Here is a 72,089-nt window from a genome sequence, read left to right on the forward strand (position 1 = left end):
TGTTAACCTTTTGCCAGCATTGTTTAAAGCCCATATAGAAACCTTTGAGACCATTATTTCAAGTTTTATTAACGTCTGAACTTTTTTTGACAATTTGGGGTACTTTTGAGCTACGGAAAAGATATTTACTCGCCGTATAGTAAACGGTTTTGTCAACCGATTTCAAATTCGTTTTCCTCACGTAATTAGCTAGAATTCTGCCAATTATTATAACCAGAGATGCATTTTTGATGAAATGGTTACGAGTTTCAAAAATTTAGAGCCATTTCTCTATAACAAAAAATACGTTCCGAACGTTGCCAAGCTAACATAATATTCCCAGGGCATAGAGGTAGCTTACTTTAAGCGCGAATGTCGGTGCAAGGTTTCAATTTTGCTCTATTAACATATTTGCACTCACATTTTGCAAAATTTCATGTGTTCCGTTCACGGTAAACGTAATAAGTCAGCGTACAGTAGCAATTTTGACAAACAATCTTCACCAGCGTCTTTGCCGCTAAAAATACTAGATACCTACAAATTTTTGCATAAAAAGATGCAATTTTCATGAAATGGCGGTTAATTTACATTTTTCCGTATCTTAAAACATGGGTTTGAAAAAGTGTGTTTTGTGGGCATGTTCAAATGCTCGAAAAGTAATGAAAAATTAGTTTTTTTGTTCGGGTTATTAACATAAGGCAACTGGGGGTCGTATGATGCTTATGTTAGCTAGAAAAAGTCACAGCTAAGCGGGATCGTTTTTTATCTCCTTTTTTGGTCACCTTCGAGATCAAAAATTCCGACATTTTGGCACCAAAAAGTTAAGTCAACAAAAAATGGGTTTTTTGCCCTGATTTTTTTGACGATGTCAGAAATATATAATTGGCTTTCTGGAGAACCACTATTATACTCGGGTGATTTTGACTCCTTCACCTTCAAAACTGCCAACAAAGTCGAAATTCTGCAGGTTGAGAGGGGTGCCAGAAAAAAAGGTCCGAAAAAATTAACCGTTTTCGTTCCGGTCGAGCCTGGGTCTATAAAGTTCTACACACATTTCTGTGCGTCATTTTGTGGTTTGTACAGTTAAATAGTGGGTAAAATTTTACCCTGAATTTCTATAAGCCTTAAACATGGCAAAAATTGAAATTTTAATAACTTCCCGAAAAACTGTCCAAAATTAAAAAAATATATACCGCTACAATCCTCTGTTACTTAACTTTCTAGTTCTACGGGTTTGGTAAGGTCCGGACAAATTTTGGGGGGTCAAAAATGGCATTTTTTGGTTTTCGCCATTTTCTGTTTTCGCCTTGTGTGCGAACTTTGAGAGAGTACTGGATATGCCCCAGTTGCTCTATAAGGCTAAAATTTCTGAGATGTGGGTCTAGGCACATAAGTCTTTCGGCGGTATAAAGGGCAACTTGCTAGTCGAACTGGTCAAAGAGAAATCGGTCATCAAAAATAGCGCTCAAAATCGGTCTGCGGTCTGTTTTGCGTTCTTTTTGTAGTTCCCTATTTTTTTCTCTGTCCAACGGACTTCATAGGGAACTCAATTGACGTGCAACTTTTCGGGGTTGCAAAAAAGGAACTATATGCGGGCTTTTTCATTGCCAAAATTAGCAATTATCGGCTATTTTTCGGCACTTTTTCGTCATTTTTGGTGATTTTTTGGACCTGGTAGTTATCATGAGCATTGCAACGTCCTAAAAAATCGGAAATCAATTCTCTGGGTGAACTTTTGGTGCTGACAAATTTTCGTTAGAAAAAATCGAAAAGTTGTAGAGATATTCCACTTCAAAGTTGGCCCAAAAATCATAATTTTTGTGGTTTTTGGTGATTTGTTTGCCAGTTTTTTGGACTTTTCTCCAAAGATTAAAAGTTTCATTCACCATATTTTGTCAGCAAACTTTTGTGGTGAAAATACAGTTCATGTTAGATTGGTGTTGTTTCATCAAAATCAGAAAGTATTTTTTTGTCTGCGTGAAGTTTTCAACTTTTTGTACCCAAAGAAGGCTTCTTTCTTTTCTGTATTTTGTAATTCGTCAACAAAAAATTGTTCTTTTTGGTTCTGGTTTTTTTTCAGTTTCCTGCTTTTGGGCCTTAGAAAGTTGGCATAACGGTTTTTTATCCTTTCAAATTGTTTTATTTTTCAAATTTTGCAGTTTTTTGGGTCTCAGAGTCTTCATGTGATGTGCTTGAGCTGCGAATTGGAATACATCCATAAATAATGACTTTTTTATTTTGGATTTAAAATTTAGGTTGGCCGCACAAAATACTAGGTTCCTGCCAATTTTTAGCCAAATAGATGTTTTTTTCATGAAATGGTGACTCAATGAACTTTTACGTAATTTATCAGGCATGTACATGAGTTTTGAGGTATATTGAGACCCTGACAAAATTCCAGTGTTTTTTATGGTTTCTCTATAATATTTTCTTGTTAACCTTTTCACAGCAGTTGTTTTAAGCCCATATAGAAACCTTTGAGACCATTATTTCAAGTTTTATTGACGTATGAACTTTAAGAAACTTTTTTGGGGAGTACTTAAGAAAATTTGGGGTACTTTTGAGCTACGGAAAAGATATTTACTTGCCGTATGGTAAGTGGTTTTGTAAACCGATTTAAATTCGTTTTCCTCATTTAATTAGCTAAAACGCGGCCAATTTTAATAACCAGAGATGTATTTTTGATTAAATGGTGACGATTTTTCAAAAAAAAGTCCAGTTTCATCGCCTTCTGTACCTTCTATGTTCTGAGCCGTTTTTGTATAACAAAAAATACGTTCCGAACCTTGCCAAGCTAACATATTCCCAGAGCATAGAGGTAGCTTACTTTAAGCGCAAATGTCGGAGCGATGTTTCAATTTTGCTCTATTAACATATTTGCATTCAAATTTTTCAAAATTTCATGTGTTCCGTTTACGGAAAACGTAATAAGTCAGCGTACAGTAACAATTTTGACAAACAGTCTTCACCAGCGTCTTTGCCGCTAAAATACTAGATACCTACAAATTTTTGCATAAAAAGATGCATTTTTCATGAAATGGCGATTAATTTACTTTTTTCCGTATCTTAAAACATGGGTTAAAAAAGTGTGTTTTGTGGGCATGTTCAAACGCTCGAAAAGTAATGAAAAATTAATTTTTTTGTTCGGGTTTTTAAATAAGGCAACTGGAGGTCGTATGATGCTTAGGCTAGCTTTTGTTTACTTTTACATTGGGAAAACACAGTACCGGAAAAAAAATTAGATCTTTTTAATCTTATGTTTTTTAAATTGTCTTGTTCAAGTGATTTTGTCCATTTATTTTTTCTGATCATTTTTTTCATTTTTTCTTACTCTTTTCTTTCTTTATTGAAAGCTCGTTTTTGTTTGCAATTTCCTACTTTCGCTCGACTTGATCACTTCTTTGAAAAAAAATAGGCATCAGTGTAACAATTATTTGAGATTTTGGTCTTCATTCAATTCAAAAATTCCTAATTCCACAGATAGGTATTAATATTATTATTATTATTATTATTACTATTATTATTGATACATCTTTAATGTTGCGTTGAATGGGTGGAAAAACAATTGTAAGTAACAATTGTACACAATGAGGGAAATCGGGCTGGGTGATTTTTTAATACAAATTAGCTCGAGGTCAGGTTTCTGACCTATGTTATTTTCTGCGTGGAATCAACAGAGATTTAATGGGAGATACAACTCTTTAAGATAACTTGAATTGGATCACCTATCGAAAGTTCAAATCACGATGGAAGCAGAAGAGAAGACAGGAGTAGAGGACGGAAACGATGAATTTTTGCCAATAAACGATCCCGATGAAAACTTTAAGGATGTTGAAAAGAGCGTGCAAGGAATAGCGAAAAAATCAGTGAAGAGAAGAAGAGAGAAACCAATCAGAAAGGAATCGAAACCAACAATGGTTACAAGGGGACAAAACTTCAGACGACTTACTAAACCTGTGAAAATACCAAAAGATATTGAAGAAATTACTTTGAGTAGTGATGAACCGGATGACACCAACTACAAAGTCTCGGGTAACAATTTGAACAAATACCTGTAGTACAGAAGAGGGTTGGATGAACAGGAATTGGAAACATTGGATAGAGTACTTGAGAAGTTTAGTGACATCAGTAAAGACATCCAGCCAGCAGAGAATGACAATCAGAATACTCGAGAAATTGATCAGCCTGTGCAAACAGACAAACAAACCGATATATTCTGCGACAATCCATCAGACACAGAAAAACAAAGTGAAACAAACTGCGACAACCCAACAGAACAGGACACACAGAGTGGAGGCAGTGATTGCAATCCAGTCGAGAGAGAGAGAAAACTCGAGAAAATAATCAGCCTGCCCAAACAGACAAACAAACCGATACAGTGTGCAATAAACCATCAGACACAGAAAAACAAACTAAAACAAACTGCGACAACCCAACAGAACAGGACACACAGTGGAGTTAGTGATAGCAATCCAGCCCAAAAGGAGAAAATGAAGGATGATGTAAACGACGACGAAAAGGCACGTCAGAGGGAACTCAGAAGAGCAAAGAATGAGAACGTGATTTTGGGGTCTGTTTTGAATGAATTGGATGAACGCGAACAGATTAATAATTCTGAGCAAGAGAAGCCGAATGTTGATGAAGAAACTGAGAAAACTGGAAAAATTACTGGAGAAAACGTTAACAATGTATTTGCAAAAGAGACAATCGGATCGGAGCAAAGCGAAGCGCAGCCGAAAAAACACAAGACAATGATCAGAGTACCCGAACTCGTCTCAAACGCAGATTTGAAAACGCTGACTTATGTTCTTTCTTGGATAAAGATCCTGACGAGAGACTTTACAGTAAATTCATCAGCCAAGAAATTGGAATGGGAGTCTTTGCCAAGAGAAAAATTGATGCTGGGGAATTCTTGTTGTTTTACAGAGGTGAAAAAATAACAGAGGAAGAGTTCGTACGGAGGGAAGCGCGAAACGAAATTGACTACATATTCTGGAACAAGTCATGGAAGCATTTCATTGATGGAAAGGACTCAGATAGTATGGGTCGCCTACTCAATGACTGCGGATTACTTCGCAAACCTAATTGCGTTGCTCGAATTCACACGGATAAAGAGAAAAACCGACACAAAGTTGGTTTCGTTAACAACGATTGAAAAGGATGACGAGGTTGTATACAACTACGGAGGGAACGATTCTGAGGGTGAAGACGTAAACGCCGAAGATGAAAACATACCGCAAATAACTTCAGGAAAGAGGAAAAAGAAAATAGTTCCGAATGAAAAACTGGTTTGATTCTTCTGCGAGGATTCTTTTGCCAAGCCCTACACCTTGAAGAGGCACCTGGAAACGATACACAAAATTGTGAACAAGAAAACTCTCAGACTGATACATCACACAATCTATTCAATGAGAAGAGAGATAGGAAATGCGCACTACCTGTGTCTCGAATGCTATGAACTGTTGGACCGCAAAATCAGACATCAATACCACCCAAGTTAAAGAATCACACACCTAGATGGTTTGAGAAAGCAATTAGTGTTACAGATCTACCGTCCTTCATTCTTGCCCAAGTGTATTCCGGAGAGATAGATACGGATACAGGAACACATCGCTGTCTAACTATCAGACAAAACGGAGCGCGAGTATTCGATTTTCAGCCACTTCTGAAAGAATATGAGGAGGAAATGAAGAAACAGATAGAACAAGGCAGACATCATGATTGAAATTGACGAACTTGAAAGGACGCATTGATAAAATCCGACAAGCAATAATAAAAAGAAAGGACTTCAAAATGCCGTTAAACTATCAGATTGGTTAATTTCTTATCCGGCAGAAAGAACAGCAGCAGCTCGAAAAAACAATCTACACCTACTCAGAAAATTGTTGACCGAATTTCTTTGCCCTGCGATAGGCGGCAATTCAAACTTGATTAATTTCCCCGCTTTTGTTGGACACATTGACAATTTGGTACGCCGTGAGCAAAAAAGCTCGACAGCAATTAGTGAAGAAAGCCACAGCCAATATATTGCCGACGAAAAAAAATTTGCAGTTTAAAGAAAAGATTCGACTTTACTTGGAAGTAAAACTGCACCCTGAAGCTGAAGACCTTTCTCAAAAGGTTTTCCATCTTGTGAACATGAATTTAATAGCAACCATAATACTTCAAAATGCCTCGAGAAGCGGAACTGTATCAGTCATGAGGAGTGAATACATTGACAAAGAAAACCTCTTTACGGACAAAGTGTCGACAGAGTTGCAATGCAATTTGTAATGGATGAGAAGTAATGGATGCTCCAAAAGGGCCAGGCGAGAGGGAACGGTTAGAGGAAATCTTAAAAGTATTAGAGCAAAGCCACAAAAGTTTCTTTTGCGATGGGATAAGATACCAGGTCGTTAGCAAAAGAGAAATGGAACTTTTTCTTAAATTCCGGGAAATTAGAAAGGACATGAATCAGCAACATACATAACTTTTCGCTCCAATTAATTCTTCAGCTCACTTAACCTACGACGAACAAAAACTTTACGCTAGGAGATTCCATTCCACAATCCTAAAGCAGCAAGGATTCCCAAACATATTTTTCACCAGCACGATTTACCGGAACTTCATAGCTACAGAAATGTCCGAGCAGCTGACAGATCCAGCAAAACGGCACGTTGTGAGTGAGCAAATAGGACACTTACCTGAAACATGTAAAGGCTTCTACCAACTCGAACGAAGGTGTCGTCCTTTACTAGTGTCGTTATTGACAAAATTCTTGAGCAACCTAACATCCGATCAGAAGACAGCACACAAGATAACCCACAAACTTTGGAATACCCTTGGGAGTCAGAAAAGGAAATAAACGAAGGTTCAGAAGAGGAGGAGAACGATGAGAAGAACGACGACGAGGATGAGAATTGGACTCCATTGGAGAAAGCAGAGCATAAAAATCAAACTCCATTTGGAGAAATTACAGCTACATTGGTAGCTAAACTCATCAAGGAAAGACCACAAGGATTAAAGAGCCAACGATATCAGCTCTCTGATGAGGACTACAAAATGCTGGGCAAACTCTTCTTCAATTGGAAGTCAAAAGATTCATATTTCTCAAAACTCTTCCGCGATTCTGGTTTGCCATTAAATCTAGATTCAGCGATATCTATTTTCAAAGCTGTAGAAAAACACTTCAAAGCCTAAGAATCGATGGGAGCGATCTGATATGCAACGAAAACTTATCATAAAAAAACTCATTTGACAACACTTATGATGTGATATTTAAACTTTGAAAACTTTTAATTGGTGATTTAAAGCTTTGATTTCTTAAACTTTGACTTCTTGTTTTGAAATGATTAGCGTACATTCTTGAGCATTTTTATTCATAGAATTGTTTCATTCAACTATTGAACGGTTTTTAATGATAATTTCAAACGCAAGCATACATGCTAATCATTTCTGTATTTATACTGTAAAATATTATTTTCTATTTGTCATTATCAAAGTAGAAAAGTAAACTCTGTCCTTCAAGTGGAGTTGCAAAACAATTTGTCTGTTGGGCTCCTGCTATTGCAGCTACACCTATTATGCTCCTCAAAAGTCTTTCAAACTCTCTAAAACTCTCGTTATCTAGTCCACCAAAGGGTTTACGTATGATTTGTGGTTGTGACATTTTAAGTTAGTTTAAATGTGTCGATTAACGTGATTCTATTGATATGAAAATTAGACTTAAGATAAGTTACACAGAGAAATTTTTCTTTGCGCAGAGGGATTTAGCGTAGGATTTCGAAAAATGTAGAGATAACCAAATGAAAAAATGAGCTGTGATGTGGTCTCTTGGCTTTATGACCTTAGGCTGCAGTTTCATCAATTCATGATTCATTGATGATCTCAAGCAACATAATCTAAGACTTCTAGGAATGAGTACAACCGATTATGCTTGAAGAGCGTTCATTAGGCTGGTTCAACACTATATCAATCTACTGCACTGAGAATAAGAACGAAAAAAAACTTTCAACGAACCCTTGATGTGACTTAGGTATAGCACGTAAAATTTCCTTGTTTTTTCCACGTAGTAGGCACAAGGGAAGCTGACAGATACTGCCGGCGTGTTTCAGCTCGTCAGTCTTCTAGAAAAATTGAACGTTGAAGTTGTCTTCCGTCCTGTCACCAACTCATGTACCAGGCTTGTTATTGCATTGACGTAACAAGAATTTGCCCAAGTTTCAAAGCTAATGATTTTAAATAACGATATTTTCTTGCTTTCTTTGACAGGAATGATTGCTTGCTTCGTTTATTGTGTACAAGAATTAATTTAATGTGAAGGTTTAGGAGTTTCAACAAAGAGAGGATGACAGAGCAGCGTTATGGATTTTTGTCTTCGGGATGCGGAGTCGACAACTTCTGAGTAAGTATCGTTCTACTAATTTAATTTTCTAATCAGAAATTAAAAGCAAAAGGGTTTGATCAATATTAGCTAAATTAAAGAAGTAAGAGAAGAATGGAAAGAATCTTTAATCAGCAGCTCGTCAAACTGTTTTTGTAGATCGTTATAGCTTGTCTCTAATATCCAAATTTAAAACTGATGGGGCTCGCTGATATTTACTTTAGAATGTTCTAAACAAACGTAAGTTAGCATGATTAGTTTGTATTTTGTTAAATCGAAATTTTACTCAGGACGTCACTATTTTCAAGTGGCTGCAAGCAAAACTAAATCAATGTCAACTGAATAATTATGAATACAGACAAGTCCTGCTTTGTTTAGTTAGTATGTTAATAGTGTGTGTTCAGGGTGGCAGCTATTGTTTATGTACAAGCATATTATCATAAAATTATGTGGCAAAAACGGAAGAGTCATATTAACTTGAATTTTTACCAGAGGATTTTGAGAAAATTGCCAGAGAAAGTTGGAACCGAAAAGCAACACAATATTTTTGAAGTATTCAAAATTATCATAAGTTTGTAAAAGTCTGGTTTGAAGGCCCTTACGATGGATGAGATTTTGGAAATGAAAGCGATTACGAAGATCCAAAAGAGCTCCGTTAGATTTATGAAAACAAAAATTTGGGAACAAGCTGTTGGGAATGTTGGGAATCCTATGAAAGGATGTTTAAGGGGGGGTGCAGGGGAGTGATGGAAGACTGGGGAGGTGACTAAGGTGGGTCTCATTATTTTAAATTAAGAACACCTTTCATACCATGAAATTTTCTTTTCACTAGAGACTGGTAAAGTGTTAGTCTATAATAGTGATGGTCAGAAACCAAATAGCTGCAGAATTTACCTGTTTATCCCCTTTTCGAGGGCGAAAAATCGAAGTATCAGACGAATAATCGGTCAAGCGAAAAATTGCATGACAAAGACCACAGGACTAACATAATTGCCACAGACTTCGTTCGCGAGCAATTAACAAAGGAGTGGGTGTTTCTAATGAATTTTATAGGACAATGTGTTATGTACCGCTAATTTTCTACATTACCTGTTGGTAGTATATTTAGGCAAAAGCGGAAAAAAGAGTTGAGGTAGTGAGTCGAAAAAGCGAACTGAATGCTTCATCGCTATATTTTCCTTGCAACTTTGCGTGTACGCTTAGTTTATTTGTATATCTTCCGGACCAATAAATATAATCGAACTGCTTGTTCTGTTCTCACCCGCTTTTTGGCTTATTTTGAATGTTGATTAATAAGGTTTTTAACTGTTTTTCATAAATATATTATATTCCATTGTTTAAAATCCTTTATTACTAAGACAGTTCAGTACGGGAGTGAAAACTAACAAAAATAAAGCACTTCGGGTTTTCCACATTCACTTTGCCACTATAGAGCAACGTTTTATCGCATAGAGCAACGTTTTATCGCCCTTGAAACACACATTCAAGTTTTAAAAGGCCATATCGCTGCAGTTTCAGATTCTAGAGTGACAAATTTTCTTATATTCTGTGCCAGTTTTTAAAACTAGCAAAGGAGCGTGTTTCAAGCAAGGTTACCTGACTCTGCTAAATTGATTTGAAAGCTCTGACTGACATCTTGAACCGCTAAGCAGTTGGCGACGAATGCCAGAATTTCTCAATGATTTCATCAGAGTCACGTAAACAAAATGTCATATATTGGGGACATATCTTGTGAAAAATTGGTTGAGTCGAGGATTCAATCTATAAATCTATTATACACTGGATTACAGCAGACGCATCAAAAGTAACAGAAGAAAATTATCATATAAATAAGACTGATCCCAATCCGATATGCTTTCTTGTGAAAAGTAGATAATGCTCTGCATAGTTGAAAATAAAAACAATTTCAAATTAAACAGATAAATAAAGAATTAGCGACAAACTTAAACTAATGTGCATTTGTCAAGAAATTATCAACATGATCTCACTGTCAAAAATCTGCCTTCTTCATTTATAGTCGATATATGAGATTCGATATGGCAACGCTTTGAATGGTACGGTTCGCAGATCATTCCCTCAAAAGCAGAATATAACCATCAATATCAAACGCTTTTTACTACTTACTTGGAAATTAAGTAAACTTAGGTATAACATCTTGTCAAGCTATGCATAAAATCATCAGTGCGCTAACCGGTATTAGTTTCATTAAACACGATAATCTTGTTCAAAAATTCGGTTCACGAGGACAGAGGGGGCTTTTGCGAACTGATTTTATTGATTTTAATACGTTGAGGTCCTAAAGACACATTGACAGTGAGCTCTTCCTATTCAAACAATTTACAGCTCTGACTGAAATGAGATTAACTCCTAGTTGGGGAGAGAGGAGCCTCGTGATTATTACTGACTGGCGGGACAGAGCGTATCCGAGGAGGAGGAGGCACCGCTCCGATAACTTGTAGGTTCGTTGCGGTTGTCACGGGGAAGGCCACGGTTGTTCCTTGATTGTTGGATACCAAGTTTGCGGCTACTGCAGCTGATGAGATGTGATCTAAGTTGAGATGCCTCACGGATATTAAGCCACCATTGGAAGTAGCAGCAGGCACTAAGTTGTTGCCGGTGGTATCCACGGCAGAAGGGTATGTCACAATTTGAGTTTGAGGGCTGAACTCTTCCTTGATCCTGGGAATTTGGTCGGAGATGGAATGCACAGAATGGACCGTAGGCAATGTTGTTAAATTGACGGCATTTGGAAGCCCTGAAGTTTCTGACGACGATGATGAAGAAGCGACAAAATACTGTTGTTGTTGTGGTGTGGGATTTACAGAACTAGGCCTTTGGTTACTCGCCACGCTCAACGCAGATCCTTGTTGACTGTTGTTATGCAGCAGCGAATTGTTAACGAACGCTTGTAGCAAGTTGGAATCGCTTGCTGTAGTTCGCTGTATTGTTCCGTTTCTCGCAATTACAGCAGAATCTAATATACCAGCAGATGGGTAAGACTGGATTTGGTGATCGGTTGCTCTTATCATCTGCTGAGAAACAACCGTAGGCTGGTTTGTGATGAAAATCTGTGGCGTCACAGTGCGTGATGACAAATTTTGAACTGGCTGATACTGAAGTGTTTTGTTGACATTTTTGCCCGTTGGCGGGGCTTGAAGCTGAAGTCCATTTTGAGTAATCTGTTGCGAAGTGTTTGATGAAGTCATCTGGACGTGAGAGTTCTCCAAATCGCTCGCACTTTGCTGCTGTAAAGTTGGGTGGTATGTGTTAGGTAGAGGTACCTGCAATATTTGAGGAAACAAAACATAACAGACAGGCCAATAAATCTCTTTTGCTATAAAATATAGGTGTCAATGAACTAAATAGCCAAATCCTGAGAAAGGCTCTTGACTGCCCGAACGAATACATCAATGCTCCTTATTGCCCAAGCAGCCGAACGCAAAATCAAGCGCATCGGGTTATGGGTGGAACGATGTGCATGGATGGGGATGGTGGGCGTGAAGTGCAGGGGGAGGGGGGTCAAACTCCATGTACCGCTCTCAACACTTTGAATTTATGTTTGTTCAAAAACAGTTTTAGTGGATCGCACACTTCAAATTTAGACGCACACTTCAGTTTTAGTGGATCGCACTTAAGAACTCTATAAGAGAACTTAACACCCTCCTGGTTTTACCTATTTATCCCGTTTTCGAGGACGAAAAGTTAAAAGGGTCAGACGGAAAATCGGCCAAACGAAAAATTGCATTAGAAAGACAACAGGACTAAGTTTCCTTAGAAAAACTGCTAAAATCGGTAATATTAAAATCTTGAAAAATATTCCATTGCCACTAGAAACTATTCAGTAACTTATTATCGGACCCTGGAGGAGGTTTCTTGGCGCCTGGGGCTGAAAAACTTGAATAAGGACAATAAAGGTTTAAAAAAATCGAAAAAATTTCAAGTTTTACATAAAAAGCTAGCCTTCGTTATGTAAAAACGTTGAAAACCATTCCATTACCTCTCAAAACTTTGCCGTAATCTATTATTGAACCTGGCACCGAGGCCTGAAAAAATGGAAGAAATGACAAAATGTTTAAAAAATCAAATTTGGCAAACTTCATCAAAATGCTAAATTTTATCAAATTTTTTTTAAAAACGTGAAAAAATGTAAAAATTAGCATAAATTTGTGTGTTTGTGTTTGAAGTACTAAAACCTATAGCTCTTAAAAAGATTATAAAAAGTAATTACGTCCTGCAAAAGACCTTTTATCAACTTTTACAAATCTCAATTTCAGACTGGTCCATTAAAAAATCGAAAAACAAAAACGCAAAAGTCCTAAAGTTCCGTCCTCCCCAGTAGCTTCACCACTCTAAGCACTTGGGAGACTACTAAACTCGGCTAAGGTCTAAAACACTTGATGCCCGCTGAGCTTTACCTGTTTATCCCGTTTTGAAAGCTCAAAGTCATGAAAAAAAGTTGTGAAAACATCGTTAAAAAACCATAGCAGGCCATGTCCTGAAAAACAGTCCAACGAATTGAACGATAAACAAAGAACTACTTTACTGAGAAGCAGAGCTGTTGAACAACCCCACCAAAAAAGAAAAAGTTGAGAAACAAAAATGAAACAATCCAAACAAAATTATCACATTTGCTAAAACTCTTAAAGCTTTTACCCTGAAGGCCAATTATGATCCAATTAAAAATACCCAATAACTAAAGCACAATCCTTGGAGCTTTATTCGCCAATAAAAAGCCAAAAGAGAGAAAAATGACAAATACTTAAAATGTAAATGGGAAAACTTGAAGAAAGTTTCTCAATTTCGCAAAATTAAAAGTCCGGAACCACTTTCTTACTCCTGCCTAGTAACCTTTCTCAAAGACCTACAAAAGCTTAATTGGCCCGTAACGATTGGTAAATTTAGAAAAGGACTAAAATAACAGCAAATTTGAAAACAATTGCGAATCTTAATTCAATTTTGCTAAAATATTTGATATTAGTTTTGTCAGAACCATTTCATTGTCTCCAGAGGCTATCCAATAACCCAATTTCAAGCCCTAAGAAGTTGCATTGTGTCATAAAGATTGATAAACTAGGATCATCACACCAATTTTCAGAAACATTGAAAAATATTAAAATTTTATCCAAAAAAAGCAAAAATTCGTGATAAGTTGAGAACCATTTCATTGCCTATAGCAACTATGTAGCAACAAACTAGCAAACCCCAGAGGAGGTTACCTGACGACTGAGACAAAAAAGTGAACAAAAGAAACATTTCAAAAAAAACATGAAATTACAAATTTTGACAAAAAATGCTCAAGTTCGTGATATTCAAATGTTGAAAACAACTTCATTGCCAAAAAATCTATGCAAAAAAACTCTATCAGAACCTAGAGGAAGTTTTCTGTCCCCTGAAGCTCGAAAAACTCAAAAATGACAAACTAAGATGCTAAAATTCGCGACATGTTGAAAACCGTTCCACTGCCACTGGAAATCATGCTTTTTTCCCAAGCCTAGAGGGCGTCCTATGGCCCTGAGGCTGGCCAAGATAACATTTCAAAAATTGCAAAATTTAATATAATTTTTCGTGATTATATTCGCATTACCAAAACATATAGCTCATAAAATGGCAATAACATGCAATTATCTTGCAAAAGACCTTTTTCAACTTTGACAAACGTCAATTGAAGACTAATCAAACAAAACTTCCAAAAAGTACAAAAAACATTAAAAATTGCACCAATTTGGGCTCAAAAACTCCGAAAAATGACCTTTTAAACTTTAATTAAGTCTTTTCCAGCAGCTGCAACACTCTAAGCACTTGAAAGAATAAAACCTATTGCCCACTGGGCCATACCTTATTCCGTTTTCAAAGACAAGAGTCATTGAAAGTGTGTGAAAACATCAAAACAAAAAAGACAGAGCATCACTACAATCCAATTCTTGGATTGTATAAAGACAGAGCACCAATACAATCCAATTCTAATGATTGTAAAAAAGAAGAGCGCCTAAATAATAGCCGTTGAGAGGCTGACGGGCGCTATTAATAATTCCTGCAAACTTTAAGAGCACTTAAACATGTGTGCCTTACTTATGCAAAACTTTTGCCTGACCGTTTTCTAAAACATTCTTTCAATTTCACTTCTTGAGTGACTTTTCACGCTTGAATTTTTCTGAGTGATTTCAGTTGCGAGCATTTATAAATTATGTCTGTTGACGAAATAAAACCGACCGTGAGAGCTGACCTTGAATAGCCCATCTAGGTTAGTGTTTGCTGTCAACTTGCGGTTTTGAACAAGTCTCTAGTCAGAAGTTTTGCATCTTAACAAATTTTCTAGCTCACGCCCCTTCTAAATTAATTGCCAGGCCATTCATCTGAGAGCCATTTATGCAACGTTAGTCAGTTTATTCTAAACTAATTGAAAACGCAATTGGTTTTGATCTGGTATAATTACATCATCATGAGGGTTCCAAAACGTTTTTATTTTAAATGAAAAAGTCGGTTCCTACTGACAAAAAGCTTTGGTATGGGCTTCGAAAAATTGATAATCAAAAGAGCTTTTCCTCTCAGAACAAGGAGAAGTTTCTGACAAATTTGAGAAACGTCTTGTTTTACTTAAATGACAAAACGTTGGGATTCATGAAATGTCTAGTCTAACATTTATATTAAAATCGACATCGTTTATAACTTAAGAAGCAACGTGGTCTTAAATATCTGCAGCAAAATTCTACATTAGTCAGGTGCGTACATTCTAGTAAAAAAAACATCTGGCGTTCAGTTGACTTGTTCTATAAGATATTACAGAAAAGCAACAGCAAACTGATAGACAACTGCCAAGAAAGACTTATCGATGCTTTACTTTTACTTACCGATTTGTTGGCGTCATGGCGCATATCCCGCAGCTCTTCTAACTTCCGTTTACGGTTCTAAACACAAAACTTCGGTTTAAGAAACATCGATGCCTGAATATGCACGAAGACTGTTCTTCAAATGACAATGTTTTGTACAATGATCTATAGAATTGAGCTCGGATCCGGTCAAAAACCAAATTAGTTAACTTCCAACTCTTTTCAATGACACGTCGCAAATATCCATGAACGGCAAAAACGGCGTGAAACTTTCAAAACTCTCTTAACTCTCAAGTTTGATTCACCTCAAATTAATTTCATTTTGACATAATTCATTCAAAAGTCATGAGAATGGGTGTAAAAAGAAATAGTTAAAATAAAACGAGCTCAATAGCATCTGGGAATGCAAAACCAAATAATGCATATTTAATATTCCCGACTATTAAATCGAAAAGCAAATTTCTAAAAATAGATCTTTCTTTGTCCACATTAAACATAACCGACTAAACGTCGGAAGAATTGCTCTTGAACGACTAGTGGGAGCTCTAATCAATTGCAGCCTGCTTCAGTCGGGGGGGGGGGGGTAGCCTAAATGGGACTAAGAAGTTCTATAGTGGGCTTCAAATAACCACATTAGAGGTTAACATATACCACTATTAAGATTTAAAGTAAAAAATGACACCAGTTTCGGCGCACTTTTTAGTTGACTTTTAGTATTAAATTGCCGCCAATTGAGTTCAGCTGCTTGAAATTGTGATTGAGAGAGAATTTTAGATCACGCGAAATGCAAAAAGTCAAGGGCGTAAAAGTCACTCGAAAAGTCAAAACCGTCAAGCGAAAATTTTGCATAAAAAAAAAGACACACACGTTTACAATAATTGCTATGAACTGCGTTCAAGAGCAATTAAACAGTAAACAACGAATAAATAAACTCTTTGAACGGAGTCCATTCTTTTGATTGCATCAGAATAAAAAGCTTTCTGTAATCGGAATCTCGCTTAAAATTACGGCTAAAACCTATAATTTAAAAGCAAAGCCGGCAGATTACTGTCTATAGCAAAAACAGACTGTTGGAACCATTTCTAGCCCAAATTATAAAGAAAAGGGAGAGGAGGGGAGGCGAGCCTAAATGGGACTAAGAAGTTCAATAGTGGGCTTCAAACAACCACATTAGAGGTTAACATATACCACTATTAAGATTTAAAGTAAAAAATGACACCAGTTTCGGCGCACTTTTCATTTGACTTTTAGTATTAAATTGCCGCCAACTGAGTTCAGCTGCTTGAAATTGTGATTGAGAGAGAATTTTAGATCACGCGAAACGCAAAAAGTCAAGGGCGTAAAAGTCACTCGAAAATTAAAAACCGCCAAGCAAAAACTTTGTATATAAAAAAAGACACACGTTTACAATAATTGCTATGAACTTCGTTCAAGGGCAATTAAAAATGAAGAAATGCGAAAAAGAACTGAAAAAACGACTCGTAATTCATACTAAAAACCTAGCCAGCAAATTGCCAGAAAATAGCTGCCATTCACACTCCTGACAAATATCGGAGTTGAGACAAGAAAAGAAAAGGAGATAAAAATTGACAGAAGGTTTAAGTGTCAAGAATGTTCTAAATTGGTGTACAATTTTAGTTACATTCTGAAACTTTCCTTAATTCGGCTTCTAAACTAAAGGCTATTAAGCGTAATAAATACTAATGCCAGCTAGCAATCACTCTAATGAACTTGCATAACCTTATGCACCAGGAGTTAATGAAGAGTTTTATCCGTTTATCCCGATTCCTTTGATTTCGCTCTTTTGACCTTGACAGTATTTATTGAATTGCGCTATTCAATGAGCAAAAAGAATTTAAAATCCATTCATTTGACATTTGAAACAGTGATTGAGTTAAACCGGGAGTCAAATGTGTAAGTCGTCACTTATGTAAACCGAAAAAAGTGAACGAAAGGCACGCCACAATAAAAACATAGCTGCCAGATTGCCAGAAAATAGCCGCAATAGCTTTGTAGACCCGCAGTCTCAAAAAAAACAGTAAAAAGGACGGACCCAAAAAATTCGTCTTTTTTAATTGAAGGCTGATATGTTATATTTTGATTAAAAATCTGTATAAGTTTTTGCTGCCTCTATCAGCTACTCTTAAACAACCTTTACTTAGAGTGAAACACAATCAATTGACCTAATCTCTTTGAAATAAAGTGAAGACAGTTTTGCGTGATTTGCAGATATAGTTTTGCAGATCTGCAGTCTAGAAAAACAGTAAAAAAAAAGATAGACCAAAAAATTACTCTTTCATTAAAGGACGAGAAGGTATATTTTGATTAAGAATCTGTATAAGTTATTGCTGCCTCTATCAGCTGCTCTAAAACAACCTTCACTTAGAGTCAAACACAATCAATTGACTTAATCTCTTTGAAATAAAGTGAAGACAGTTTTGCGTGATTTGCAGATATAGTTTTGACGTAACGCATGCACTTCAGTTTAAATTGCATGAACGAATGAACAAAAAGCAGATTTGAAGTGGTTGTGACGTCATATGGTCGTAACAACAACGAAATAAAAAGAAAACCAAGAGAAGGCCAATAATAGCCCCAGCTATCGCTGTGCGGCTATTAAAAAGGAAACCACCTAAATACTAGACGTTGAGAAGCCAACGGCGGCTATTAAAAATCTAAACATAACCGACTAGCGTCGGGTGAGTAGCTCCCACAACTGGTGAGCTGGGATGGTGAGTTGTTTTGGAAAGCCGGAGGGGGCGTCTAATCGCCTGGTGGAGGAGGGTGGACGAGGGGTAAGTGGTGAGCGAGTAGGTGTCTTTGAAGTGAATTGTGAGTGGGGGTGTGGTGAGTTGGGGGAGGAGGTCAAACTTAACGCAGTCTTAACTCAGTCACGGGGGGTATCATTTCGCTACGGAGCTCAATATTATGGTAAAGACAAAAATCCCATTTTAGCGTTGTTTTAGCAGTTAGCCATCACAAACTAAAAGAGCAGCCTGAATTCTGAATCAATGCAAGTTACAGTACCCAAAAATCAAGCGTAAAAACAAACGTCACTCGAAAAGTTTTTTGGAGCTCAATTAAAAACATACCCGGCAGATTTCCGGAAAATAGCCGCCGTTGATTCCAATAAGCATGATTGGGATTGAACGAATAGAATATTATGAAAAAAAAAGATTTTTGTACAAAAATATTTTTTAAGTCCGATTTATTTTGATGGCATTTCGTAGTTGAACATACTTCTGTTTCTTAGAGAGAGGCTACAGGGGCTACTATCAACACCAATAAGCATTAGAGGTGGTAACTAAGACTTATAGGAACGACGTCCAAATAGCGGGCATCTAAAATTGGGCTTTATGGGTTTATCCCGTTTCTATTTCTGACTTCAATTTTTTATACCGACTCTGTTCATTTTGAATTGCTTTGCGTAGCAACTGATGTTCAAATTCACTTTTAGCAGAATGAGAGAAGAGAGAAACTAGCCTAGAGAAGTCAAAAAGATTTCACGCAAAATGTCGAAACAGCGGCAAAATGGTAAAGCGAAAAAAATTTGACGAAGTTAAAAAAAAAATACGAGCGCAATAATAGCCGGCTGAGAAGATGAGGGCGGCTATTAAACATAACGACTAACGTCGAAAGATTTGCTCTCGAACGACTAGAGAGAGTTCGAATCTATTTCAGCCTGCCTCAGTCGGAGGCGTAACTAAATTCACCACGGTGGGCTTCAAATGGCGTCATTAGAGGTTACTTACACCATCATTAAGTGGCAGAACTACACCGATTTCATCGCTTTTTTCAGTTTTCGCCTAGGTAAAGATTATCTGAAAATTTCAATGGGGATAGGTTAGATAGGTAAGAGGGACTTAGGTTAGATATGTAAAATGACAAAATGCAAAACGTGAACAAATTTGGTGCAGCTAAAAAACATAGCCGGTAGAATAAATTTCATATCTACCCTGTGGGTACTACAGGAATCACATTACATAGCCAGACCAACACCGTAAACGAGTTAGGTGTCAAACTCTAAGAACAGCCCTTCAGACCATAAACTAATGCAAGAAAAATCAATGCCCTCAGGGCTTTACCTGTTTATCAGGTTTTCAAGGACAAAAAATCAAATGGTCAGAAAAAAAAACGATCAGAAGTACAGAAAAAATATAACCGACTAACCTTGGAAGCAATGATCTCGAAAAACCAGTGGGAGGGAGCTCTAATCTACTGCAGCCTGCTTCAGTCGGTGAAGTGAGTAAATGAATTTACTAAGAGGGGCTTCAAATGACGTCATAAGAGTTATTATATGCCACTATAACAATTGTCAAAGTGATTTACACCAATTTTTGTGCAATTTTCATTTGACATTTAGTGGAACTACTCCCACTTGATTTCAGCTGCTCAAACTCATGAATGGAAGAGAAATTGAGAGATCACGCAAAAGAAAAGATAATGGTCAAGCAAAAATTTTGCATAAAAGACTAAAAAGTTTACTATAACTTAGCTCGAGAGCAATAAAAACCCGCTTGATGCACATCGGGATTAAAACAGAAGAAAAATGATATAAATTGAAAAAATTTTCTTTTTTTCCAGTGTCAAAAAGTGTTCTAATTCGGCGTGCAGTTTCGGTTGGATTCTAAAACTACACTTAATTCAGCTTCTAAACTGAAAGCTAATAAGCTTAATACCAATGTCAACTTTGATAACCTAATTCTCAATGACTTGACCGGGCTTTATCGGTTTATCCTGTCTTTTTTGATTTTGCTCTTTTGACCTTGACTGTATTCACTATCTTGCGTTATTCATTGAGTGAATGCATTTACAAACCATTCAGTTGAAACAGTGAGTGAGGTAAGTCAGAAGTCAAAAGTGAAAGTCATGACTTATGTAAAACAAAAAACGTGATCAAAAGGTAACAATTGACAAAAGGTGATCGAATTAACAAAACATAGCAGGACAGGTCCTGACGTACAATTCAAAGAATTTTCATTGACTAAACAAAAAACTAGACAAAGCACGGACTATGAATGGATTGGAAAAACCATTTCTAAAAAAATCAGATAAAAAACAAACTCAATGTCAAAATGCCGCATGTGAACAGAAAACCACAAGCTAGAAATGAAAATTTGATTTAAACAAAAAAACTAGGCATAGAATGAACTATGAATGGATCGGGAAAACCATTTACAAAAAATTCCTATCCACAAAATTGAAAAAAAGTAAAAATCAAAGTGAAATTGCCCCATGTGAACAAAAAACCACTAGCGAGAAAGCGAATTTTTGTTCAAACACCGTTTTCGCACTACTTAAAATTAGAGCGAAAAAATTTCACGCCGCAAAATTACTCGCTTTTTCGCTTCACTTCCTGTTTCGGCGTGACCAAAATCACTACTCCAATTTGACTTCAAAATTCATGAAATTGTGTGAACAGATCTTAAAAAAAGACAGCGCCCTAATACAAATTAAATTCTTTGAATTGGAAAAAAAGGAGGGCGCCTAAATAATAGTCGTTTGAGAAGCTGACGGCGGCTATTAAAGAGTTAGTTTATTGAATTTTAGTTGAACAATTGTAACCGGTGACATCAGACAAAATAGGTGAAAAGCAGTCGGGCGAAAATCTATAACTGCATCATCATATTCAGCGTCAGCAGTTACAGATAATTTTAATACGTATAGACATAACAAGTGAAACGTATAATTAAGTCCACTAACAATCTTGCTCTGAGCGAAAGAGTTGTCCAGTCTCGATTTGAATGAGTTCACAGTTCCATTCACTGTTTCTGTCGGCAGGGAGGGAATAACCTCCATCTTGATTGGTTTCGAATGACTCTGTTTGTCCGAGCGCGGGTTATCTTGGGCCGTTTTCAGACAACTGAGGACCAATTGTTCACCTTCGGTGCCCTGCACGATGGGTTTCAGTTTATCCGTGGCGTAAGAGTACACATGGCCCGTTTCACTTGCTATCAGCAACATCACTTGGGCACCAGTCAACACTGCCAGTTCTTTTGCCTAGAAAAGATAAACTTTCTTCCTAATGTGAAAATTGTAACGTTGTTCGAGATGTTATTGTCTCAACAGAACCAAAATCCTGGGAAACATCGAAAGCCTTTCAATTGACACGCCGCTGCACGAAAATAGCCAGCAGATTGACGGGAAGTAGCCGCTATTAAACCTTTTGCGATTTAAAAAAGCAAGTTGACGCAATTCAAACTTCTTCAAACAATATTGTTCCACACACAAAATTCTATATACCAATATCAGAAAATTTTCCGTTTATGCCCCCCCCCCCCCAAGTACGCTATGCTCCCCCCCAGTTACAGAGCACGTGACATTACATAGTAAATCATTATGTTAAAATATGGCACGTGCGTCTGAGGGGTGCAAATAAATAATATGCACCCACAGCTGGGGGTGGGGGCACAAACGGAAACGATCCCAAAATCAAAGTCGGTCTTACATGATAACTACGCTCAGTCCTACTTTCAGGAAGAAAATAACAAAAACAGAACTGATAACAATTGACATCAAACCCAGTAAATGCATTTAAAGCAAATTGAGTAATGAGGATGAGTGGTTGGTTGGGCCTTAAAGGTTGATCCCGCCTCAGCACTCATTTTTCAACCATGATTGTGTTTATATTCTGATTGCCTTTTTGACCAATTGCTCCTTAACGCAATTGAGCCAGAACAAAAGAAGTATTCCACCATCTCAGAAATTAGAGATTTTACAGAAAAGATTGGCAAATCTGAAATAACAACGACTATCGTCGGAAAAATTGCTCTCAACCGACCGCGGAACAGTTGACTTCGGTAGCAGCCAGCTCGGTATTATGAATGCTAGCATCAGGGGGCGGGGGTCAAACAATGAGGGTAGGGTTGTGGACGAGAGGGGGAGGGGTTTCAAATTGTCTCCTCAAAATTGTTCTGGTGAATCGCATACTTAGAGACTAGCAAGGCGTAAGGCTCTAAGAGTGCTGCTCAGCCACCAAATGACCACCGGGCTTAACCTGTTTATCCCGTTTTGAGGACGAAAAGTCAAAGGATCGGACAAAAAATTGGTCAATCGAAAAATCGCATAGAAACAACCACAGGACTGAAGTTAAGTTTTGAGGACGAAAATTTAAAAGGGTCAGAAGAAAAATCGACCAAGCAAAAAATTGCACTATGAGAGTGAATATAAATAATATCCTACCCACTTATAAATTTCGCTCACGAAAACTAAGCAACATTACCTCCTTATCTAGTGAACTAGATAATGTCACAAAAATTATTGAAAACAGCAGAAACAATATATGGACTTCTACTGCCTCCGCTTTCAAAAACAATAACACTGTAGCTATTAATGTAAAGAAGCAGGCAGAAATTATTTTGAAGATATATAAAACGGAAAAAGATAGCGCGAGGAGCAGCCTATTTCTCTTATCTCTTCATATTCAAAAATAACCTTTTTAATTGAAAACAACAAATACTTCGCTATTTAATGAAATTTATTCAATCTAATGCAGACAATTTTTTGCCGACAAAAAATGGAGTAAACAGCCACCGAAAGTGTATCTACAAGTATATACTTTTAGGTAGGCCAGCTACACTTTTTTTAAAAGAAGCATTTTAGGGGTCGTCCAAACCTAACAAAGTTTAAATTACCCTTCTAATCACAAAATTCTAATTCGATAGCAGCTTCGGTGATCTGTATGTACATGTAGAACCAAAAAAGCTCAAAAAGATCTGCACAGACTTAAGGCTCTTAGGCTTTACCAAATTATACTGTTTTTCAAAGTCAAATCTCGTAGCGAGCGAAAGAGCAATCTAACACAAAATATAACAACAGCCGAGAGAACATTTTGCCAAAAAATGAAACACGACTGCAAAGATTGCTTCAATCTATATTTGAAAGCAGTTAATAAACAGAACCCACTAATGTCGGAACAATTGCTCTAGAACGACAGGCGAGGCAATTTAATTCAATTCAGGGCTGTAGCCTAGATAAATTTCTTTATGGGTGCAAAAATAAAAACCAAGCCACGATTCGAACCATTGACCTCCCGATACCTCAACACCAGAACTGCCCACTCGGCTATCAGGCCCTTCTTGTTTCTAAGCTGCAATCGATTTTATCTTAACAGCAAGCTTTACTTCGGAGTGAGAGCAAGAGATCACTCAAAAATGAAGAACGAAAGCGTGACAAAGTCACTAGAGGAGTCGGAGAATGTTCTAAAAGAAAAGCACAATAACAGCGGTTAAGCAAAAAATTTACACGAAAAAAGACCAACACGTTTCCAATAATAGCTACTAACTTCGTTCGAGAGCAATTAAATAGATAAACAAAGGCATGAAAGAAAAGGCATAAACAAAGGCATGTCACGAAATGAGAAAACAGCTAAAATGCTGTAAGACTGGAAAAACCAATAAAACGGAAAAAAAACTATAATTTAGAGCTAAAAAACGTTTTAAACTTGTCCCAGTTTAACAAAATATTTATTACTCTTGTCGAAATTGTTCACGCCGTTTTTTTTCACATAACCTGAAAAACTTAATAAAATAAATTCCAAAAAACCACTGCTCCTTACAAGACTGGTGTGACCAAAAATCAAGAAGCTGCCTGAAAAAATGATATGATTATCTCCTTTGGGGTCTTAAAGCCATTAGATCACCAGAAATAACCGTCGCTCCTTTCTAGACTATCAAGAGCAGTCATATCTGAAGCAAATTATGAAACGACTTAAATATATATCGTCGGGCAAATTGCTCTCAAATGACTGACGAGCTGTTGACTTGTATAGTAGCTAGCAGTCGCCAAAAAGGGTGACTTAAGCTTAACAGAGAGTAGAAAGTTTGAAAGGCAGTAGGAAATCGGGTACATTGTACGTGACTCAAATGTGGCGATGGGCACTATTGGAGCGAGGAAAGGAGGGTAGTGAGGAAGGTGAACTTCGGGCTTTATCTTTTGTTGCATTTTTGAGAAGGTAAAGTCAAAAAGCCCAATGTCAAACCTATCAGGCAAAATGTACTAGTGAGCAAACTTCCATAAACAAAACCAGCAGGGCTAATAAAATTGCTACAAACTTTGCTTGAGAACTAATAACTAATTAAAATTTATGTTTCGGAGAGAAGAAACAACACTGACCAGTTTTTAAAACAATTTCGCCGTTATGACAGCTGTTTTGTCCCAAACGCATTCAAAACCTTCAAAGAGATCCGTTGATATAGAAAGAGAAGAAAATTACGCCAAAAAAATCAATCAAACAAACAAAAACGACAGCTCACGCAAAAATGTGGTCTTCCCCAATATAGCCCACCTTAATGCTATATTACCATGACGGGGGGCTACAGGTTATCTGAACACTAAGCTGGGAAGCTAAAATGGGAGAATTCAAAAGTGGTCATAAGGAAACAATACTTTCAAGGTAACAAGATCAACCGATGACAACCAGGAACATAAATCGACTAACGACAGCCGAATTGCTATCGAACAAATGTAAGGGCGATGAATTTTATGGGTGGAAACACCTCCGAAAAAGGCTGGGGCTTCCACCCCTACCTCCAGGTTAAGGATCAGCGACATTGACGACTAAGCTACACGGTCCAAGTTTAGAAATCGCTCACGACTACTTTTATTTTAGAACCAGACTTAATTTCTGAATGAGAGCAATTTCAATCATTCGATTCCAAAAATAAAGCGTGAAAAAGTCAATCGAGAAGTGAAATCGAAAGAATATTCCAGAAGAAAACGGTCAAGTAAAAAAAATTGCATTAAAGAAGACATACCCGTCAATAATAATTGGTTAAAACTTCGTTGGAGAGCATTTATCAGTTTTTATCAGCCTTGAATAAGTGACCAAATAGAACATAGCGGGCAGATTGCCACAAAACAACCGAAATAGCTTCGTAAATCTGCAGTCTCAAAAAAAAACAATTAAACGATGAGATATCACATTTTGATTAAGAATCTGTATAAAGTTTTTGCTGCCTCTATTAGCTGCTCTCAAATAACCTTCAATTACAGTCACATACATTCAATTGACCTTATCTCTTTGAATTAAAGTAAAGAAAAGGCAATTTTCGAGTCGGAAGTAATTTTTGAGAGTGAGGTAAGTCATGTGTGACCAAAAACTTAGTCATGCGAATGAACAAAAAACTCGCTCCACTGAGAGTGAGAAATGACGTCGCACACGCAATTCAGTTAAAACTGCATCAACAGAAGAACAAAAAGCAGATTTGAAGTGATTGTGACGTCATATGGTCGTAACAAAAATCTTGACGACGAAAAAAAAACATAGCAGGACAAGTCCTGAAATACAATCCAAACAATTGAGTGAAAAACACCAGCAGATCAATTGTACAATGCCAGCCAATAAGACACAATCTCAAGAGTTGAAAAACTAAAATAATCAAACAAACTAAAAAAATATTGCTAAAATTATTGAAGCTTTTACCCTGAATGCCAGAAATGACACAATTCAATATACTCATAACTAACGCACAAGCCTTTAAAGAGATTAAATTGCCACAATGTAGACAAAATCGCAAAAAATGCTTCTAAAAACAGCGAAGTGAAAAATTTTTTAAAAGTTTCTAAAATTTTGCAGTTTCTAAACATAACTGCAAAACTAGACAAAAAATTTGGATGGCCAGTAAAGATTGCTAAGCTCAGAAAATTTGAAAAAATTAGCAAATCTTAAAGAACCTTGCTGAAATTCGTGATATTAATATCTCCAGAACCATTTCATAGTCTCCATAGACTATCCAGTATCACTATTTTGAGCCCTTAATAGTTTCACTGGCACAAAGATCCATGAACCTTGAACAACAATTTTCAGAAAATTTGAGAAATTTGAACTTTACAAAAAATGCAAAAACTAGTGCTACTAAAATAGTGCTAATCATTCCATTACCTCAAACAAATATGCAGTAAGTTATCAACAAACCCTAGAGCCTGGGGCAATAAAACAAAAAATTCGAAAATTTTCAAAAAAACAAATTGAAAAAAATTGCAAGTTTTATTTTAAAAAACTGCAAAAACACGTGATATCAAGAAAACTATTACATTGCCACTGGAATGTATGCAGTAACATACTAGCAAACCCTAGAGGAGGTTCACTGGCCACTGGGGAAAAATAAATTAAATTCAATGGCTAAACTTTGTAATATAAAAATCTTGAAAAAGGATCCATTACCACTAGAAACTATGCACTAACCTATAATCAAACTCTAGAGGAGGTTCTTTGGCCGTTGAGGCTAGAAAAACCTATAACATGACAAAAATTGCATGTTTTATTTAAAAAATTGCTAAAATCTGTTATGTTAAAACGTTGAAAGCCATTCCATGGCCAATTAAAACTTTTCAGTGACCTATTATCAAACCCCAGAGGCGTTTTCGTGGTCCCTGGCGCTGTAAAAACTAAAAAAAATAACAAATGTCAGAACGTTTGCAAAAAAATTGAAATTTTTATGAAAAAAATTGCTAAAGTTGTAAACAATTCCATTGCCTCTATTGAAACTATGCGGTAACCTATTATTAAAACCTAGAGCAGGTTCCTTGACACCAAGGCTGAATAGCTCAACAAATTCAAAACATTTTCAAAAAACTTGAAAAGAAAAGTGAAAATTGGTTAAAATTGGGTGTTTTTGTTTGGATTACCAAAACATATGGCTCTTAAAATAGTCATAAAAAGAACTTGTTTCTTGAAAAAGACCTTTATCAACTTTAATTAGCCCCAATTTTAGACTGGTCCAGGAAAGAATTCCAAAAGACAAAAAAACACAAAAAAATTTCAACATTTTGGGCTCAAAAACTCCAAAAAACGACCTGTTAACCTTGAATTACGGTCTTCCCAGTAGCTTCACCACTCTAAGCTCTTGAAGGACTACTGAATGCGGCTAAGGGCCCCTAAATAAACTTGAAGCCCGCTGAGCTTAACCTGTTTCCCGTTTTAAAGCTCGAAGTCATAAAAAAAGGTGTTGAAACATCTTACAAGACACATAGCCGGCAGACTGCCGGAATAGCTGCACACAAAATAGACTTGCGTGCCGTATAATAGATAGAAACAGATGCAGATATGAAAAAAATCATATACGCCGCTCAAAAAGCTATGAAAACAAAACATTTAGCGATAATTTAAAAAAGCTTGTTCAAATTCATTCCGCAGAACCCTTATTATTAGGGACCTTTATTACACATATGAGTTCTTTTGACTTTGACCTAAATCAAATTTAATTTAACTTTTAAAGTGTTAAAGTCATTTTATTGAGTGGGGTGAGTCAAGTATGCTCAAAAATAATGAGATTTGAAAATCTGAAATGAGATGAAAACGTTGGCTAAAGAGAGTGAGAAAAGACGTCACGCGCACAAATGCGTCAGTGACAAGAATTCATCCAGAAAATTTGACTTTTTCAGCTTTGCTGTGTGAACAAATTAAAGCGAAAAAAGCGTCAGACGACGAAATAAAAAAAAACATAGCAGGACAAGTCCTGACGTACAATTCCAAGAACTTTCATTGACTAACAGAAAACTAGACCTAGAACGGACTATGAAAGGGATTGGGAAAACCATTTAGAAAAAATCCGATCCAAAAAATCGAAAAAACAGTAAAAATCGAAGTGAAATTGCCGCATGTGAACAAAAAACCACTTGCGAGAAAGCGAATTTTTGTTCAAACACCGTTTTCTCACTGTGAAAAGATCATATAACAAAAGACAGCGCCCCAATACAATTCAAATACTTTAAATTGTAAAAAACAGGAGCACCGCAATATAGCTCTGCTCAGCGTACAGCCTCGCAGTTATGAAAAGACAGAGCACCAATACAATCCAATTCTTGGATTGTAAAAAAAATCAAGAGACGGCCAAAAATAGACCCAGCTATCGCTGTCTGGCTATTCCTTAATGAAATTTGAAGTCGAAAAAAAAATAAAATTGTGAAAAATACCTATAAATTTCCTGCTGATAAGTTTGAGATATTTCCCGAATTTCATAACTTATTACAACAACAACAAACTGTGTACAACTGTAAATAGTTCCATAGAAAAAAAACGCCTGTTCGACAGTTGGAGTATACAACGCGGATTTAATTCTGGATAATACTCCGAATAAAAATCCCATACTCATAGCAAGCTGCTCTTGCAATATATTCCATTCAGACTCATCATAGACCTAAAAATCGCATGCTGTGTCCATAATCTGATCTGTTATACCTTTTTTTCGTAAATGTATGCTGACAGATAACTTTCTGCTGTAAACTTAACTATGTAACATTTGTATAACCTAGCTGGCTGATTGTCAGAAAATAGCTACAATAGCTTCGTAGATCTGCAGTCTTAAAAAACAGTAAAAAATAGCCAGCAGATTACCGGACGGAAAAAAGCTGAGATAGACGCTTGTGGCCTTCCGTGAAACGAAACAACAAAAGAAATAAGATAGACAGATTGACCACCAGTCGTTTCATAGAACATTAGACGTTTTGGTTAGATTCGGACTGTCATTTTTATTAGACACAAATGCTCTATAAGGAAAAAGCCCTAATAGACCTTTTTCAAAATTAATATTCGAAATCAAAAACTCAAGACTCTAATACTCAAGAATTAGGGCATATATGTCTGGCACTACATAGATGCACACAATTGACCTTTAACTAGCAAATGTTCCGAAATTTTAAAGTTCATTAAGCGAGTTCAGAAGTCATTTTTGAGTGAGGTAAGTCACGCAATTGACCTAAAAGCAGAATAAATGACGTTACGCACACAAATTTTAACTGCAAAGCAGTAGAAATCACTGAGATTGAAAAGTCAATCCCAAGAACTCAGGACGCAAGAACCATCGATGTAGACCACGAATTTAAAAAAAAACATAGCAGGACAAGTCCTGGCGTACAATTCAAAGAATTTTTATTGACTAAATAAACAACCAGACCTAGAACGGACTAACAGTGAAATGGGAAAACCATTTCCAAAGAAATCAGATTAAAAAACCACTAGCGAGAAAGCGAATTCTTGTTAAAACACCATTTTCTCACTCTACTTTAAAATTACAGCGAAAAATTTCAAGTCCGCTACCTGTATTAGCTTTAGCTACCTCTATTAGCTGCTCTCAAATAACCTTCAAATACAGTGACACATTCATTTGACCTTATCTTTTTGAATTAAAGTAAAGACAAGTCCATCTCAATGTGGGGACGTCATTTGTGAGTCAGGTAAGTTACATGTGATTAAAAACTTAATCATGCAAAAGAAAAAAAAATTGCTCAACTAAAATTGAAATTGCATGAACAAATGAACGAAAAGCAGTTTGTGACGTCATAGGGTTGTAATAAAAATCTTGACGAAAAACCGGAGAATTCCGGAGACTACTCAAAAGCATGACTTCCAAAAGAACTGGCTTTTCAAATAGCTAATATCTCCTTGCAGAAAGCATTAATGCAAAGTCAAACAAAAAATTTGCCAGAAAAAATTAACATGAAAATTAGGAAAGATCAATTTATTTTCCATGTAGTACAAGTACACATAAAAACGAAACCCGCTGTTTCAAGCAATGAAAACAAGTTATCCAAACACAAGATAACAACCAAACCTCGATAAGCTCATTAATATCTCTATTTTTGAAGAAATTTCTCATTTTTTTGTCAAATTCTATTAAAGACAACCTTTTAGAAAAAGAAAGTTGCATCCTACATAATAAACAGAGCCTACAGTCATAGTCTTAAATTCAATTAACAATTTCAATTAAACAAAATAATAGACTAAAAATCGCAAAAGACTGAAAAATAGCGGAACAGTTGAAAAACCTTCAAATTAATCATCAAAATAACGAAAAAGACAATAATTCTGTAAAAAGTAATTATCAGTCAAAATGTTTAAACCGCATTTCAAGCAAATTCTCAGTGCTGCACTGTCTAATGAAATCAATTGCAAACAAAAAAATCTAAGGCTAAATATTTTTTAACAACTGGTACAAGCAGAGCTGATGAAAACTTAGGTCTCAGGAAAATAAAATACTGATACATGCTAGAATGTGGAGAACAAGGACAGAAACAAAATCATGAAAAAACAGACTAGTTCTTGATTCTAGAAAGTTTAAAATAAAATTTCAAAAAATGAAGTACAAAACAATTAGATTTCCTTCATCAGCATAAAAATAACTATCCTCTGGTATAGATTAAAATGTAGAAACATAGTTCAAAAATTGGAAACAAAATATTTTGCAATAAATTTGTCAAAAAATTTTGCGAAAGGACACTTATCAAAAAAATTTGCCGAGTTTAAAATGCTGCACGCCACAAAATCATTCAATTAGTGAAAGAAAATTAGGATCCCTGACAGTGCACAAAAAAAATTTCTAGTAATTCCTCAAAAAACAAAACAGAAAAATTAGACAAAATCGGGCAAGCTTGCATAAAAATCTATAAATCAATATATCTTACATTATAAGGACGCTGTGCGGCTATCAAAAAATAACCTTTTTAAGGATTCCATTCTTGCGCTTGCTAAATGTCGTTGACCGTCTTTCTTTATCCTTGATGAGTTCAATGTTAATCTTCACCCTTCCTCGGGTCTTTTTCCCTCCTTTAGGAGCATCTGGGAGTGCTGAACTCCCATTCAGTTCCTCGTTATCCATTAAATCGAAATCCACAACACTCGTCACATCGTCATCATGGTCGTCAAATGATGTCTTCTCCGTGAAGAAACTGCTGCCTGTGGTGGTCTCGAGGTCAGTGGTTGAATTTAAATCAGAAGCTACAGAACTATTCTCAAGTGAGTCTAAGAGAGTACGCGAACAACCCAAGTCGTCATTCTCAAAAGTAGTTTTTAGTTCCACAGAGGCCACTATAGGCTGCTGAGGTGATACGTCACTCAAATGACTGCCACCAGAGTGATGCCGCCTTTTAACTCGGTGCTCATGAGGGTCCGCAAGCTTCAAAGGAGCTCCGGAGTAAATGTCATCCAATTGTTCGCTGTCCGAAACAGAATTCCGCCTGCTATGGATCCGTTCTCCATCTAAAATATTTAGTTGTCTCTAAAAAATGTTCACGAAAAATTAGCACCAGCAGGCCGCACTCGTCAAAGACTTAATACAATGATATACAAAAATTGGTCACGCAGCTTCAAATGTCTCATAAATCTAAAGAAGCAGAAGCTTGAATAATTCTGGTTAATGATGTCTTGCAAAAAATGAGTAGAGGTAGAGGCATACTGTTTCTTTATACCAAAAGCAAATTATAAACCGACTAACCTCAACCGAATTGCCCTCGAACAGGAGGCGCGGTATTTAATTTAGAGGGAAAATTAATTTTAATGTAGATTATAAATGTTTTATGGGTGCTAAAAAACCAAGTTTTCTCCAGCCAGTTTTCTAAAAAAAAACTTTCAGTCAGTCTCCTGTAAGCAGTATATTGCAAAACTTCCCATTCAAAAGAACTTCGCAAATAACCGCTATCACTGTTCTTCTGTTTGAAGAGGGAGACAAACAAAAAGTTTAAAATTACAGCGCCCGCGCAATTAGCCTTCAAGTTTCAGGATTAGTTTCAGGACAAATGACTTAAATTCAACAAATTTCGACCAATTGTATCTCGGCCCAACGAAAAGCAATAACACCGAAAGTCTACACCAACTCTACCTCAATTTTGATAATCGGGATACAGAAGAGCAACTTTCTCTTTACAGATTTACAAAGTAATTTCCACAAAGGAAATCAGTTGCAAATACAAATGGTCTCATTTCGAATCGTGGAAATTTTTTTTTTGAAATTATCGAAGTTCGACGTCATTTCAAGAACAGAAGTCAAATTGTATAAGTTTTCGATTGCGTCTCAGAGCTTCTAATAACTAGCGGAGTGCCACAGGGTTGCACTCGTGGACCTTTACGCATCACAATTTTTATTAACGACTTAACTAATTGTCATATCTGACAACCGCTGATACGCAGATGATTTCAAACTAATTCCCATCGATCCCATTTCAAATTGAATTTGACCTCAGGAACGTATGCAAATCGTTTGATCTGAACCTAAAGAAGTTAAATCCAGCCGAGACAAAATTTCGCTCCTGTAAAAGGACGCCTTGGTTTCCACTCTTTGGCAGTGGTTAATCTATGGAAGATTTAGGACTCATAATCTTAAAAAGCCAAAGTTGCTCAGAGCATGTTGGAAAATCGATTAAAGCCTTTTAACGAAATGAAGAGGATATTACCAAAATCTGTAATGTTAACGACAAGAACGCCGACACCACCAATTTCGCTCCAATTATCAGTTATACCTTACGTTAGGGATGCCAAGCAAGGCAGACTTGTCTCTACTACGGATCATTGTTGTGATTTCCAGATCGTAGCTGAGGGGACTTGGCCCCTATCGCTTTTACTAAAACATTGTCCTGTTGTTTCTGCATGTGTTATAATCACCAGCGATTTTCCACGTGTAGATTTTGGTTTCAGAAAAAACCTCATTGACGAATTTCCAAATGATGTTCAGAATTTGATTTTTTTTCAGTCCTGCAGGTTGACAGACATCAATGTGTTTCACGAGTTGATTTACTATTCTGTATGTTCCAAATACGAAATCATTTCGTCTCCCCTCAGTGCGTCTCTTCGGCGATTTGGAAACTTCATGTCGAAAATCAACATCAGGCAGTACTTGATTGCAGTCTATTACCCTGAGCTCCCTGAAACAGCATGGGCACATTTGTCTACGGCTAGGCCAATTTTGTTCCATTTCACTATTTCTCTACTGTGAGTAGATCTTGGAAGTTCCGGAAGGCATTTCCTTCTGACAGCAGTTCAAGATCGTCTGCAAAAAAATGGTTCTGTGAAAACAAGCGCTTCGCGGAGATCGTTGACAAAAATGCAGAATAAAGTGGACCGAGCAGAGGTCCCTGCGGTACACCATTCGTCACATATGAAGCTTCTGAGCACACGTTGTCAACTCGTACAAACTGTTTTCTGTCTGAGATATTCAATGAAAACTTCCAGCAGACAACCAACAAGACCAATACTGGCAACCTTGATCAACAAGTTCCATCAACTGTTTTCGCAAAAGCCGTGTAAACATCTACAATTTCAGATTTGATATCACTGTCAACCGCATCATAGATCTGCCGTAAAAGTTTCAGCAAAAAGGTCCAAACTGCTTTTCCCTTTTTATAATCTTGCTGTTTGCAAAAAAAATGGTCTTTCAAAATGTTGGTAGAAACAAGAATACAAACATTTCTCAAAAGCTTTGCCGACTATGTTCAGATGTAAAACGGGTCGGTAATTTTGAACTTCCGATCACCTTTTTTATGAATTGAGGTTACAGCTGCAATTTTCCAGCTCTTGCAAATCGTACGCAGGCGTTTCACATATTTGAACATCGTATTCCAGGCAGAACTGATGTGTCGAGATGTTAGCAGTAAGAAGGCTGTTATACCGTCCATTCCACGTGACTTGACTACGTCTAGAGACGATAAAATCTCAGACGTGTCTTTTGGAGACACAGAAAATTGTGAATGTTGGGTTCTCAGTTTGAATGTCTTTCGAATGTCTCTATTGAAGTCTGATTTTGGAGTAAAGACTGAAGGAAAGAATTGAGTTAAGTATTTTTTTGTGAATTCCAGAACACCTTTCATCATTAGTTTGGGTCAGCTTGCAGATTTGTTGAGGCTTTTAAGGTGTTTGCAAATGGGCTGTTCATTACGCGCTTCCATAAGTTTTTCTTGAAAGCTTCTGTTTTGTTAACAAGAATCCGTCCTTCATTAGGATTATATTCTAATAAATTATCTCCAGAACTGCATGATATCTTTCTACTCACTATATTTAAGTCTGGCAAATTGACACTGATAAGCCCCAAACAAACCTTGCTAACAGATATTTCAAGCACACAAGCCAAGATTACTAGAAATTTTGAAAACTCAGCTTCAGGCCGAAGAAATGCAATTCCGGCTTTTCGATGAATGCATGCATGATAATTCACCCTTCTTCTTCACGACTTTCTCAAAAAAAACTTTTAAACAAAAAGCATTAAAATCCACTACATTCATATCTACCTTACTTCACGTGAAAAGTACAAGCACTAAATTTTTTTACACCTGGAGAATAATATGTTAATGTACAAATTGCAAAGGAAAGAAAAAACTAACCATGTTATAGAACTACATATATACAATAGAATTTTCCAATATTAAGGTTAGAGAGGCCGAGATCTAAATCCAAAGTTTTCATTATTATTCAAATAGAAAAGAACTTAGTTTCGTATCCATGGACGCACCAACAAAACAGCAGCTTGTTTTGAAATTCTTAACAACTTACTTTCAACTTTTTTGGGCATCAGAATCATGTTTTTTAACACTGTAACGTTCTATAAAGGCGTACGACAAACGGGTTTATGAAGACCACTTTAGGTGAACATCTTTTGTTTCAAAAATTGGATATTTTCTGTTATTGACCTCTCAGTAAGTTTTGCGCCAGCCCCCCCCCCCCCCAAGTTTCAAAAACGCGTCATTGCAGAAAACTGTCATATCGTCGTTTGTTCGTGGGTTGCATAAAATCTGCTAGGTTGGGGGTGATGAAAGGTACAGATAATAATTTTTCTCAATTCAGTGAACAGTGAACTGAAAAATTTAAAAACGACCAATTTCTAAATATGTGACAACTGACCGTAATCTCCATGATGTTTTCCGTTTGTGCCCCCCCCCCGTTACAGAGCACGTAGCATTCGGGACGTCCGTCTTTGGGGTGGTATTGCAATTAATATGCACCAACTAAGCTTGCACATATGGAAAAGATCCATCTCATATACACAGGGTTATCGAAACTATATATATTTCTATTATTATTGTTTTTGGGTACTATTTATAAAATCAACAGTGCCAGTGCAGCAAATTAAAAGAGACGTTTTAGTTTTCTTCTAGACTCAAGTTCACAATTAATAATCTTCAACTGAAACGGTAACTTGTTGCACTCATTTGGCACTGCAAACTTACATGCAGATGACTTCTATTTATATTTACAGATGTGTTAGTTAAATTAAGATTTTATTTTCTCACCTTTAAGCAGATCACGACTACTAGAGAATGACGATATTGTTTTTGTAGCACTCAACTGCATGTCATCGCAATTCGGCTGAAAGTTGAACATGGGGATATCGAACACTGGTGTGTTCTGTGCCCCGAAAAAGTGCTTCTCGTCATTAGTCGCTGTCTTCGGAGTGTTTATGATACCAAAAATTTTCTTTGACATAACATCTGAAAAATCAAGGTTTCATATTATTGAATGTATTGAATACTATGCCAAGGACAAGTAACCCGAAGTGTCCCACCTGAAAGAAGCCAGTGAAAAACGATGTCGGCAATTTGTGGCGAAAAGTGCAACAATTGGTATCACGGAGTCGTTTGTGTCTCTCTGAAAATGAGTGAAGTAAAATGGCTTTATGCCTCCAGAAATTGTATGGCTTTGCGATATATGTATAAGCAGCAATATTTTCACCACCGATGCTAAAATGACCTGCGTTTTTGATTCATTTGAAGATTTCAAATGTGGGAAACCCAAGGTCATTGAAAAAGTTACTGAAATGGATCCTGCTTCGGTAGCTATATCCCGGCGTCCACCAAATCAATGACAACATTCGTCGAGTTAATGACGACAAAGTGGAACTTATTGTTACTGGTGTATCCGAAAGCGGTGATTTAAATAACGGTCAGATTGCCAATGACTCCACAGAAATTGATATTTTGAATAACATTGTAATTAAAGCCGACGGTAACCTTGTCTCTTTTAAACGGCTGGATCAAATCAATGTCAGAGGAATCGAGAAAGCAAATAAAGTATTCTTCTGCTTGAGAAGAAACGTTGACTTCAATGTCAAATTCTCAGTGAAACTACGACTATACAAATGAGTCATACTACCTGTTTTGCTCTACGGGCTGAATTGCGCGTACCAGTCTAGAACAGATCAACGGAAGCTCGAAAATTTTCAAAGGCGGGTACTGAAATGCGTGTGCGGACCCCACCGTGGTGACAAAGCTCAGTTGAGACTACTGAATGTCCTTCCTCCACCCCTCTTCATTCAATTGAACGATCTTTTGCTCCTTTCGAAACTCTACAAGAAAGTTGAGGAGCACAAAATCAACCTACCCATTCAATCATGGAACAACAGAGGGCAAGTAACGCTGAAGTTAAATAAAACACAAATGAGCGAAGAAGGACTGAGTTTGTCTACAGAACTGCTAGAGTAGTGAACAAAATACATGAAAATGTCGACTTTAATTGCGAAGCTGCACTAAAGAACAGAATCATCAATCTTATGTGGTGGCACGTGGAAAATCAGTTTTCCGAAAACAACGTCTGCAAGTGGCAGCTATGCTGCAACTGTGGGAGTTCCAGAAAAAAACTGGATAAATTTCTGAACAGACAGCGAGGGCACAGGCCCCTCCAGTTCAACTGGGAATCTAAAACAACAACAAAAACAAATGTATCTCACTCTCAATGACTTGTGAGGGTCTCTTCTTATCCAGATGATTTGCACGAAATTTCTAATTGCAGGTTTACAAGCATCCCGTTTATCTCAAGAACGTTCTTCGTCCGTGTGTGAAATCAAAAACAATACTCTTGAATGAAGTGAATTACCGCTTCCATATGAAAAAACTGAGCATAAGGAAGATTATTTATAACCTTACAAACGAACGTGAAAAAAATTATCTTAAATTTTGGAATACTTAAAACGGTACATGATTTATTGGGAAGGTAAAAAGAAATGGAATTTTAGTACAAAAGTCATGAATTGTACTATAAGGGTGATATTGTTCCTGTCATGGAGGTAGGTTCATGATTGGGACGCTTAATTTCTCTGCTTCTTAACTCCCCATCCGGCAGAAGAAATCACATTTCAAAACAGGCTCTGATCTCGCATGCAAATTTTCCCCATACTAAAAACTGGTTCTCGTAAGCAAAAAAAAATTCTGAAATTTTTTATCGATTATTGTTAAAAAACAATATCTTGTCGTGATCGGGAGTTTAGAGAACATGGAGCTGTTCTGATTGCTTTGCGTTCTAAATGTAGTCGAGAAACCTTAGAGTTACTGACTGATCCTTCTTCTTTTTGTTGTTGCTGTGCAGTTATCTGTGAAGAAGATATATCATTCTTGGTAAATATCTACATACTTCCCGCATCATCGCGTTATTAGATTGAAAAATCAACCATTGCAAACATTTCTTGCCAAAACATCTATCTTTTTTATTCTTTTGCAGATTATAGATATTTAACGAAATCTTCTTAGTATTTTCTTGATGAACCCAATTTTCCAAGAACTAATTGGAAACTTTACAGTTAAAAGCACAGTTGAACGTCAGTTGATTGATTTCGTCAACAACAGTGGCCTATACCAACTCATCAACCAGCCAGCAGAGACGCGGGATCATTGTTGATCTCGTTTTGGCCACAGTAGATAATCTACTATTCGGTATTAGATGCCTTTTTTACTAACCACAAAGATGCTTGCTTTCAAGTGGCGTTGGATAGTTGCAGAAACTCTGTAATTGTTTAAGCTAAATCTTGACCGTGCGTAAAATCAAAAACAATACTTTTAATGAACTGAATTACCGATTCGATATGAAAAAACTGAGCATAAGAAAGATTATCGATGCCCTTACAAACGAACGTGTAAAAATTATCTTAAATCCTGGAATACTTTAAACGGTACATGATTTATTGGGAAGGTAAAAAGAAAAGCAATTTCAATACAAAAGTCATGAATTGTACTATAAGGGCGATATTGTTCCTGTCATGGAGGTAGGTTCATGATTGGGACGCTTAATTTCTCTGCTTCTTAACTCCCCATCCGGCAGAAGAAATCACATTTCAAAACAGGCTCTGATCTCGCATGCAAATTTTCTCCATACTGAAAACTGGTTCTCGTAAGCAAATAAAAAATTCTGAATTTTTTTATCGATTATTGTTAAAAAACAATATATTGTCGTGATCGGGAGTTTAGAGAACATGGAGTTGTTCTGATCGCTTTGCGTTCTATATGTAGTCGAGAAACCTTAGAGTTTCTGACTGATCCTTCTTCTTTTTGTTGTTGCTGTGCAGTTATCTGTGAAGAAGATATATCATTCTTGGTGAATCTCTACATACTTCCCGCATCAACGCGTTATTCGATTGAAAAATCAACCATTGCAAACACTTCTTGCCAAAACATCTATTTTTTTTATTCTTTTGTAGATTATAGATATTTAACGAAATTTTCTTCGTATTTTCGTGGTGAACCCAATTTTCCAAGAACTAATTGGAAACTTTACAGTTAAAAGCACAGTTGAACGTCAGTTGATTGATTTCGTCAACAACAGTGGCCTATATCAACTCATCAACCAGCCAGCAGAGACGCGGGATCATTGTTGATCTCGTTTTGGCCACAGTAGATAATCTACTATTCGGTATTAGATGCCTTTTTTACTAACCACAAAGATGCTTGCTTTCAAGTGGCGTTGGATAGTTGCAGAAACTCTGTAATTGTTTAAGCTAAATCTTGACCGTGCGTAAAATCAAAAACAATACTTTTAATGAACTGAATTACCGATTCGATATGAAAAAACTGAGCATAAGAAAGATTATCGATGCCCTTACAAACGAACGTGTAAAAATTATCTTAAATCCTGGAATACTTTAAACGGTACATGATTTATTGGGAAGGTAAAAAGAAAAGCAATTTCAATACAAAAGTCATGAATTGTACTATAAGGGCGATATTGTTCCTGTCATGGAGGTAGGTTCATGATTGGGACGCTTAATTTCTCTGCTTCTTAACTCCCCATCCGGCAGAAGAAATCACATTTCAAAACAGGCTCTGATCTCGCATGCAAATTTTCTCCATACTGAAAACTGGTTCTCGTAAGCAAATAAAAAATTCTGAATTTTTTTATCGATTATTGTTAAAAAACAATATATTGTCGTGATTGGGAGTTTAGAGAACATGGAGTTGTTCTGATCGCTTTGCGTTCTATATGTAGTCGAGAAACCTTAGAGTTTCTGACTGATCCTTCTTCTTTTTGTTGTTGCTGTGCAGTTATCTGTGAAGAAGATATATCATTCTTGGTGAATCTCTACATACTTCCCGCATCAACGCGTTATTCGATTGAAAAATCAACCATTGCAAACACTTCTTGCCAAAACATCTATTTTTTTTATTCTTTTGTAGATTATAGATATTTAACGAAATTTTCTTCGTATTTTCGTGGTGAACCCAATTTTCCAAGAACTAATTGGAAACTTTACAGTTAAAAGCACAGTTGAACGTCAGTTGATTGATTTCGTCAACAACAGTGGCCTATATCAACTCATCAACCAGCCAGCAGAGACGCGGGATCATTGTTGATCTCGTTTTGGCCACAGTAGATAATCTACTATTCGGTATTAGATGCCTTTTTTACTAACCACAAAGATGCTTGCTTTCAAGTGGCGTTGGATAGTTGCAGAAACTCTGTAATTGTTTAAGCTAAATCTTGACCGTGCGTAAAATCAAAAACAATACTTTTAATGAACTGAATTACCGATTCGATATGAAAAAACTGAGCATAAGAAAGATTATCGATGCCCTTACAAACGAACGTGTAAAAATTATCTTAAATCCTGGAATACTTTAAACGGTACATGATTTATTGGGAAGGTAAAAAGAAAAGCAATTTCAATACAAAAGTCATGAATTGTACTATAAGGGCGATATTGTTCCTGTCATGGAGGTAGGTTCATGATTGGGACGCTTAATTTCTCTGCTTCTTAACTCCCCATCCGGCAGAAGAAATCACATTTCAAAACAGGCTCTGATCTCGCATGCAAATTTTCTCCATACTGAAAACTGGTTCTCGTAAGCAAATAAAAAATTCTGAATTTTTTTATCGATTATTGTTAAAAAACAATATATTGTCGTGATTGGGAGTTTAGAGAACATGGAGTTGTTCTGATCGCTTTGCGTTCTATATGTAGTCGAGAAACCTTAGAGTTTCTGACTGATCCTTCTTCTTTTTGTTGTTGCTGTGCAGTTATCTGTGAAGAAGATATATCATTCTTGGTAAATCTCTAGATACTTCCCGCATCATCGCTTTACTCGATTGAAAAATCAACCATTGCAAACACTTTAAGCCAAAACATCTATTTTTTTTATTCTTTTGTAGATTATAGATATTTAACGAAATTTTCTTCGTATTTTCGTGGTGAACCCAATTTTCCAAGAACTAATTGGAAACTTTACAGTTAAAAGCACAGTTGAACGTCAGTTGATTGATTTCGTCAACAACAGTGGCCTATATCAACTCATCAACCAGCCAACAGAGACGCGGGAACATTGTTGATCTCGTTTTGGCCACAGTAGATAATCTACTATTCGGTATTAGATGCCTTTTTTACTAACCACAACGATGCTTGCTTTCAAGTGGCGTTGGATAGTTGCAGAAACTCTGTAATTGTTTAAGCTAAATCTTGACCGTGCGTAAAATCAAAAACAATACTTTTGAATGAACTGAATTACCGCTTCGATATGAAAAAACTGAGCATAAGAAAGATTATCGATGCCCTTACAAACGAACGTGTAAAAAATTATCTAAAGACCGGGAATAATTTAAACGGTACATGATTTATTGGGAAGGTAAAAAGAAATGCAATTTCAGTACAAAAGTCATGAATTGTACTATAAGGGCGATATTGTTCCTGTCATGGAGGTATGTTCATGATTGGGACGCTTAAATTCTTTGCTTCTTAACTCCCCATCAGGCAGAGGAAATCACATTTCAAAACTGGCTCTGACCTCTCATGCAAATTTTCTCCTTACAGAAAACTGGATCTCGTAAGCAAAAAAAATTCTGAAATTTTTTATCGATTATTGTTAAAAAACAATATCTTGTCGTGATCGGGAGTTTAGAGAACATGGAGCTGTTCTGATTGCTTTGCGTTCTAAATGTAGTCGAGAAACCTTAGAGTTTTGTACTGATCCTTCTTCTTTTTGTTGTTGCTGTGCAGTTATCTGTGAAGAAGATATATCATTCTTGGTGAATTTCTAGATACTTCCCGCATCATCGCGTTACTCGATTGAAAAATCAACCATTGCAAACACTTCTTGCCAAAACATCTAACTTTTTTATTATTTTGCAGATTATAGATATATAACGAAATCTTCTTAGTATTTTCTTGGTGAACCCATTTTTCCAAGAACTAATTGGAAACTTGACAGTTAACAGCACAGTTGAACGACAGTTGATGGCTTTTGTCAACAACAGTGGCCTATACCAACTCATCAACCAGCCAATAAAGACGCGGGAACATTGTTGATCTCGTTTTGGCCACAGTAGATAATCTACTCTTCGGTATTAGATGCCTTTTTTACTAACCACAAAGATGCTTGCTTTCAAGTGGTTGGATAGTTGCAGCAACTCTGTAATTGTTTAATTTAAATCTTGTCAGTGCGCAAAATAAAAAACAATAATCTAGAATGAAGTAAAATACCGCTTCCATATGAAAAAACTGAGCATAAGAAAGATTATCGATAACTTTACAAACGAACGTGTAAAAACTTATCTTAAATCTTGGAATACTTAAAACGGTACATGATTTATTGTAAAGTTAAAAAGAGATGTAATTTCAGTACAAACGTCATGAATTGTACTATAAGACGATTTTGTTCCTGTCATGGAGGTAGGTTCATGGTTGGGACGCTTAAATTCTTTGCTTCTTAACTCCCCATCCGGCAGAAGAAATCACATTTCAAAACTGGCTGGAATCTCGCATGCAAATTTTCTCCTTACTGAAAACTGGTTCTCGTAAGCAAAAAAATCTGAAATTTTTTAAAGATAATTTTTTAAAAATATTATCTTGTCGTGATCGCGAGTTTAGAGAACATGGAGTTGTTCTGATTGCTTTGCGTTCTAAATGTAGTTGAGAAACCTTACAGTTACTGACTGATCCTTCTTCTTTTTGTTGTTGCTGTGCAGTTATTTGTGAAGGAGATATATCATTCTTGGTGAATCTCTACATGCTTCCCGCATCATCGCGTTACTCGATTGAAAAATCAACCATTGCAAACACTTTTAGCCAAAACATCTATCTTTTTTATTTTTTTGCAGACTATAGATATATAACTAAATCTTCTTATTATTTTCTTGGTGAATCCAATTTTCCAAGAACTAATTGGAAACTTGACAGTTAAAAGCACAGTTGAACGACAGTTGATTGATTTCGTCAACAACAGTGGCCTTTAATAACTCATCAACCAGCGAACAGAGACGCGGGAACATTGTTAATCTCATTTTGGCCACAGTAGATAATCTACTATTCGGTATTAGATGCCATTTTTACTAAACACAAAGATGCTTGCTTTCAAGTGGCGTTGGATAGTTGCAGAAACTCTGTAATTGTTTAAGCTAAATCTTGACCGTGCGTAAAATCAAAAACAATACTCTTGAATGAAGTGAATTAACGCTTCGATATGAAAAAACTGAGCATAAGAAATATTATCGATGTCGATGCCCTTACAAACGAACGTGTAAAAAGTTATCTTAAATCCTGGAATACTTTAAACGGTACATGATTTATTGGGAAGTTAAAAAGAAATGCAATTTCAGTACAAAAGTCATGAATTGTACTATAAGGGCGATATTGTTCCTGTCATGGAGTTATGTTCATGATTGGGACGCTTAAATTCTTTGCTTCTTAACTCCCCATCAGGCAGATGAAATCACATTTCAAAACTGGCTCTGATCCCTCATGCAAATTTTCTCCTTACTGAAAACTGGTTCTCGTAAGCAAAAAAATTCTGAAATTTTTTATAGATAATTTCGTTAAAAAATATCCTGTCGTGATCGGGAGTTTAGAGAACATGGAGCTGTTCTAATTGCTTTGCGTTCCAAATGTAGTCGAGAAACCTTACAGTTACTGACTGATCCTTCTTTCTTTTGTTGTTGCTGTGCAGTTATCTCTGAGAAAGATATATCATTATTGGTGAATCTCTACATACTTCCTGCATCATCGCATTATTCGATTGAAAAATCAACCATTGCAAACACTTTTAGCCAAAACATCTATCTTTTTATTCTTTTGCAGATTATAGATATATAACTAAATCTTCTTAGTATTTTCTTGGTGAACCCAATTTTCCAAGAACTAATTGGAAACTTGACAGTTAAAAGCACAGTTGAACGACAGTTGATTGATTTCGTCAACAACAGTGGCCTATACTAACTCATCAACCAGCGAACAGAGACGCGGGAACATTGTTGATCTCGTTTTGGCCACAGTAGATAATCTACTATTCGGTATTAGATGCCTTTTTTACTAACCACAAAGATTCTTGCTTTCAAGTGGCGTTGGATAGTTGCAGCAACTCTGTAATTGTTTAATTTAAATCTTGTCAGTGCGCAAAATCAAAAACAATAATCTAGAATGAAGTAAAATACCGCTTCCATATGAAAAAACTGAGCATAAGAAAGATTATCGATAACTTTACAAACGAACGTGTAAAAACTTATCCTAAATCTTGGAATACTTAAAACGGTACATGATTTATTGTAAAGGTAAAAAGAGATGTATTTTCATTACAAACGTAATGAATTGTACTATAGGGGCAATTTTGTTCCTGTCATGGAGGTAGGTTCATGGTTGGGACGCTTAAATTCTTTGCTTCTAAACTCCCCATCAGGCAGAAAAAATCTTATTTCAAAACTGGCTCGAATCTCGCATGCAAATTTTCTCCTTACTGAAAACTGGTTCTCGTAGGCAAAAAAAATTCTGAAATTTTTTATAGATAATTTTTTTAAAATATAATCTTGTCGTGATCGGGACTTTAGAGAACATGGAGTTGTTCTGATTGCCTTGCGTTCTAAATGTAGTTGAGAAACCTTACAGTTACTGACTGATCCTTTTTCCTTTTGTTGTTGCTGTGCAGTTATCTGTGAAGGAGATATATAATTCTTGGTGAATCTCTACATGCTTTCCGCATCATCGCGTTACTCGATTGAAAAATCAACCATTGCAAACACTTTTAGCAAAACAACTATCTTTTTTATTCTTTTGCAGATTATAGATATATAACTAAATCTTCTTAGTATTTTCTTGTTGAACCCAATTTTCCAAGAACTAATTGGAAACTTGACAGTTAAAAGCACAGTTGAACGACAGTTGATTGATTTCGTCAACAACAGTGGCCTATACCAACTCATCAACCAGCGAACAGAGACGCGGGAACATTATTGATCTCGTTTTGGCCACAGTAGATAATCTACTATTCGGTATTAGATGCCATTTTTACTAACCACAAAGATGCTTGCTTTCAAGTGGCGTTGGATAGTTGCAGAAACTCTGTAATTGTTTAAGCTAAATCTTGACCGTGCGTAAAATCCAAAACAATGATCTTGAATGAAGTGAATTACCGCTTCGATATGAAAAAACTGAGCATAAGAAAGATTATCGATGTGGATGCCCTTACAAACGAACGTGTAAAAAATTATCTTAAATCCTGGAATACTTTAAACGGTACATGATTTATTGGGAAGGTAAAAAGAAATGCAATTTCAATACAAAAGTCATGAATTGTACTATAAGGGCGATATTGTTCCTGTCATGGAGTTATGTTCATGATTGGGACGCTTAAATTCTTTGCTTCTTAACTCCCCATCAGGCAGATGAAATCACATTTCAAAACTGGCTCTGATCTCTCATGCAAATTTTCTCCTTACTGAAAACTGGTTCTCGTAAGCAAAAAAATTCTGAAATTTTTTATAGATAATTTCGTTAAAAAATATCCTGTCGTGATCGGGAGTTTAGAGAACATGGAGCTGTTCTGATTGCTTTGCGTTCTAAAGGTAGTCGAGAAACCTTACAGTTACTGACTGATCCTTCTTTCTTTTGTTGTTGCTGTGCAGTTATCTCTGAGAAAGATATATCCTTCTTGGTGAATCTCTACATACTTCCCGCATCATCGCGTTATTCGATTGAAAAATCAACCATTGCAAAAACTTTTAGCCAAAACATCTATCTTTTTTATTCTTTTGCAGATTATAGATATATAACGAAATCTTCTGAGTATTTCCTTGGTGAACCCATTTTTCCACGAACTAATTGGAAACTTGACAGTTAAAAGCACAGTTGAACGACAGTTGTTGGATTTTGTCAACAACAGTGGCCTATACCAACTCATCAACCAGCCAATAAAGACGCGGGAACATTGTTGATCTCTTTTTGGCCACAATAGATTATCTACTATTCGGTATTAGATGCCTTTTTTTACTAACCACAAAGATGCTTGCTTTCAAGTGGCGTTAGATAGTTGCAGCAATTCTGTAATTGTTTAAGCTAAATCTTGTCCGTGCGCAAAATCAAAAAAAAAATACTCTTGAATGAAATGAATTACCGCTTCCATATGAAAAAAATGAGCATAAGAAAGATTATCGATGCCCTTACAAACGAACGTGTAAAAAATTATCTTAAATCTTGGAACACTTAAAACGGTACATGATTTATTGGGAAGGTAAAAAGAAATGCAATTTCAGTACAAAAGTCATGAATTGTACTATAAGGGCGATATTGTTCCTGTCATGGAGGTATGTTCATGATTGGGACGCTTAAATTCTTTGCTTCTTAACTCCCCATCAGGCAAAAGAAATCACATTTCAAAACTGGCTCTGATCTCTCATGCAAATTTTCTCCTTACTGAAAACTGATTCTCGCAAGCAAAAAAAAATTCTGAATTTTTTATAGATAATTTCGTAAAAAAATATCCTGTCGTGATCGGGAGTTTAGAGAACATGGAGCTGTTCTGATTGCTTTGCGTTCTAAATGTAGTCGAGAAAACTTACAGTTACTGACTGATCCTTCTTCTTTTTGTTGTTGCTGTGCAGCTATCTGTGAAGTAGATGTATCATTCTTGGTGAATCTCTACACACTTCCCGCATCATCGCGTTATTCGATTGAAAAATCAACCATTGCAAACACTTCTTGCCAAAACATCTATCTTTTTTATTCTTTTGCAGATTATAGATATATAACGAAAATCTTCTTAGTGTTTTCTTGGTGAACCCATTTTTCCAAGAACTAAATGGAAACTTGACAGTTAAAAGCACAGTTGAACGACAGTTGATGGATTTTGTCAACAACAGTGACCTTTACAAACTCATCAACCAGCCAATAAATACGCGGGAACATTGTTGATCTCCTTTTGGCCAAAGTAGATAATCTAATATTCGGTATTAGATGCCTTTTTTAATAACCACAAAGATGCTTGCTTTCAAGTGGCGTTGGATAGTTGCAGCAACTCTGTAATTTTTTAAGCTAAATCTTTTCCGTGCGCAAAATCAAAAACAGTACTCTTGAATGAAATGAATTACCGCTTCCATATGAAAAAACTGAGCATAATAAGATTATCGATGCCCTTACAAACGAACGTGTAAAAAATTATCTTAAATACTGGAATACTTTAAACGGTACATGATTTATTGGGAAGGTAAAAAGAAATGCAATTTCAGTATAAAAGTCATGAATTGTACTATAAGGGCGATATTGTTCCCGTCATGGAGTTATGTTCATGACTGGGATGCTTAAATTTTTTGCTTCTCAACTCCCCATCAGGCTGAAATTTTATTTCAAAACTGGCTCGAATCTCTCATGCAAATTTTCTCCTTACTGAAAACTGGTTCTCGTAAGCAGAAAAAATTCTGAAATTTTTAATAGATAATTTTTTTAAAATATTATCCTGTCGTGATCGGGAGTTTAAAGAACATGGAGCTGTTGTGATTGCTTTGCGTTCTAAATGTAGTCGAGAAACCTTACAGTTACTCACTGATCCTTTTTCCTTTTGTTGTTGCTGTGCAGTTATCTGTGAAGGAGATATCTCATTCTTGATGAATCTCTACATACTTCCTGCATCATCGCGTTATTCGATTGAAAAATCAACCATTACAAAGACTTCTTGCCAAAACATCTATCTTTTTTATTCCTTTGCAGATTATAGATATTCAACGAAATCTTCTTAGTATTTTCTTGGTGAACCCATTTTTCCAAGAACTCATTGGAAACTTGACAGTTAAAAGCACAGTTGAACAACAGTTGATGGGTTTTGTCAACAACAGTGGCCTATACCAACTCATCAACCAGCCAATAAAGACGCGGGAACATTGTTGATCTCGTTTTGGCCACAGTAGATAATCTACTATTCGGTATTAGATGCCTTTTTTATTAACCACAAAGATGCTTGCTTTCAGGTGGCGTTGGATAGTTGTAGCAACTCTGTAATTGTTTAAGCTAAATCTTGTCCGTGCGCAAAATCAAAAACAATACTCTTGAATGAATTGAATTACAGCTTCCATATGATAAAACTGAGCATAAGAAAGATTATCGATAACCTTACAAACGAACGTGTAAAAACTTATCTTAAATCTTGGAATACTTAAAACGGTACATGATTTATTGTAAAGGTAAAAAGAAATGTAATTTCAGTACAAAAGTCATGAATTGTACTATAAGAGCGAATTTGTTCCTGTCATGGAGGTAGGTTCATGGTTGGGATGCTTAAATTTTTTGCTTCTTAACTCCCCATAAGGCAGAAGAAACTTTATTTCAAAACTGGCTCGAATCTCGCATGCAAATTTTCTCCTTACTGAAAACTGGTTCCCGTAAGCAAAAAAATTCTGACATTTTTTATAGATAATTTCGTTAAAAAAATATCCTGTCGTGATCGGGAGTTTAGAGAACATGGAGCTGTTGTGATTGCTTTGCGTTCTAAATGTAGTCGAGAAACCTTACAGTTACTGACTGATCCTTTTTCCTTTTGTTGTTGCTGTGCAGTTATCTGTGAAGGAGATATATCATTCTTGATGAATCTCTACATACTTCCCGCATCATCGCGTTATTCGGTTGAAAAATCAACCATTGCAATCACTTCTTGCCTAAACATCTATCTTTTTTATTCTTTTGCAGGTTATAGATATTTAGCGAAATCTTCTTAGTATTTTCTTGGTGAACCCATTTTTCCAAGAACTAATTGGAAATTTGACAGTTAAAAAGCACAGTTAAACGACAGTTGATGGGTTTTGTCAACAACAGTGGCCTATACCAACTCATCAACCAGCCAATAAAGACGCGGGAACATTGTTGATCTCGTTTTGGCCACAGTAGATAATCTAATATTCGGTATTAGATGCCTTTTTTATTAACCACAAAGATGCTTGCCTTCAAGTGGCGTTGGTTAGTTGCAGCAACTCTGTAATTGTTTAAACTAAATCTTGTCCGTGCGCAAAATCAAAAACCGTACTCTTGAATGAAGTGAATTACAGCTTCCATATGATAAAACTGAGCATAAGAAAGATTATCGATAACCTTACAAACGAAAGTGTAAAAACTTATCTTAAATCTTGGAATACTTAAAACGGTACATGATTTATTGTAAAGGTAAAAAGAAATGTAATTTCAGTACAAAAGTCAGGAATTGTACTATAAGAGCGATTTTGTTCCTGTCATGGAGGTAGGTTAATGGTTGGGACGCTTAAATTCCTTGCTTCTTAACTCCCCATCAGGCAGAAGAAATTTTATTTCAAAACCTGCTCGAATCTCGCATGCAAATTTTCTCCTTACTGAAAACTGGTTCTCGTAAGCAAAGAAAATTCTGAAATTTTTTATAGATAATTTCGTTAAACAAATATCCTGTCGTGATCGGGAGTTTAGAGAACAAGGAGCTGTTCTGATGGCTTTGCGTTCTAAATGTAGTCGAGAAACCTTACAGTTACTGACTGATCCTTCTTCCTTTCGTTGTTGCTGTGAAGTTATCTGTGAAGGACATATATCATTCTTGGTGAATCTCTACATACTTCCCGCATCATCGCGTTATTCGATCGAAAAATCAACCATTGCAAACACTTCTTGCCAAAACATCTATCTTTTTTATTCTTTTGCAGATTAGAGATATATAACAAAATCTTCTTAGTATTTTCTTGGTGAACCCATTTTTCCAAGAACTAATTGGAAACTTGACAGTTAAAAGCACAGTTGAACGACAGTTGATGGGTTTTGTCAACAACAGTGGCCTATACCAACTTATTAACCAGCCAATAAAGACGCGGGAACATTGTTGATCTCGTTTTGGCCACAGTAGATAACCTAATATTCGGTATTAGATGCCTTTTTTACTAACCACAAAGATGCTTGCTTTCAAGTGGCGTTGGATAGTTGCAGCAACTCTGTAATTGTTTAAGCTAAATCTTGTCCCTGCGCAAAATCAAAAACAATACTCTTGAATGAAGTGAATTAAAGCTTCCATATGAAAAAACTGAGCATAAGAAAGATTATCGATAACCTTACAAACGAACGTGTGAAAACTTATCTTAAATTTTGGAATACTTAAAACGGTACATGATTTATTGTAAAGGTAAAAAGAAATGTAATTTCAGTACAAAAGTCATGAATTGTACTATAAGAGCGAATTTGTTCCTGTCATGGAGGTAGGTTCATGGTTGGGACGCTTAAATTCTTTGCTTGTTAACTCCCCATCAGGCAGAAGAAATCTTATTTCAAAACGGGCTCGAATCTCGCATGCAAATTTTCTCCTTACTGAAAACTGGTTCTCGTAAGCAGAAAAAATTCTGAAATTTTTTATAGATAATTTTTTTAAAATATTATCTTGACGTGATCGGGAGTTTAGAGAACATGGAGCTGTTCTGATTGCTTTGCGTTCTAAATGTAGTCGAGAAACCTTACAGTTACTGACTGATCCTTCTTCTTTTTGTTGTTGCTGTGCAGTTATCTGTGAAAGAGATATATCATTCTTGGTGAATCTCTACATGCTTCCCGCATCATCGCGTTACTTGATTGAAAAATCAACCATTGCAAACACTTTTAGCCCAAACATCTATCTTTTTTATTCTTTTGCAGATTATAGATATATAACGAAATCTTCTTAGTTTTTTCTTGGTGAACCCATTTTTCCAAGAACTAATTGGAAACTTGACAGTTAAAAGCACAGTTGAACGACAGTTGATGGGTTTTGTCAACAACAGTGGCCTATACCAACTCATCAACCAGCCAATAAAGACGCGGGAACATTGTTGATCTCGTTTTGGCCACAGTAGATAATCTAATATTCGGTATTAGATGCCTTTTTTACTAACCACGAAGATGCTTGCTTTCAAGTGGCGTTGGATAGTTGCAGCAACTCTGTAATTGTTTAGGCTAAATCTTGTCCGTGCGCAAAATCAAAAACAATACTCTTGAATGAAGTGAATTACAGCTTCCATATGAAAAAACTGAGCATAAGAAAGATTATCGATAACCTTACAAACGAAGGTGTAAAAAATTATCTTAAATACTGGAATACTTTAAACGGTACATGATTTATTGTAAAGGTAAAAAGAAATGTAATTTCAGTACAAAAGTCATGAATTGTACTATAAGAGCGATTTTGTTCCTGTTATGGAGGTAGGTTCATGGTTGGGACGCTTAAATTCTTTGCTTTTTAACTCACCATCAGGCAGAAGAAATTTGATTTCAAAACTGGCACGAATCTCGCATGCAATTTTTCTACTTACTGAAAAATGGTTCTCGTAAGCAAAGAAAATTCTGAAATTTTTTATAGATAATTTCGTTAAAAAAATATCCTGTCTTGATCGGGAGTTTAGAGAACATGGAGCTGTTCTGATTGCTTTGCGTTCTAAATGTAGTCGAGAAACCTTACAGTTACTGACTGATGCTTCTTCTTTTTGTTGTTGCTGTGCAGTTATCTGTGAAGGAGATATATCATTCTTGGTGAATCTCTACATACTTCCCGCATCAACGCGTTATTCGATTGAAAAATCAACCATTGCAAACACTTCTTGCCAAAACATCTATCTTTTTTATTATTTTGCAGATTATAGATATAGCAAAATCTTCTTAGTATTTTCTTGGTGAACCCATTTTTCCAAGAACTAATTGGTAACTTGACAGTTAAAAGCACAGTTGAACGACAGTTGATGGTTTTTGTCAACAACAGTGGCCTATAACAACTCATCAACCAGCCAATAAAGACGCGGGAACATTGTTGATCTCGTTTTGGCCACAGTAGATAGTCTACTATTCGGTATTAGATGCCTTTTTTACTAACCACAAAGATGCTTGCTTTCAAGTGGCGTTGGATAGTTGCAGAAACTCTGTAATTGTTTACGCTAAATCTTGACCGTGCGTAAAACCAAAAACAATACTCTTGAATGAAGTGAATTACCGCTTCAATATAAAAAAACTGAGCACAAGAAAGATTATCGATAACCTTACAAACGAACGTGTGAAAACTTATCTTAAATCTTGGAACACTTAAAACGGTACATGATTTATTGTAAAGGTAAAAAGAATGTAATTTCAGTACAAAAGTCATGAATTGTACTATAAGGGCAATTTTCCTCCTGTCATTAAGGTAGGTTCATGATTGGGACGCTTAAATTTTTTGCTTCTTAACTCCCCATCAGGCAGAAGAAATCTTATTTCAAAACTGGCTCAAATCTCGCATGCAAATTTTCTCCTTACTGAAAATTGGTTCCCGTAAGCAAAAAAATTCTGAAATTTTTTATAGATAATTTTTCAAAAATATTATCTTGTCGTGATCGGTAGTTTAGAGAATATGGAGCTGTTCTGATTGTTTTGCGTTCTAATTGTAGTCGAGAAACCTTACACTTACTGACTGATCCTTCTTCCTTTTGTTGTTGCTGTGCAGTTATCTGTGAAGGAGATATATAATTCTTGGTGAATCTCTACATGCTTTCCGTATCATCGCGTTACTTGATTGAAAAATCAACCATTGCAAACACTTTTAGTCCAAACATCTATCTTTTTTATTCTTTTGCAGATTATAGATATATAACTAGATCTTCTTAGTTTTTCTTGGTGAACCCGCTTTTCCAAGAACTAATTGGAAACTTGACAGTTAAAAGCACAGTTGAACGACAGTTGATTGATTTCGTCAACAACAGTGGCCTATACCAACTCATCAACAAGCGAACAGAGACGCGGGAACATTGTTGATCTCGTTTTGGCCACAGTAGATAATCTACTATTCGGTATGAGATGCCTTTTTTACTAACCACAAAAATGCTTGCTTTCAAGTGGCGTTGGATAGTTGCAGCAACTCTGTAATTGCAGCAACTCTGTAATTAAGCTAAATCTTTTTCAATGCAGTCTCTTTCAAAAGAGTTTGCAAACTTTTTTTTCACGGATACGTGCCTTGATGTTGACTAATATCAAACTTGTTATGACTTCTTTCATCCGGTTTTGTCAAAAAATAAACTTTGGAAGTTAAACGCGAAAAACAACTCGATGTACCAATTTGTCCCATGCAGTGCATCTATTGACCATAGGTTACGCCTTTACAAAAAAAAGTAGCAAAAGCTTTTCCTACAAAGTTGGTTTTTCGGAGTAAAAATGAACAACAACGTTGACGCTTCTATTATCTGGGAAAGATTCTGCACGGTTCAATAGTTCAAACAAAAAATACGAGACCTCTTTCTCAAATACTGGAATCAGTGCAATCAACCTTGATGTATCTTCCCTCAATGTTTTGGGTCAACATCAAAACTGGTAGCAGTTTAGAGAAATTTCAGCACTCTGATGCTGTGGTTTCTATATGAAAAAACGCTTCTATATGAAAAAAACGCTTTTATATGAAAAACAGAACATTAAAAAGATTAACTATAAGGCGACATCAGGAGTTCTGGGATACAACGTTCAGAGTCTAATTCGCTTTATCATTTTTATTAACGGTTCAGAGACTCTATACAACATTTGGACTACTTTTTTAGTGCTATAGTGGTTATGATTTTTTCCTTCACTCAAAAGTCAAATTGATATAGACAGCTTGTCTTCTCGGTCAATTCTAAACGTTTTTACTTTTATCCGCATATCCGCAAAAAAGCAGAATATTGTCTTTTTGTCAAAAGTGCAACAATGCTGATCTCTTTTTAAATGGATCATGTTTTTTTGAAAACGTAGATTCAAATGTAGATCGATCTGAACTTCAGAACATCACATTTAACAAATCCTTGTGTTGAGATGAGTATGTCCAACTCAGCATTGTATAGGCTACAAAAGAAATTTCAAATGTTTTCAGCCAGAGTGTTCCAACCGGAGATTACGTTCATATAAGTCGATGATTTTCTCCATTTTGGAGTACGGCTCGCCAGCGTGGTATCCCGCATATATGGCTTTGGGGAATTTGGAGGATCTTCAATACCGTTGTGTTAAATGGGTAATGAGTTGTAAATAAAAGTCGTATCTTAAATGTTTGAAAGTATTGGATGTGTTTGCGTATCTTTCCAGCCAAAACAAACAGACCTGCTCCTTCTTCTAAATGTTATTAGTAACTCCAATCTCAATGCAGTCTTTAATTGCTTGACGTTAAGAACTCATCAGTGTGGGGATTTTGAACTTAAAAAACAAAAAATTTAAGACCGTTGTATAACACTTTCTGAATCGTTCTCAATAATCAGCGAACCACCTGGTGCAAACGGTGAAAATTATTAGTTTTATAGGTCTAAACTTTATTTTACCTATGCAATTGACCAGTCTTTACGCACTAGAATTGAGTACCTTGATCTCGGAAACTCGAAGTTTTCATGTGAAATGCTGCTGCTCTTTTTCAAAGACTTAGTCCAAATTTAATTATTTTTTAACTGTAATTTTTGTTTTGGTTTTTTACTCTCTTGTGTTTTTCCTTAACTACCCCTCTCAAAGCATTTTTGCTACTGTGTTAAATAAAATATTACCAACTTGTCATTTGGTAATCTGTAGGTGCACAAAAGGAAAAGGTCCTAATTTTCTTATGTTGATTCCAGATGTTGATTCTCATGTAATCCCAGATATTAGGTCGAAAAAATGTTCCGAAAGTTTCTGGATTTGCAATTAAAAAATTTGACAGCAAGTCATATCTGCGTTGGTTGCGTTTTTGAAAATTGGGCTGCCTTACATTCCATAAACTGGGATAGCATTGCTTGTTGGTTATTGATTGCAGCAAAAAAGTGGTCGTTCGGCTTTGCGATCAATCTACTGCATTTTCTCAAAAGTAAGTTTGCAATTCTATCTGTTTCATTAGACTTATGGATATTAGAATCACTGAGAACTTTTTCCAGTTTAGTGGATTCAATTTTTACATAAATCGAAGTTTTTTGTGCAAGCTGACAGACTTTCTATTTTATATTTAAAAACACTTAAAAAAGATTTGAAGCTCTCAGATTTTTGTTTTTCGATCGTAAGTTTCAGATCTTTTCAAAACATTTGAGGTAGCATCCGAGTCGATGAAAATTATTTTTGAATTTTAGAGATTAGAAAGTTTTTGAAGATTTCATCTTCTTAAACTAGAGATCAGTATCAAATCATCTCTGCTTCTAATTTTTGGAGCTTTAATTTGTAATGGTGGTCAGACTTTTTATTTCTTCATATAATAATCAATTTTTTGATCGTATAGGATGTAGCAACTAAGATCTATGTTTGTAAACTGCCCTGTGTTTGATGACAAGGGGTATATTTTCTCCTATCAATTTTTTTAGCTAAGTTTAAAATATTTTTAAAAAATGACATTGCTATGAAAAAAAGGTTTAAATGGACCAGCTGTAAGGTTGCTGTTACGTATTTTTTCAATCAACACTATTGGAAGCATAATTTTCATTAGATCGGATTTTCGGCGTATGATACTTAGTTCAGTGAGAATTGGAAAATGATCAAAGCAAGGTTTTCCAAACAAAAGTGCAGTCTAGGACACATTGAACACTGCAAACATTTTCTGGATTGTTACATAAGGACACGTCTAACTGAATTGGTGCATCATTTCAGGGATTGTTTTGTGAACGTGATCTAATGTTTATTGGTCGTTTTCCCTTGGGCAGGACATATAAATATCTAAACACAATGTTTCTGTAATTTTCATGTCGCCTGTTACCAACGTCATTGAAGCGAATTGTAAATGCATTACATTAGACTAATAAAAAAGAGTTGAAAAAAATTTAACAAAAGCGAAATCGCTCTGGCATGAAGCAATTTTGACGTTCTCGTTGATTTTATAGCAATTACAAACACCTAATGATTATTTTTCGAATCAATTGTTTTCTTTTTGTAAATAAAATAAGAATATAGAAACAAAGCTCCGCGACTGAACTTACCAGTTAACCCTCTTTCTGTTAGACAAATTATAACATAATTAAAATATACTAGACCATTAGCAAAAAATGCTCTACTTTTTACGCAAATACTGAGATATTTTGCTAAATTCTTTGAGTTATCCACCGAGAGATTTGTTTTTTGAAAATTCAATGTTTGCACGCATATTACCTTTCATTCTACGCGCTCGCTTTAAAAATGGAGTCTTTTTTCATATTTAACAATGATGTCAAGACAACTTTTATATTTTTTTTAAAAAAACAAAATTTGGTTCTGCAAACTCTGCACCCACAAGGTCTCTTTCACACGCAGTCGTCTCAGCTTACACAAAATATGAAAGAATACTGAGTGTCTTGCCTACTCTTTTATTTGCTCGTGATGACGTTCAGCTTACTCAGAGACAACGAATTGAAAACTAAAGCATTGTTTAAAAGCAAATCAGTTTTAAAATGACAAAGCCCATTGAAAGCATGTCAATCCCCCTATAACAGTAACAGCAAAGCAAACAAACAGAAATAGCGACGAGCAAAGTAACGAACGGAAATATAGAAATTCCGTTGCAGCTTATGCGAGCAAATGTAGCAAAACCAAGTCTTGCTTCTTTCATTCTCCAGAAAACATGAAAGTTATATTGATATCTTAATCAAATATGAAAAAAAAACTTAATATTTGCAGCGCAAACGTGGAAAGGATGTTATTATGCGCGCAAAAAAGGAATTTTCTAAAGATACATCTCCAAATAATCAACTCACAGCAAAGAATTTTCAAATTTTTTGCGTAAAGATTTCTATATTTAATTGAGGGTCACTAGGAGACAACAGAGAAACAAACGCTCTAGTTATTCAGTGAAGTCACCATAATTGAAATTTGCAGTTGCAACTGCTATTGCATCCAATTCCTCCAATGCTTCCTTGCTTTTGTACGTCGGAATTGTACAACTTGTAAAGGGCGTTCTCTTATAGTCAGTTTCTCAGGTTGTTGTTTCTGTTGTAGTTAAGATGTATTTGATCTTTATTTTCCCGGAACCATTCACTTTTAAAATAATTTATTGAAAAATTTTTAACTGAAGTCCGTTTGTTTTTTGAATTGATCGTTTAAGGATTAGTCCCTCAGAAAATTATCACCTGGCTGTGGTATTAGAATGGCTCACATTTTTTTGCTACTGTAGTGAACTTCTACACTAGCTTTTTCAGATTGCTTGAAACCTCTTTTATAATAACTGCATAACTGCAGAGTCGTCACTTCAATTATTCAAATAGTTACCGCGCAGAAACGACAATTTAGATGCTTTTATCTATGGCTGGGATTGATTCATGGAGGTGTTTTTTGGCACCAAGACAACAAAAAGAGGATATAGGAAACCCCAAATTCTAATTCTAACTTGTGAGTGGGCTATGGCTGCCATTAGATGGATTGTGGACAGATGTTCTAAAATGTGATCGTTCATGTGTAACATACTAAGCTTGACCCAGAATGCCTCCTTTGGAACTAACCATCATATTAAACTACTCCATGGCTTCTTTATAACATGAATGAATATTATGGTAAGGCTAATTTTATGAATATGAAGCAATTTTAAGCTACGTTGCGGCACGCAAACTTAAATCAATTCCTGACAGATATACTGTCTCAAATGTGAAAATTTCTCAAAACAATCTGAACCATAGTTTTTCTTTACAACGGATCCCCGAGCATCCCGCTAACTAAAAAAAACAACACTTTGCCACATGTAGTTAAATTGCTTGAAACAAATTGGTGCATCAATCCGTCAAAGGACAAAACAAGCAGAACTCACAAAGAAGAAAAAACTTTGTGTCCGAGAAAAACTTCTTCAGAACTGGCCCCTCCGCAAGACTGCGTCAGAACAGGATGATAGAGGGCCCACCCAGCACTATGTTATAAAACACTTCTGGCTCTTCAATTCTATAACGAACACGACATATTAGACACAAACAACAATTGAAAGAAACGTAAAAGAAAAATAGAGAAGGCTTGAAAACAAGCAAATAATGGGGAGAGCAAATGAGTCAAACTGGAACCCTCCATTCTCCAACGACAGCTCCCATTAACACACTAACAAAGTTGTGCCACCTAAGTGTCCTCGAGCCTTATATGCAAGGATGGAGCTCCTTAGGGAGAAAAGCTAGTTTTTTCCTTTAGATACGAAATGATGGCAATGCAGCTCTCCTCTTTCCTAGTAGAGAATTTTTATTCCAACTTTTTCAGCGTTGTTCCTTCATTGGGGCCAGCTCCACAAGAGTGGGAAAATCAAGAGGACAAATGGTTGCTTTCTCAATATCAATAACTTTTTGCTTTTAATGTTCTTATCAACAGAGTTGTGATTATTGTATACAGAGGCTTCAATACCGCAATTTTTAGCTAGCGGACTTAAAAGTTTGGCATCATGTTGAGTCCAAGCAACCTGTATTTTTGATGTTGTTGTTGCTTCTTGCATCGTGCGGGGCAAGCAAAGAGAGTTGGTAAGACACTTATCATTCTCTGAACTTTTGTAACCCCGTGAAGGCTGCGGATGAATATAGTTTAAAAAATAATTCATTTCATATGTACTCTGTTTCACACGCAGTTGTGTCAGCTTTCACAAAATGAGTGTCTTGCCTACTCTTTTATTTGCTTGTGATGACGTTCAGCTTATTCAGAGACAACGATTTGAAAACTAAAACATTGTTTAAAAGCTAATCTTTTTTAAAATGACAAAGTCCAATGAAAGTATGTCAATCCCCCGATAACAGTAACAGCAATGCGACAAACAGAAATAGCGACGAGCAAAGTAACGAACGGAAATATAGAAATTCCGTTGCAGCTTATGCGAGCAAATGTAGCAAAACCAAGTCTTGCTTCTTTCATTCTCCAGAAAACATGAAAGTTATATTGATATCTTAATCAAATATGAAAAAAACTTAATATTTGCAGCAAAAACGCGAAAAAGATGTTATTATGCGCGCAAACAATGAATTTTCTAAAGATACAACTCCAAATAATCAACTCACAGCAAAGAATTTTCAAATTTTTTGCATAAAAGTTCTATCTTTAATTGAGGGTCACTAGGACACAACAAAGAAGCAAACGCTCAAGTTATTCAGTGAAGTCACCATTATTTAAATTTGCAGTTGCAACTGCTATTACATTCAATTCCTCTAATGCTTCCTTGGTTTTGTACGTCCAGATTGTACAACTTTTAAAAGCGTTGTCTTAAAATCAGTTTCTCAGGTTGCTGATTTTGTTGTACTTAAGATGTATTTGATTTTTAATTTTCCGGAACCGTTCACTTTCAAATTAATTTATTGAAAAATTTTTAACTGAAGTCCGTTTTTCTTTCAAATAGGTCGTTTAAGGATTAGTCCCTCAGAAAATTATCACCTCGCTGTGGTATTAGAATGGCTCACATTTTTTTTGCTACTGTAGTGAACTTCTACACAAGCTTTTTCAGATTGTTTTAAACCTCATTTATAATAACCGCATAACTGCAGAGTCGTCACTTCAATTATTCAAATAGTTACCGCGCAGATACAACAATTTAGATGCTTTTATCTATGGCTGGGATTGATTCATGGAGGTGTTTTTTCGCACCAATAGAAAAAAAGAGGATATAGGAAATCGCAAATTCTAATTCTAACTTGTGAGTGGGCTATGGCTGCCATTAGATGGATTGTGGGCAAGTGTTCAAAAATATAATCGTTCATGTGTAACAAACAAGGCTTGACCCAGAATGCTTCCTTTGGAACTAACCATCATATTAAACTACTCCATGGCTTCTTTATAATAGTATTGAATATTATGGTAAAGCTAATTTTATGAATAGGAAGCAATTTTAAGCTACGTTGCGGCGCGCAAACTTAAGTCAATTCCTGACAGTTAGACTGTCTCAAATGTGAACAATTCTCAAAACAATCTGAACCATAGTTTTTCTTTACAACGGATCCCCGAGCATCCCGCTAACTAGAAAAACAACACTTCGCCACATGCAGTTAAATTGCTTAAACCAAATTGGGGCATCATTCCTTCAAAGGACAAAACAAGCAGAATTCACTAAGAAGAAAAAACTTTGTGTCCGAGAAAAAATTCTTCAGAGTTGGCCCCTCCCCAAGACTGCGTCAGAACAGAAAGACAGGGGGCCCTCCCAGCACTATATTATAAAACACTTCTTGCTCTTCAATTCTATAACGAACACGACATATTAGACACAAACAACAATTGAAAGAAACGTAAAAGAAAAATAAAGAAATCTCGAAAACAAGCAAATAATGGGGAGAGCAAATGAGTCAAACTGGAACCCTCCATTCTCCAACGACAGCTCTCATTAACACACTAACAAAGTTGTGCCACCTAAGTGTCTTCGAGCCTTATATGCAGGGATGGAGCTCCTTAGGGAGAAAAGCTAGTTTTTTCTTTTAGATACGAAATGATGGCAATGCAGCTCTCCTCTTTCCGAGTAAAGAATTTTTATGCCAGCTGTTTCAGCGTTGTTTCTTCATTGGGGCCAGCTCCACAAGAGTGGGAAAATCAAGAGGACAAATGGTTGCTTTCTCAATATCAATAACTTTTTGCTTTTAATGTTCTTATCAACAGAGTTGTGATTATTGTATACAGAGGCTTCAATACCGCAATTTTTAGCTAGCGGACTGAAAATTTTGGCATCATGTTGAGTCCAAGCAACTAAGCAACTGTTTTTTTTTGCTTTCGATATTTGTTGCTGCTACTTGCATCATGCGGGGTTATTTGAACGGCCATGCGTGCCAATGTAGAAAAACAAAAATGGAACAAAACTACGTTTTTCAATTTCAAAAATGCGTTTGTAATGTTTTAGGCTGTTCATTGCTTCGTGTTATTTTTATGTATCCTTAGATTTTTTTGGGCCTGAATCTCTTCGAACAACGGCATGTTGATTCGAAATACCCAGAAGCCATTTGCTTCATTCTAAATTGAACGTTTTCAGCAGTGCCAGTAGATTTGTGGTCAAGGATTTGGCTTTCTAGCATCTGATGATGAGCTGATCTCATAGAATGCGTCATGCTTTATCTTAGCAAAACTGTCCCTTTTTCTATTGTGCATGGCATATAGATTTTTGTTGTGCCGCCACCATTTTCGCAGTTGATAAATTGGTTCAGCTTGACTTTTTAACACGAGGGCAGTTTTTCACATAAGGTTGTACCGCCTGCATAATTGGTCACATAATTCCGACTAGAAAAGCTTGAATTTGTAGCGTTTTGCTAGCAAGGCAGTTCACCAATTAAAGGTTATCTTGGGATGCCAATTCCTCAAAATGACGTCTGTCCTTTGATAGTTTTCAGAAGATCTTGTTTGGGGCTTTCATCCTCCTATGTCGAGCGTTGCTTGCATCATGTGTAGTCCTATCCTGTATGGGGTAGATATTTGTTTCCAATTGACTCCCTGATTTTAAGTCCACCCGCCCGGATCGGCAGAAGAAACATTTAGCGTGCATTGTTGATGAGTGCAAGCCAAAGGACCATGGAAGCAAATTTTTACGAATAGTTTTCTCTGCAAAACATCTGGATATAGCTCTCGATAGTAAAGCTGGCTCGATCACAAAAAATTCAAAATTCCTGCTTTGACCAGTTAAGTTTTTGGGATTAGTAGGTGGATCTCCAGCCTCCCTTTCGCACTCTCATTTTTCGCGTACCCTTTACATGTGACGCTATAATTGCGCATTAGCTCCTTCAGGGGATTTACGACCACACCGTAGGTTGCCATGGCAATTGAATCTCCCTGAATCCTATCAACCTGAATTTGGCTGCATACAGCATACAACCCTTGTTGCCTCAAATCACTCAAAGAAAATCCCGGCGTTCGGAATGTTGGATTTGGCGGAATCTTGCGCCCTGTTATTGGGAAATGTATGATGAACTGAATAGAAATTTAACTCTGTTTTCTTGAAGGCAATCGCCAACACTGTGTTAGTCAAACTTTTGGATTGAGAATGCTTTTCATTCAGTCCGGTCTACGTATGATTCTGGATGCAGTACTCCTGAAAGACCTAAGAAAAACTTTCATCTGCGTCTGTGCCTGCAGACCAAGGAACACGGAACGTAGCAGCGATGGATAAGTTTGCGCAACAATGGCTGACCTCTCTTTGAATCATGTCGAAATTTTTCTTTAATCATTGGCAAGTAAACGTGACGAACCGTGGCAAAGATGCTTTTTAATTGTGGTAGCGCTTATACTGATAGGGAAAGTCAAAGAAGTGATTGAGGGGACAACAAAATAATTGGGAGAGAGGCTGAATGGTTTCGGGTCTTTTTCAGGTCGCAGTCAAAAAATAAGTTTTCCGTTTGTGGTGTTCCTTGAAGAGCAGGTCCCTGATGGGAGCATTCTTTAAAGGTGCTTAATTCTGCTGAATATTGTTTCTTTTTCCAAAAACATGTCAAATTGTTTTAGATCATCCAATTTTCTCCAAGAACTCCTATTACGGTTTTATAGGAGTTGAGCCAGGCTGCTACAGTTTATTTTGAGCCATCCATAACAAAATGAATCGTTTAACGCCGTTGTGAAGATGCTATTGGCTTGAATTCTGTCTGTTTTCCTATTTTGTAAGGAACAAAGGTAGCAAAAGATTGATTGCCATAAAAACTAAATTAAATACCATCTATACAAAAAACTTTGAGGTTTTAAATATGACTCAAATTAGTACTAAGAACAATGGGAAGAAAATGAGTTTTTTATTGAAATTACGCTTATTATTAGACAAAATTGTACTGAACACAACAAAATTCAAACGGCTAAAGTTGAAGTAGATTAAACCAACAAACACTGAGAGTCCTTTGTTAACTCTTTCGGCGAATTTCTATGATCGTTAAAAATCTGCCGTAACACCAACAGTGGTAAAATAAACCAGGCCAATTTTATTATTACACTCATAAATAACAAACGGCGTAGTTTGTTATAAATCTGCAACGTGCTATTGGAATTGCCTCGGTTTTAAACTCCTGGATTTATGAAAAAATTCTGTGAAAACTAGAAAAAAAAATTGCGTTAGTTTTTGACCGAGCTCTGAATTCCTTTGCTGAAAAGACAAGTTCTGACATGCTTCAAAAAGCTCGTTCAATTGGCGTTGGTGGAGTAATGCACATTTTTATTGCAAAGTTTATCAAAAATTAAAATTTAAATTTCTCCGTTTTCTGTTAGGTTATTGCTAGCTTTTTCTTAGCAAAAACTTTCGATAAACAACTGTTTTTTTATTCCTGTCTGCGAATTAACTTGCCATCGCTCCGGTTTGGCCCATAACATGGGACAGAAAAATCGATTCCATCAATGCAGTTTACTTATGGTGCTGCCGACAATGAAGCGCGTATCCTAATAGGCGGCAAAAACTCCTTAGATTGAGTCAATCAGCAGATAACTCTTTGAGATTATTAGAAGGAAAGTGTCCTCTGTTAAGCTGTGTGGCTGGAAATTCATACACTCTCCGCCCGACTTGTTCGTAGCTGGTACTTACTGCAGTCCTAAGAGCAATATCGGGGAGATCACATTGCCGCATCAGTGTATGATGTGGTCCAGTCATGCTCCTTTTGATTGAACCAACGCTACTATCGAGGTTAGCTCCTAATGGTACTTGAACAATGGTAGTGCCTTAAGAAGGTCGGAAAAATCTACTGAAATTCGTACAGCTTTCAAACATTGTAGACACGTAGTGAATGCGCAGAGAAACCAATTCATTTGAGAGGGCTACGCGAAATCCTTGATTCCAAAAGTTTTGAAATTAACTGACATCAATATTGTAAAGCGTGTTGTTTGAATTGCCTAGGTTTTATCTCTTGGTTTTGTGAGCCATCATCACCACAGTTGCATTTGTGTTTTTGAGCCAACAAAATAAGGATCAATGCAATATTGAGAAATTGTATTGATTTCACCAAAACATTAAGGCTACTTTAGTTCAAAATAATGAACAAAAATTTCAGTGGCGGTCAAAATCCATTGTTCTTAACGGGGTGAAAACAAGAAAAAAATTGCGCTAGCTTTTGACCGAGCGTTGAAGTCTTTTGCTGAAAAACGAGATCTGACATGCTTCAAAAATTAAACCGGATGGCGTTGGTGGAGTAATGCCCATTTTTAATGGGAAACTTATCGTAAAATGAATAGCAATTTACCTGTGTTTTCATTGAGGTAATTGCTAGCTCTTTATTGGCCAAAAAGTGTGATAGAGAACACTTTTCATTCAATCTGGTCGGCGAATGAACTTGCCATAGCTCCACAACATGGGACTGAAAAATTTATTCTCTCAATGCGGTTTGCTTATGGTGCTGCCGACAATGAAGCGGTTTTCCTAATAGGCGGCAATAACTCTTTTAATTGAGTCAGTCAACAGATTACTCTTGGAACTCTTGGAGAATAATAAACATGCAATAAGTTGGCCTTGTGCAACAGTGTAGAAAAGTAGCTTTCTGTTTTCAATTTTCAATTTCAAAAACTTGTTTCTTATGTTTCAGGCTGTTCATTGGCGAGCTCATGTTGTTTTTAAGCCTCCTTAGATTCGTTTTGGGCATGAATTACGTCGGACAACGGCATGCTGAAATGTGATTACCTGAAGCCATTTGCTTTGCTGTCAAGTCGAGAGTTGTTATCAGTGCTAGTAGAGTTTTGGTAAAAAATTTGGCCTTCTAGCTCTTGATGTACTGATTAAACTCTGGCGTCATAGAATACGTTATGCATTATGCTTGCAAAAGTGTGCCTGCTTTAGAGCGGTGCTTTCATCATGGGTAGTCATATTCAATAGGAGTGGATATTTGTATAATATTCAATCCCTGGAGGCTCAACATTGTCGTAGTCCGTGTTTCTTTCAACTGACTCCATGGTGTTGGGTCTACACTCCCTGATCGATAGCAAATACAATTGGCGTGCGTTGTTGATGGCAGCAAATCAAAGGACGATGGAAACAATTTTTGACAACTAAAATTGTTCCCGATAGTTAAGTTGGATCAATCACAAGGTATTCAAAAATTTTCTTTGGACCGGTTAAATCTTTAGGCTAGTGGGTGGTTCCCCAGCTTTCCTAGCGCACTGCCATTTTTGCCTACCCTTTTTACGTAACGTTATAACTGCGCATTAGATTTTTCTAACAAAACACAACTACTCCATAGGTTGCCATGGCAGTTTAATCTCCCTGAATGCTACTTTCCGTGTCCCTGGGACTAAAGGCAAGACGCAAATGAAATTATTTCTGAAGTCTTTCAGGAGTACTGCATCCTTGTCTATAGAATCATCCGTAGACCAGATTGCAAGAAAAGCATGCTCAATCAAACATTTTTGGCTAAGACAGAGCTGGCAACTGCCTCCAATAAAGCAGAGGCAAATTTTACTTCAATAAATCGTAAATTTCAAAATAACTGGCGCAAGATTCCACCAATGCCAACGTTTTGAACGCCGGGATTTTTGGTTAATGGTGTGAGGCAACAAGATTTGTAAGTTGTATGCGGCCAAAACTTTTAATATATAGAAATTTTTTTGAATATGTAGAAATTTATCTTAAATCATTGGCGAGTAAACCTGCCGAGCCGTGGCACATATGTTTTGTTTTACTGACGTAGAGCTTTTGTGTCAAATATATAGGGTAGACCGTTAATGTAAAAGAACGATTAAGGGTTAAAAAATTAACTTGGAGAGACTCTGAATAGTTTTGTTTGTTTTTCATGGCTCAGTTCAAAATGAGTTTTTTCGTTTGTGGTGTTCCTTGGAGAGCGGGTCCCTGATCGGGGCATCCTTTGAAAGTACTTAATTGTGACTAATGCTGTTGCTGTTTCCGAAAACATATCAATATGTTATAGGTAATCCAGTTTTCCGCTAGAACTCTTGTTACGTTTTTTATTTTGCACAGCTTCAGTGAAACAAAAGATTTGTCGAATTTACTTTTACACAACTGTTGAAGCTGCCAGGTTGGTTTATTGGTAGGTAACTTGTCATTTTTCGCAAAGTCATTTTATTGTTTTTACAATATGACACAAATAATTTTCGAAAAATTTCTGCATATTTAAACGATTAGCCTGCAAAAACCGACTTTTCAAATTCTACTTCAAAACAATTGCCTAATTGTTGCCCCGCTTTGTTTTTGTTGAGCACATTTTTTAACTTGCTAATTTTATCCTTCGATATTGTTCCGAACCTCAAGATTATATTTGATAGCTATATATTAAATTACAATTTAGTGGCAAGGACAGTATTTTAAGGAATGTGGAGTTCCTCAAAACTAAATACAGCTGGGAAATTCAGAGAGCAAACACCCCGTGAGTACATGGATTTTGTGTTTGCTTCTCAGTTATGCGATGTGAAGTTTGACTTGACATCAAGGAAAGCGAAACCCAGAAAAACTTTGAGCCGTACGCTTCAGGCTGCTACAAATTACTTGGATTCGTCCACAGCAAGTTGAATCGTTTAACGCCGTTGCGAATATGTTTCCGGCAAGCAGTAAACTCCGTCTATTTTTCGATTTTGTAGGGAGCAACAGTTGGAAAAGATCGATTGCCCTAACAACAGAAATATACACCATCTATACAAAACAATTTGAATTTAAAAATAGGATCCAAGAAACAAGAGAAGATAATAAATTTTTTTTTGAAATTACGCTGATTATAAGACGTAACTGTTTTGAACACAGCAAAATTCAAGCGGCTAAACTTGATGTATATTAAACCAACGAACGCTGCTAGTCATTCATTATCATTTTGGGCGAACTTTTATGATCGTTAAAAATTTGCCGTAACAGCAACAGTGTTATATTTTCGAGAAAAGTATAACGCGAGAACGATGAAAAAAATTTTCTGGATGGCTCATCAATATGAGTTGAAACTAGACTTAAAAAAATGGGAAATCGGTAAGATAATCATGGGGTTCCCAGAACAAGTCTTATGGATCAATTTGACATCTATTTTGGCCTGAAGAGGTTCTTGTACGGATGAGCTCTTGGTAGACAGGACCTCAGATCCAACAAAAACAAAGCTAATTTTGTAAACACATAAATAACAAACGACGTAATATTTGGAATGTACAACGTGTTTTTAAAATTGCCTAGGTTGTTATGAGGTTTGTCTTTGTGAGCCAATATAATCAGGATCAATACAATCTTACAAAAGTTTGTATTGGTTTTATTCAAATTTTTGGACAACAATTTCACTGGCGGTCAAAATCAATTCTGCTTAACGGGAAGAAATCTAGAAAAAAATTGCGCTGGTTTTTGACCGAACTTTGAAGTCCTTTGCTGAAAAAACTAGTTCTGACATGCTTCAAAAATTTTAACCAGTTGGCGTTGGTGGAGTTAAGCACCTTTTTATTGGAAAATGTATCATAAACTGAATTTGTTGTCCTGTGTTTTCTGTGAGGTTATTGCAAGCTTTTTTCTGGCCAGAAATATGTGATAGAGAACAGTTTTTTTTAATCCTGTCTGCGAACGAATTTGCCATACCTCTGGTTTGGCACATAACATGGGATTGAAAAATCTATTCTCTCAAAGCGGTTTGCTTATGGAGCTGGCGACAATGAAGGACTGTTCCTAATACGCGGCAAAAATTCTTTACAATCAGTCAATCTGCAGATAACACTTGAAGATAAATAAAAATCGAATGTCCTCAGTTAAGTTGTGTGGCTGGAATTTCCTACACATCTCCGCCCGACCTGTTCGTAGCTGGCACTTAATGCAGTCCTAAGAGCAATATTGTAGAGATCACATTGCCGGATCAATGAATGATGTGGTCCAGTCATGCTCGTTTTGATTGAACCAACGCTACTATCAAGGTTAGCTCAAAATGGTACTTGATTGAACAATGGTAGTGCCTTAAGAAGGTCAAAAAAACCTACTGAAATTCATCAAAATTTTAAGCAACATAGACGCGCATTGAATGCGCAGAAAAACCAATTGATTTTAGAGGGCTACGCCAAATCCTTGATTCCAAAAAAATTGAAATTAACTGACGTCAATTTTGTAGACGGTTGCCGTAATTTCGGATCATTCTATGCCAGAAAGAGTTTTGTAAATCTTTTCAAATGAAGGTATGGCAGAAATTATCCAATCTGTTTCAAAATTTGCAAAAATGTTGCCGCGTGTTACAAGAGAATTGATCAGCAAAAACTTCTTAACAAATTTTAACGCTCAATTTTTTTTCAACGCGGAAAGTTTTTGACAAAAGCTGCGTCCAAGACGAACATAACTTTAACCAAGATGAACACAACACTCGATTTAAGAGGTTGAAGGCCCTCAAAAAACAGATCCGCTGAAATTTACCTAAAGACAAAGGTCATGTTGTGGGATTGGCATCAGATAAAAATTCTAATTCATCAGCTGTTTTTCCAGTGAAACGCTACAAACTCAGGCTGTTAACATCAGATTTCCGTCACAATTTGTGCCTTCGGTACAATCTTGCGTCAAAGAAACACATATGAACTGCATTTGACGGTTTCACACTACCCATTCACTCCACTGCAAGATTTGGGCGGTACAACAAAAATCCATAAGCGCTGCACGTCAAAAACAGAGACACATTCGAAATTCGCAAAGATAAAGCATGACGCATTCTATGGCGCCAAAATTAAATCAGATGTTAAGATGCCAGAAGGAAAAAATTTTTACCGTAAGTCTACTAAAAATAAATCTACTGGATGGCAACGCTCGACGTGACAACAAAGAAAATGGCTCGTGGGAGTCTAGATTCAACATGCCATTCCTCAACGTGATCTTTGTTTATTTGGTCACTTCATGCCCAAAAGAAACCAAGTAAGCCTACAAATAACATCAAGCAAATAAAATCTGAAATATCAAATCAAAAACGCTTGGCATATTTCAAGTAGCAACAGCAGCATTCAAAGCAAAGACGACACATGCTTGGACACCATAACGTAAATTTGAACAAAAGGAAGATTTGCGCTCCTCAGCAGAATCATTATCTGTCTCAGAGGCTGCCATTGTATAAAACGTTTAGCTAAGGTTGATGATACCTTTAGTATGGCTATTAAGCAGTGAAAACATATATATATATATATATATATATATATATATATATATATATATATACATATATATATATATATATATATATATATATATATATATATATATATATACCCGGGCCGAGGTTTCACCCCTATTCCACCCCTAATTAGCGGGGATTAGGGTCTAATCCGTTTTCCACTGTTATTTATCGGGGAAAAGAGTGGAAGAGTGTAATTTTAAAAAATTACACTTTAATTACACTCTTTTGTCCACTCTTTTTACACTCTTTGTAAAGAGTGTAATTAAGGGTGGAATTATAATAGATTACACTCTTTTTTCCACCCTTATATTAAGTATCAATTATTTTTACACTCTTACACCCTTATTTTTAAGTCAGTGTAAATTAAGGTGGACGGATAAAAGATTACACTCTTATTTCCACCCTTATATTAAGTATCAATTATTTTTACACTCTTACACCCCTATTTTTAAGACAGTGTAATTTAAGGTGGATGGATAAAAGATTACACTCTTTTTTCCACCCTTATATTAAGTATCAATTATTTTTACACTTTTAAACCCCTATTTTTAGGATCTACACTTTATTCTTAAAAAATATTTTTCTGTATGATCGAGCAATAACTATGATCCATCAATGGGTTTATGAAATAACTATGATCCATCGAAGGTTTTATGAATTAACTATGATCCCTCAATGGGTTTATGATCCATCAAATTGGAAAGTGTTCAAAGGAGACAAAATTTGAAAAACATCGAAAATTTTTAATCTTAAATCCTATTTCTCTATGTGATCGAGCAAAAAATCGACCCCTCCAACCTGGGGTTTCGAAATCTTGCTAAAATTTACTTTCAATCTACACTTAAACCTTATCAAAAAAAATCAGTTTGGGGTAAGTCAAATTGGAAAGTGTTCAAAGGAGACAAAATTTGTAAAATATCGAAAATTTTTAATCTTAAATCCTATTTTTCTATATGATCGAGCAGAAAATCGACCCCCCCAACCTGGGGTTTTGAAATCTTGCTAAAATTTACTTTCAATCTTCACTTGCACCTTATAAAAAATCAGTTTGGGGTAAGTCAAATTGGAAAGTGTTCAAAGGAGACAAAATTTGAAAAACATCGAAAATTTTTAATATTAAATCCTATTTTTCTATATGATCGAGCAAAAAATCGACCCCCCCAACCTGGGGTTTTGAAATCTTGCTAAAATTTACTTTCAATCTACACTTAAACCTTATCAAAAAAATCAGTTTGGGGTAAGTCAAATTGGAAAGTTTTCAAAGGAGACAAAATTTGAAAAACATCGAAAATTTTTAATCTTAAATCCTATTTTTCTATATGATCGAGCAAAAAATCGACCCCCCCCCAACCTGGGGTTTTGAAATCTTGCTAAAATTTACTTTCAATCTACACTTGCACCTTATAAAAAAATCAGTTTGGGGTGAGTCAAATTGGAAAGTGTTCAAAGGAGACAAAATTGGAAAAACATCGAAAATTTTTAATCTTAAATCCTATTTTTCTATATGATCGAGCAAAAAATCGACCCACCCAATCAGGGGTTTTGAAATCTTGCTAAAATGCACTTTCAATCTACACTTGCACCTTATAAAAAAAATCAGTTTGGGGTAAGTCAAATTGGAAAGTGTTCAAAGGAGACAAAATTTGAAAAACATCGAAAATTTTTAATCTTAAATCCTATTTTTCTATAAAAAATCGACCCCCCCAACCTGGGGTTTTGACATCTTGCTAATATTTACTTTCAATCTACACTTAAACCTTATCAAAAAAATCAGTTTGGGGTAAGTCAAATTGGAAAGTGTTCAAAGGAGACAAAATTTGTAAAATATCGAAAACTTTTAATCTTAAATCCTATTTTTCTATATGATCGAGCAAAAAATCGACCCCCCCAACCTGGGGTTTTGAAATCTTGCTAAAATTTACTTTCAATCTACACTTAAACCTTATCAAAAAAAATCAGTTTGGGGTAAGTCAAATTGGAAAGTGTTCAAAGGAGACAAAATTTGTGAAATATCGAAAATTTTTAATCTTAAATCCTATTTTTCTATGTGATCGAGCAAAAAATCGACCCACCCAATCTTGGGTTTTGAAATCTTGCTAAAATTTACTTTGTAAGAGATTGTGTAGAAGTAAAAGCCAAGATTTTGATTTGTTCACAAAATTTTAAAGAACCGTCGAATTAGGTGAAGAAAAAGACGAATTTCATGAAAAACGTCTGGTAATAATTTTTTGAAGAAGACGATTTAGAAAGTCTATAATAGCTCGTTTTGTTGCCGTGTTAACTTACTTTATGAGTTTGTGTAGAACTAAATGCCAATATTTTGATTTGTACACAAAATTTTAATGAACCGTCGAATTAGGTGAAGAAAAATTCGAATTTCATGAAAAACGTCTGTTAATAACTTTTTGAAGAAGACGATTTAGAAAGTCTATAATAACTCGTTTTGTTGCCGTGTTAACATACTTTATGAGTTTGTGTAGAAGTAAAAGCCAATATTTTGATTTGTTCACCAAATTTTAAGGAACCGTCGAATTAGGTGAAGAAAAAGACGAATTTAATGAAAAACGTCTGTTAATAACTTTTTGAAGAAGACGATTTAGAAAGTCTATAATAGCTCATTTTGTTGCCGTGTTAACGTACTTTATGAGTTTGTGTAGAACTAAATGCCAAAATTTTGATTTGTTCACAAAATTGTAATGAACCGTCGAATTAGGTGAAGAATAATTCGAATTTCATGAAAAACGTCTGTTAATAAATTTTTGAAGAAGACGATTTAGAAAGTCTATAATAGCTCATTTGGTTGCCGTGTTAACGTACTTTATGAGTTTGTGTAGAACTAAATGCCAATATTTTGATTTGTTCACAAAATTGTAATGAACCGTCGAATTAGGTGAAGAAAAATTCGAATTTCATGAAAAACGTCTAATAATAACTTTTTGAAGAAGACGATTTAGAAAGTCTATAATGGCTCATTTTGTTGCCGTGTTAATGTACTTTAAGAATATATATAGATCTTTTTTCGACTTTGTTCATTTGATTTCAAAATTTTCAATAATTAGCGATTTAGGGGCCAAAACTTTGGCATTTTTGAGTTACTTTGACTATATTTCCCACTTTTTCAAGACAAAACATACAAGTTTTTGGTATCATGGTAAACTAGAATTCACGCTTCCAACATCCATGTTATTATCTTTTTAAAGTATTGCCAAACAAGAGAATGCGAGGGCAATGTAGACACCAAAATCAGGGTCGATTTTAGCAAAATTTTCGAATTTTCAAAGTTGTTTAGTTTAATAACGTTTTTGTTACATGACGTATTTATAAGTATATTATATCATTTTCTTGCCCATTTAATCCTCTTTACGAATATATTTAGGCTGAAAAGTTTCGGTTTAACTTCATTGCCTAATTTTCCGATTTTCCAAACTTTGCTGAAAATAGGCAAATTTCAGCCAAATTGTCAAAAATCGAGTTTTCATTCCTTTACTTTTTTAACTTTTTTAACGCCAGCTTGATGCCCCAGTTCATGCTGATTCCAAAACATATTCATTTTTTAAATTTGGTTGAGTAGTTTTCGAGATATAAGCCTTTTTCGGACGCATACCAGCCCCCCAACCCCACCCCACCCCCCCAACCCAACCCCCCCCAACCTTTCAATTTCATCCTTTCCGTCTCCCCCCTCCGTTGCAACCACTTTTTTTACGTATTTTCATAGTCGTACTATATTATAGCTATAGAGCTTCTCGAATATATTAGTTTTATCACTTTGATAATTTACTTCATAATTATAGCGGCTAACCCAGATGACAAAGTGAAACTTTCGTATGCCGCGTCCATCCGTCACGTGACA

At 36.0% G+C, this 72,089-nt stretch overlaps 1 protein-coding gene across 1 annotated transcript; it reads right to left on the reverse strand.

The window, feature by feature from the left end:
- Positions 1 to 10,619: 10,619 nt before the first annotated feature.
- LOC142335419 (uncharacterized) lies at positions 10,620 to 35,354 on the reverse strand. Its single transcript, XM_075383898.1, has 5 exons — positions 35,161 to 35,354; positions 30,606 to 31,144; positions 20,872 to 21,168; positions 15,190 to 15,246; positions 10,620 to 11,622 (listed from the first exon to the last, which is right to left on the reverse strand). Exons 1-5 carry the CDS (start codon positions 35,351 to 35,353, stop codon positions 10,702 to 10,704), a joined length of 2,007 nt encoding a protein of 668 aa, XP_075240013.1. The 5' UTR covers position 35,354; the 3' UTR covers positions 10,620 to 10,701.
- Between the last annotated feature and the right edge of the window lie 36,735 nt (positions 35,355 to 72,089).

Source organism: Convolutriloba macropyga, chromosome 2, assembly GCF_964194025.1.
Source record: "Convolutriloba macropyga chromosome 2, txConMacr16.3, whole genome shotgun sequence".
Taxonomy (NCBI): domain Eukaryota; kingdom Metazoa; phylum Xenacoelomorpha; order Acoela; family Convolutidae; genus Convolutriloba; species Convolutriloba macropyga.

Bases quoted from the DNA above. Each gene is read 5' to 3' on its own strand.
- LOC142335419 (XM_075383898.1), bottom strand. From the start codon at position 35,353: ATGTCAAAGAAAATTTTTGGTATCATAAACACTCCGAAGACAGCGACT. The intron at 21,169-30,605 runs GTTATTTTTTGA...TATCTTTTCTAG, and splicing joins AGAATGGAATCCTTAAAAAG to GCAAAAGAACTGGCAGTGTT. The intron at 11,623-15,189 runs GTAAGTAAAAGT...CAAATATTGCAG, and splicing joins GCCATGACGCCAACAAATCG to GTACCTCTACCTAACACATA.